Source organism: Hirundo rustica, chromosome 3 (assembly GCF_015227805.2).
Source record: "Hirundo rustica isolate bHirRus1 chromosome 3, bHirRus1.pri.v3, whole genome shotgun sequence".
NCBI classification, from domain to species: domain Eukaryota; kingdom Metazoa; phylum Chordata; class Aves; order Passeriformes; family Hirundinidae; genus Hirundo; species Hirundo rustica.
Genome location: NC_053452.1, coordinates 62,404,322 through 62,465,269, shown reverse-complemented (window position 1 = coordinate 62,465,269; position 60,948 = coordinate 62,404,322). Strand labels below are relative to the sequence as shown.

The 60,948-nt window shown below is 40.5% G+C and overlaps 1 protein-coding gene across 4 annotated transcripts; it reads right to left on the bottom strand.

The window, feature by feature from the left end:
• Positions 1 to 754: 754 nt before the first annotated feature.
• ECHDC1 (ethylmalonyl-CoA decarboxylase 1) lies at positions 755 to 43,237 on the bottom strand. 4 transcript variants are annotated; one of them, XM_040057883.2, is made up of 7 exons: positions 43,204 to 43,221; positions 35,945 to 36,042; positions 34,226 to 34,447; positions 29,264 to 29,406; positions 24,442 to 24,494; positions 22,435 to 22,515; positions 755 to 3,254 (listed from the first exon to the last, which is right to left on the bottom strand). In XM_040057883.2, the coding sequence occupies exons 3-7, from the start codon at positions 34,443 to 34,445 to the stop codon at positions 2,849 to 2,851; spliced, it is 903 nt and encodes a 300-aa protein (XP_039913817.1). In that variant the 5' UTR covers positions 34,446 to 34,447; positions 35,945 to 36,042; positions 43,204 to 43,221; the 3' UTR covers positions 755 to 2,848. The 4 variants fall into 4 exon arrangements, with proteins under 4 accessions (XP_039913817.1, XP_039913818.1, XP_039913820.1 ...); XM_040057884.2 differs by lacking the exon at positions 43,204 to 43,221 and adding an exon at positions 37,501 to 37,565; XM_040057886.2 differs by lacking the exon at positions 35,945 to 36,042 and having other exon boundaries at positions 43,204 to 43,237.
• Between the last annotated feature and the right edge of the window lie 17,711 nt (positions 43,238 to 60,948).

Here is a 60,948-nt window from a genome sequence, read left to right as displayed (position 1 = left end):
GCTTGTTTGTTTTTAAGCCATTTCAAAAGGGAAAAAAAAAAAAAACCCTGGGATGAAGCTTGACATCTATAATAAAGAAAATACAAACATTTATCAACTGCTGGTTAAAGGTACTTGCCACTTTAAGATTATAAGAAAGTATTCTGTGAAATACAAGATTTAGCTTTCAAATGGGTAAAATGGGATTCCATTTCATCTCAGTCTGGATGTCTCATCCTAGTACTCATGGTAATTTAGCTGGGCTGTTTTTTGTATGAAGGACTCTACTTACTTTAGAAGAAAATAAACCAGAGAATGTGGTATTAGACTATTCACAAAAACCTTGATCAAAACCTGTAATGATCTTCAGAATGTCCTGTACTTTTGCTTGGTATATTTATGATACCAACAAAATGGGTTTCCACAACCCTCTCTGAAACTGTTCTGAATGTGTCTTGGTGTGTACTAGTTAGTTATTTGTCTTGTTTTCTTAAAAGCAAACATTGGCCTTTGATAGAAATCAGAGAGGGTGGCTGGGGAAATATATTTGCTGAAATGAGAATTAAGCTCATTGTCTATAAATCAAAATGAAAAGAGGTCCCCCAGAGGTGTATTTACCGTTCGCTAACTGCCAGCACAGATCTGGTTCAAAATGTGGAAGAAACCAGATTATGCCTTTGTTCTACAATTTCTTCCCTCTCAAACTTCTATAACCCAGTACACAGAATACACTTAGGAGCCTAATACACCAAAGAAAAAAGATTAAAGGGTCTTGCTCAGGTTCTGTGTAATTTTCACAGCAATTTTAAAAACAATCACAGTATTAGTAATGGCACAGTCATTCTTGCTAAAAGCAAAGACATTACCAGTTGCCCTTTAAAACAATTTTTTTTTGACTCACAACAACATTATGTGCTATTGCTTCAAAAAAAGCTGGATGAGTATCGACTGGAGTGTGCCTTGAAGGTCCAGTGATGCTGCAGTCTGGAATCCCTTATGAGTCTTGAGAAACTTCATGAAAAGCAGAAGAGCTTCACTACTAGTCAAGTGCTGCCTGATTATACTAAAGCATTCACACTTGTGAAGTAACGGGTTTGAAGCTCTCTAGGGCATGGGAAAGAATCCAGCTACACAGGAGTAACAACTGGGCTACTGGATAAAAAGGAGCTGGGGGGAGAAAGGCACAAACCAAAACACTACTCTCTTCCTCATGTTCTCATTCCTGTCTCAAACCTGAAAGGAAAAATTAAACTGTGTTTTTGGGGAAGCAAGATTTGAAATCTTTCTTCCATTAGTGCTTCATATATTAAGGCAAAGGTGCAGGACCAACAGGGTGGACATAAGTTCCTTATCTTCTCTGAGATGCCAACTCAAAACACATCCCTTTCCTCAACATTTCCCTTGGTTGCTTCAGGCTATATTCATGGTTGTGAAAACCATACAGTAAAACATCCCCAGCAAATCACAGAATCAGCTCAAAGCCTGCAGAATCTTAACAGGCAATCCAAGCCTAATTCCCAACACTGATTTGTCCCCAAGTCCTCAAACATATGTAGTTACTTCAATGTCTGAAACTTGGGGCTCCTGCCACACTGTAGAAATCATAACACAGATTTCCATCCAAGATACTGCCTTCTTTTCTTAAGGGAGCCTGTTCCATGATCTCAAGCTCATTATGCCTGGTCAGAGCAAGAATGCACATCAGTGGCACAAAGCCCAGAGCTTCCTTCTTTACATTCCCCCACAGAGTACTCAGGTCCTTGGCTCAGATCTCAGACCCTGCTGGAATTAGAGACAAGTGCATCCTAACCAACAGTACAGGAAACTCTCAGTCATAGATACGTCTGTATGGTTTTGCTCTCACAGATGTTTATTTTTAAAGCAAGCACTCTGTGTCAGTTTCTAATTTCTAAAGGGAAAACTTTCCCCACTGAGTTATCCAATTACTTGCAGTAACTCACATGAAGTAAAGACTGAGTTCTAAACCTTCTAGTCAGCCCAAATAAACCCTACCAGTAAAAACGCATCGAAGAAAGACAGACATATCCACTCACCTCTTACCATAATGCTGAAGTACTCACATCACCCAGACACCCAAGGACAAGCCATTTCAGTGCATGATACATCATGGCCTTCCAAGATTTCAACTAGATTCTGTGTAAAGAACCAGGCCAGCAGCTTTGCACAGGTACAGGAGATGGGAATATGTAGATGCTTGTGTGGGTAGTTGATTCCTTGACAGTGAGAAGATAACAAAATATATTTAAAAACTTGAATCGGTGATAGTGAACGAGTGCTAGAAACGTCTCACTAACTCAAAGCTTCTCCTGTAAAAGCACCATTAAAATTGAAGGATACTTTCTCAGCAATTACACAAAGAACTAACTAGAATGAAAAAATAAAAGCTATCCTCCCACTAGTAATCATCTCTTCCAAGCTGTTTAAAGACACGGGTCTCATCTTGGGAAACTCATATTTTGCAGCTTTAGATGCACCTGTTCCACAAATGAATAAACCTCGTAACTTTCAAGTAATTAATTTCCATACTAATCAAAAAAAATACCCAAACAAAACACCAAATAACATAATCTTCATCCTCATTCCAAATGAATTATAGTTCTATTTTCAGCACAGTATTTACCTTTACATACTAATTTCACTAATCTCTATTCAGTGGGTGATTAGGACAGTAGAGAATCTGCCCAGGATTTCTCTGTGGTTGCACACCAAATATGCCTGCCTGACCTAAATGGCAGGAATGCTAACGCCACTTTAAATGGACGAATCATTAAACGATTCAATTTAATGGCTGCTTTACTGAAAGCTTTGTTTGCAAAGAAGGTCAATCCCATTTCTTATGCATAAACCATCATTTATGTTTTGGTCTTCTAAGCAATGCCTGCAAATTGGCAGGCCCTCCCCATACAGTTCCAAAAATGTCCTTCTCTGTCCGCAGGGCAGCTTCCAGCGGGAGCTCTCTTCCTGCTGTCACCACCTTTTTCAAAGCCCGAATGACAGCGGCCGGACCCTCTGTGTACCGGCTCAGCCAGGCCCGGGCCTCTCCTATCGCTGTGGTTCCGTCCGAGGACGGCAGCGTGTCCTCGGCGAGCCCCAGGCTCAGGGCTCTCTCAGGGTCCACCCGCGCAGCCCCGCACAGCAGCTGCAGCGCTGCCCCGCTGCCCACGATCCGCACCAGCCGCGCAGCTCCTCCCCAGCCTGGCACCAGGCCCATGTGCTTGTGGACGAACCGAATTTCACTTCCAGGCGTCATCAACCTGTCAATGAAAAACACACAGAGGTCAAGCCATTCGCTGACTTTTGTTTTCAGCTCGATGGCCCTTAATTTTCTTTCTCCTCCCCTCTGCTTCCAAACGTTGATACAACTTGATAACTGCTCATTACAGCCAGAGCTGGAGTATCTTAATTTTTACATCACGTGGTGCCATAACTGCAGCTTTTGGCCCTTCTCAAAATTACATAGATACGTTGCTACAAGTAAAGATTCTTAGTGCCCATACTGATACCTCTAGTCAGTTCTAAAAAGTGTTGAAAACAGAACTGCAGACAGAGGACATGTTACGTTTATTCACAGTTAGCAGGCACTGCCCTGCTAACTCACGCCCAAACCAAGAGGGTATTAGGTAAAACCCAAGCAAACTAATGCACAAAAAATTTCTCAAGAGGATGGATGTGGTCTTAGTACTGATCTGAACTGGGGAGGTTCTGTCAGGACTGTGGTGATTATAGCACAGGTGGGGCTTTTTTGTTCTGTATTTTAGAGATCCACGTGAGTTTGATTTCTAATTCCTCATTAGAGAGAGGGAAATCAGGATGGATGCTCAACTTATGGCTCACAATGCACAATAGAACTGCTTGCTATTTATGCTTGCAATGTGGAATAGAATTGCTCCCCTCTACAAGACAAGTAACATTCCTCTTTCCAAAGATGTTACATCTTTCTTTTCTATGCTTCTTTTCTACAGCTTCTCACCTCCTGTACCTAAGAACTCATCCTAGGGGCTCATTAAGCTATCTCCCTGGAGGAGCTCTCCTGCAGCAGATTGTCCTGTCTTCACACAGTGGTCACACTGACGCACGTTAGGTGAGTGGAAAAAACCTCTAGAAATAGAAACACATAGAAAAGATGTACAGAAACAGACCAGTACTTGCTCTTTCTCAAAGTGATGTTCAGCAGCATGGTTGCTTGCTGCAGATTGTAAGGCAAAAGATGGGAATTATACTTGTGAAGTAGATCAGCATCTACTTCAAGCACTAATTGGATTTTTGAAGACAAATCTTCTAGTACTGAGGTCTATACACAAGTCTGTTTCCTAGCCATGCAGTTTTCCATAGTGAAAATACCGAGATGAGCAGCTTTGAAAGCAGAAATAAAACAAAAATCTTTACAAACACAACTACTTCTAGGAACTGACTGTTCTCACATCTGATTAGTTACTGTTAATTGTAAGTTTGCTTGGTTGCCTTATTCTTAACCAGAGTATCATCAGCATTCATACCACACTGCACAGCATCAGAATTGAAGAGCTTACGCTTTATCCCAGATCCAGCACAATGCACAAAAGCAACAGCTGACGGGCCAGATTGCATGAAAGCCTTTTTGTAGAGATAGCAGGGGAAGGTTGTGTGACAAAAGGAAGAAAGCAGAGTATTGCAGGGGAGGAAAGGCTTTAAGCTAACATTATCAAGTGCTTCCCAGACCCAGCAAATCCCAGGGAACTCAGGTCTCTTCTCTCAAAAGAATGATTCTGCAAAATTCTAGAACTCCTTTACTGGCTCAGCTTACTCTGCAATTTGCTCACATCCAGTGTCTCACTGGAAAAGCAATAATGAAAACATTATTAAGGGTTTAATTCTACCTGTGTCGACTGCGGCACTAGAAAAGAAAGCGACTTAGGCAGCTGGGCATCTGATGCTAGACAACCTGTAGGCAGTCTCACATGACAGCCACCACAGGTCAGGGAGGCCATGTTGCACTCGAATATTGCATCTGAGATTGTTTCAGACAATGTTTAGTATGTGACAAGGGCTCTGTTTCCCTGCAGAGTGTCCACTCCTCTCAGAGGAACCAAACACAATGAAAGAAAAGTAAACCACTGACAGTTTAACTCACAGAGAGACTGTGAGGCTGCAGCTTCCAGAACTTCACTGGGACTCACCTCTTCCCACAATGCTCCTTTGAACAAGCTCCACAGAAGATACTGACATAAGTGGTCACCAGTGGAAGGTGTAACTGTAGTATTGGACTGCCTTCAGGCTTAAGAAAGGTATCTTTGGTTTTTCTGACTTTTCAACTCCTGAAGTCACACCATTTCTTACAGAAAACACCCACATACTCCCTGTCAGATTTATCACTCACTTGTAGTCTCCATGCCCCAGGAAGCAATGGAGACCTGAGCTCATGTCTGAAGAGGCAGAAGCAGCTGGCAAGCCAGCCTGGGATCAGCCTCTGAACACCACCAGCTGCAGCCTCGCATACTTATTTCCCTTTTATTGTAAGAGAGATTTGAGTCTACCTTCTGAGACATGACAGATCTGATCTCCCATTAAAAGAATTTATGTAAGAAAAGCACATCAAGCATTACTTAACATAAAGAGGCAGACAGGAAAAAGCTGGAAAGACCAAAGTACTATTGCTGAGCTGTTTATACCTTATTCATCTAGTATTGGCCCTGCCTGAAACAGAGTAGTAGAAGAATACAAAATTAACCCTGATTTCAAAAGTATGCCTGCTCCTGTCTTTCATGGTAAGGAATTAAAATCTGGCTCCCCTGTATCACAGTGGAAGGTCATATTGCTAAACTCCTACACATACGCTTTCCCTGCCCTAATAAAGAAAATCTGTTGCATGACAGCACAGAAAAAATATTTATTCAATGTAATTAATGTACAAAGTGATAGAAGACCTCATAGTAAGCAGAAATGTGAAGGGTAGCAAAATCCTCAAAATTTAAACTGGAAATAAGAAGGTAATATAAGCCCCAAAGTGCAGCTGAAACCTTCTTTGAGAACCTTTTATTTCCATGTTATGAACACCACAACCCCCCTAGGAAGAAAGCACAGTCACCATGGGCCACATCCAATTTTGTGTTAGTCATCTAAAGCAAACGAGCTACAGCAAATGTTCCTGCTGTACATTTTAAAATGTTCTCAGCTGCACTAAATGTTACAAATCCTCCCCCTCTGATCTGAGGATTCTTCCATTTTGTGACATCTCATTGCACCCACAAACAACTGACTGTCACATCGCATCACTGGAAATGCACGTGAGAAGAAACCTTGTTTGTTATTAACACTGCAGCCTAACAAAACCCACCCTTGCTCCCCTAAGGCAGCACTTGCTGTGAGATAACAGCTATGCTTTCCTTTGCTAAATTATTTCCCAGCTACCTGAAGCCAGAGCATATACAATAAAAGCCGAAAATGCAAACAAAAGTATACTTTCTCAATTTTTTTACACCTGCTTATTATAAATACTAATGTTACTGAGCTGTTCCAGTGGGTATAATCAGTTCCTTGGCAGAACTAAGATTATGTTAAGATTTGTGCTGGCCTTTACCTCATAATTTCCTGGACTTCAGAGTTTGAGTTATATTCAGCATTTTGACAAGGCAAAGGTACTGATCAAGTTAACTAGGGAGGGACAGATACAACCCTCTATTTTATGCTTTTTAAAAGCTCCTACAACTGTGATTTTGAAAGCCATTATAGGGAAAAAAAGACACTTAAAACACTGTATGTGTTGTCATCAACCTGAATTTTGTTCCTGTTCCCTGTTTGACTCCCAGTGTCACATAAGGACACAGCTCCTGATTTCCGATCCTCCCCTTTTAGCTGGCGTGAGACTGGCACACCATGGAGGGAGGCAGCCAGCATCACGCAGTGCTGCAGCACCTGGTTCCCAGCTATGGCTGTACCCACACGGCAGCCAGAACTGCAGGAGATTACTTTTACCTTCCCCACAAAAACTTTGGCATCCTGCTCTCAAACCACCAATATTAATATAAATAATAATCAGAGCTTACGTCTTTGGGTCACAGTAAGTTCCCTCCCCAAATCCACTACCCTCTACAAATTTCAGTAACACTATCTGCGAGGTGATTGAACCAACACAAAGTGGAAACTTCTCCAAAGACAAGAGTCAAATGCCTTGGGGTACAATTAAAAGACATCCATGATTTGAGCATGCTGTAGAGCAAGAGTTACAGAAATAATAACACATCTTCATGTAGAACTACATATTTTGCTCAGGGAGATGAGTCCTTCCTCTGCTCCCGTGTGGGGCCACTCACACAGAGACAGTTCTTTGCAAACTTCTCCAGTGTGATTCACTCTTCCACAGGGTGCCATCCTTCAAGAAAAGCCTGTTCCACAAGTCCTACCAGGAAACCTGCTCCAGCATAAGCTCCTCTCTCCACAGGTGTACAGATCCCTGCAGGATGCTGCTCCAGCATGGGCCTCCCACAGGGTCACAGCCCTCTCTTGGGCATCCACCTGCTCCAGTGTGGGTCATGTCCCGGGGCTGCAGCTAGATCTTTGCATCCCCATAGTCCTCCAGGGGCTCCAGGGGCACAGCTGCCTCACCATGGTCTGCAGGGAAATCTCAGTCCTAGCACCTGAAACTCCTCCTGCCCTCCTCTTTTTCCTCCTTCTCCACTGACCTTGGTGTCTGCAGGGCTGTTACTCTGAGATGTTCTTGCCCTGCTCTTCTCTGGGCAGAATTACAACTGCGCAGCAACTTTTCTCTCCTTTTCAGATATGCTATCACAGAGGCATTACTAACATTCCTGACTGGCTCAGCCTTGGCCAGCAGCATGTCCAACTTGGAGCCAGCTGGCATTGGCTCTACCCAACATGGGGGAAGCTCCCAGAAGCTTCTCACAAAAGTTGTACCTACTGTTACCCCTGTAGCCCCCCTGCTACCAAAACCTGGCCATACAAACCCAAAACACCACCAAACTACATGCACAACTATTGCAGGCACAGGAAAAGGGAGCTATTAAAGAAAAAAAAGAAGCTACCATGAAGATGGTAACAGAAGGAAGGTTATCAAGAGTCAAACACTTGTTTTAACCAGCGAAGAACAAAAGAACAAAGTTGCAATGCTGTCATACACTTTGCCCGACACATATGCCTTTCTAATACACTCATCAATATGGCATCAGCTTAATTAACTCTTTTTAAATTAAGTAACAGCAGTGTTATGCTGACACATGGCCAAAAGAGCTTTTAAAAATACACACTGCTGGGGAGTGCAAGTTCAAGAGTTTGTTGAGAGGTCAGGTATGACATTATCTGCAGATGGTGTTTATCAGGCAAATTGAACTTCCTTTGCCAGGTGGACATGAAAATTTAATAACCTTGCTGGCAAGTGGACAAAAGCTCATGTATAACTGGTTTAGGATTTTGTAACTTTTCTTGGTGAGTGCTACCAGGACAATTTGCAACAGCAGCAGCTCTCACATGCATGCTGAACCTTAAGTGAGCAAGAAAGCCAGCCCATTGTCCACTTCTTCCCTGTTTTCCAGTGGCAGCTTCTCAATGCTAAAAATACAATCCCTGTCCCACCACTTCACAAGCAAATTGCATCACATAATCTCACTCCCTTGTCCTCAGCATACCAAGAGACAGACACAGCAGATCCCAGTATTGATGGCAGGTTCCTGAAGTAAGTGAATGGGACTCAGGCAGCAGAGTTACACAGATACTATCTGTAATCTGATCTCACTTCTCTTGCTGAGGCACACAAAATCCAACAAAAATAAAGTGCTGCTCTTAAACACAAATTGCTGCTGAACATACGCAGTGATGGTATGTTTTCAGTCAAATAACTGATACAATACATTAAAACAAAGCAAGAGAGTTGTGATTGTTGAATTTGTAGCATCAGAGAAAGAAATAAACTACCTGTTCTTTTATCTGTACGGCAAAAGCCTTGATTTTGGATTATACAGAAGTCCTTTATTTCAGGTTGGTTCAGTGCACCACATAAATCAAGTAATCTTTTCTAGGCTGCATTCTAAGCTTCTTAAACAGGGGAAAAAAAGCAGCTTTAAAGTGAATGGCTGAAATGCAATAAGTGTTCAGATAAGGCAGAAGTGGATAGTTGGATGTGAAAGCAATTCCATAAGAGAGAAACATCACCTTTGCTGCAAATGCACCTGGATATTTCTGTACCTTCAGTTCCTTGGCTTAGGCAGGGATACTAAGGGATCTTGCCAGAGGCAAGTGACAGCTCAGAAAGCTGGACCATAAGGAGCAATTAATTGGGACTGCAAATGCTATTAGCCTGAAGTTTGGGCAAATATAATCTCTTAAGCAGTCAAGCACTGTGGAACTTCACATTACTTTGAACACTTCACGTAGCACATATCAAACGGTTTGGAATCCTTCAAGCTCACTGCCTTCTCACCATTTTCTTTAGCATGGCATGTGGATTTGCAAGGTTTAACTTGTACCTAGCGCTCAATCCACCTCCAGTATCTGTATTCCGAATCTCAGAGTCAGAAAGATATACCAGATATCATGCACTTTCCCACTTAATGTATCTTATACTTGTTCTCCCCACCATGGAAAGACAGATATTAAAGCATGTGTGAGAAACTACAGAACTTCCTTAGCAATAAGATATAAATTCTTCAGGTATTATATATGAATGCTCCTTGGCAATTGCTGCAAAACTAATCCCTACCGTCTCCAGAATGTTTAACAACAAAAGTAATTCCTGAGTACAACCTTGAAAACACAGCCTGAATATGAACTAATGCCTTGATATTTTCACAAAGCCACAGAAAGCCCGAAATGACTAAAGGTAAGGCTGCAGTCTGTGCCTGCAGAGACCTGACGTGGAAACCTCAACACCAATAAGTTAATTACGTGACAACACTGTGTTCTGGTAGTGACAACATGTCTTGTGTAGGCCTTGTTCAATATTCCAATACACAAGCCTTCCACAGTTATTGCAGAAACTCATCTTAAAACAACAAATGTATGAACCAGTCATTTTTGCAGTAAAAATGAATTTTGAAGCAGCAAGGTACTGTGGGAAGAACATTCTGCAGAAGAAATATGCAGTACTATACTAAAATAATTTAGCCAGTCAGCGAACTTGCTGATTAGCAGCTTCCAGTCCTTACTTCAATTTTCATGACAGATGTTTTTAGAATTAGACCCTTAAGAATAAGACAGTCTTCTCCAAAAAGCAAGCTGAGACTAATTAATCCCTCTCTGCCTATCCAGTGCAGTATCTCAGCAGCCTCTTTCTCACTACACCATCAAATAAGTACCTAGATACTCTGTAAGGGGATTATCTACACAAAATGGCTACAGATTTTTCTGAAAGTCATCTCACTACACCCTCTATCACCATAAAACCCCACCCTAGTTCTCTAAAAACATTGACAAGTGGATTCATCCTGAGAAGAGTTAGTCATAATTTCACCTGTCTTTCAATCTCACTTGATTAACTGGATAGGCTTTAAAGAACCAAAAAGACACAGATAAAACATTTAATCAGTAACTCCTTGCTAATTGTATTTAGCAGATTTTTGAACTGGAGCAATGCAGTGAATATTGGCCAGCCATAACTATTACATGCTTTCCCAACATTGCTTGCTAGTATTAATTCCCTCTGCATCTCTCCCGTATCTTCTTTCTCACTGAGAGTTCTCATGTTTCTGTCCTATGCAGAGAAATAAGAAGGCAATTAGATATTGCAGCAGTTGCTACTTCAGACCTGCAACAGCATGAAGTGAGACTTCCAAAGTGAAAATACTGTAAAACTAATTAAAAAAAGGATTTGTGCTACATGCTTGTGGTGATGGTCTATGCAGACCACTATGACATCATAAAAGTGAATCCTCCCAAATGTTTGCTCTTTTTGAAAATCCTTTTGTCACAGATACTCACTTGACAGATGACTAAATGGTAACTACGAAAGAACATAAAAATGAAGACAAAATAGTTTAAAGATAGTCTAGGGGAACTGCATGCCTTGTGCTTATCTTAGATACAGTTGCTAAAAAATGCTCTGCAATTCCAAGTTTCAATAGGCTAAAAGAAGACTGTGCACATTAATAATTTTTCTGTTTATCAGCTTTAATCCGTAACCTTTTCTACAAGAAAGCAATGGAAAGAAGTAGGTCCAGCTACTATTTTAACAAACCCATCACCTCTCTCAAATCCTTTCAGTGGTTTAAAAGCACTCCACCAATTAAAACAGTATACTTTTTTTATTTGAGGCTTAAATAAATAAAAATTACACCCAAGAAGCAAAAAAAAAAAAAAAAAACAAAAAACAAACAAAAAAAAAACACCAAAAAAAAAACCCCAAAAAAAGCCTCCCAAGCACAGAGTGTTCTAGGCACACTCTAAATCGCAGTGTCAAAGGAGTAGGCTTGATGCCATCCTAAGAAATTTCACTAACACAAAAGCTAGCTTTTCTCACGGCTTTTCTCAAATTGCTCTACAGAGATTATATGGACTTTTATTTTTAGTTACTGAATTATTTTGTAACACTCTTAGTGCACTCATTTTCCCCCCACTCGCCACAAAAGCTAAGAATCAAACTTTACATAAAGTAGCCCAGAAAAATCTCTCATGTGTCCTTAGCACATACTGCCTTTATCCTCTACCTTTGCTGTCCTCCAGTCAGATTTTCCAATGCATTTTATGGAACTCTAAGAATCAGAGTAAAAATCAGATCAAGTAAACAGACTCCTAATGAAGAAGTATTTTCTTAAATAAGAGTTAACATTCTTCTGAGTTGTCTGGGAAACCTGAGTGCACTTCCCAGCGGGGAGCAAAGGGACCTAAACAATGAGAATTGCATTCTCCAAAGGATGCTTTAAAACAGCAATTTATAACATGACTCCATCACGCTTTCTCACATCATCCAGAATCAAATGAAATGCACAAGAACAAATGACAAAGTCATACTTTCATCTAGAAGCCCAAGACATCTGGTTGATGTTAAAATTCTGAAAAGTGGAGTCCTGAATCTAAAAAATGGATTATGCAGCAAGTGACAAGGGTTAGAGGAAGAGCTGGAACACTGGGACACCAGTGCAGAAATTGCTAAATGGACATGACCCATTTTAGGAGGAATGTGGTCCCTAGGTATAAACAGGTATTTACAGTGTGGATAACCACCACTTATTGCCCAAATATTGGAATATTCAATGTAAAAGGAGCTCCCAAAATCAACAAAGTCAGCTCAAAGAGGCTGCAAGAGTACTAATTCTAAAGAAAGCCATTCCAGGGAAGAAGCAGAAAAATAACACTGTTACTAGAAAAAAGATCCCTTGGACAACCAGAATTAAATTATAATAGGCAGACACAGAGAACTGCATATCCCCCCAAAAAGAGCATCTCATCAGTAGCAAAGTCTGCACTGAGAAAAATCAAGAAAAGGCCCATCAGCAGCATGAAGGAGCTCAGTAAAACAGAAAAGAAGGCCCTCTGGCAAGACCCAGATTAAAACAGGTCTAGACATGATTGTGTAAGAACAACCAGAGAAGTGAAACAGGGTCTATTTCTTAAACACCTCCCTGATGTAAGGAGAGGGGCTAAAAAAGGGCCACAAAGATTGTTAGTTTGAGAAAGGGATAATAAAAGGAAAGAAACACAGGGAAAGACTGCTGCTAATACCCTGCAAGGAGAGTAGCACAGTCTCAATCAAGACAAGGCAGGTAAGGCCCCCCACCAAAGTCTCCTGCAGGTGATGTCTGCTGTCACACTGGCTGCCTTCCACACAGACTTTCAATCTCATTCTGGACCAGAATCTCCCAGAAGTCAGGTACAGATGGAGGCTCACACAGCAGACCTTGATTAGGGGGTTTAAATCTAATTTTTTACCTCAGGCTTGACACTTTCTCACCCATGGCTTCACAGAAGCCAGAGAAAAAAAGCATGCTATAAAAAGCTACACTTCTTCTAAAAGGGATAAATGAAGCCGGGTATTGGAAATTGCAGAAAGACATTTTCTGCAACAGGAATGAAAAATTGAATTAGACGGCAGATCACAAGGCAAGAAATAAGGGCCCAAAAAAAGCATGACTGATTAAAACTCCGCGAGCAGTATTAAAAGAAGATGAGCCTTTTTATTTTGTTTTCCCCTTCCCAGGCATTTTTCAATAAATTGACAGGAAAGAAATTATTTGATTTAACCACAAAGTGAATCTGCCACATTTTTCAGGATGATACTTCCTCAGGCTCCCACGCAATGCCCACAGGTTCCACCCCTAACACAGTGCTGGGGGTGGGCAGCACCATGCAGGAGGGCTTGGTGGAGGTGGGGATAGGGCTGGCCAGAGGGCTCATGCAGCCAAGCTGTGTTTGCTGCACACACACATCGGGTGCCCCTTCTCATTCTGTGTCGTGACATAAAAGCTGTGTGAGCCACACACCACTCCCTCATCTCATCTTGTGCCTAAGCATCCAAGTGAGCTGAGTAGTTCCAGAAAACAGCAGAAAAAGTAAATTAAAAGGTCTTTTCTAGGTAGGAGAGACAAACTTTTTACAATTACATAGTTAGCAATAAAGATTGCCCCATCCACAGGTGCTGCCTTGGACCTGTTTAACACCCCGTGTGCCAATGCTGGCGAGGAGCACCATGGTTTTACAAAGGCTTATAGAACACATGTAGGGCACAGATCACAATTCAAGAACACACAGAACCAAGAGAATAAAGCAGATAGTTACACTATATTACAGCTCTAATTCCCCTGAAGTGTGCAGCATAAACTCTAAAAACAGCATGAATCACTCAAAGCCATGAAGCTGGACTGATGTCCCATCATTCAAGATGCAGTGCTGGATCCTCCTTACTACCTGCAGATGTACAGCAGCAATCCATTGGCTACCGCCCTATTTCTCCTGCCCTGCTAACTACCAATACCTTACTAATATTGTCTTCTTCTAATTCCCACTTATGACCGTATTTGAATTACCCTGGTGTCAGTGGGTCCCAGGCACCTCAGTTACCATACAATCATTTTCAGAGCAGCTTTCATCTTGTCATAGCACTTCACTTGGGCCTTGCCCATGAAGCAGGTTTTAGCTATTCTTCACAGGCTGCCAAAGCCTCCACACAAGTGAGTGAATGCCAAAATAATGCTCACAGAAAAATTACTCATGCTAGAAATCTGAAATGTTACATGAGTCCTTCCTTCCCCCCCAAAAAAGAAATTAGAGCTATTTGAATTCTGTTCAAGCAAACATTTTCAACAACAGACATGCCTTTTAGACTAAAGCAAAAATTTGTCAGGAAAGATCCACTGACTACTTTACCAGATTCTTTGATGAAAAAGACCACCTGCAGGCAAAGGTGTTCCATTATAAAATTTTTAGTCAAATTTAAATTACACTATTCCTCTAGAAATAAAAAATAAAAAAAAAATAATAAAAGAAGTACAGTGGAGCTTGCTTTCAAAGAGGAAATACTGTATTTTTTAAATTATGTGCACACTTTCATGCAGCATATGCAAACCATGTTTATAACTTTGGCTTCCCATATCTTTATTTTTATCATGTATGTTTACAAAAACCAGAAAACAGAAAACATTCTCCCAGACCAAATTCAAGAGTCTCTTAAGGCAGGAATATTTCAATAAAATTTTCTGCTCATCTCTACTGCTGATACACAAAGGGGAGGAGGGGTTTCCCAACAGTGGCTGAGCTTGGCATCTAAAATGTCAAAAACACAAGAACCACTTCAGTTGCCTGAATTAAGCTGACTGGAAAGGAACAGCATTTCTTGACATCAGCCTGGAGAGATGCAAGATTCAAGGTGTACTTTTGATGGATTTGATGTATCAGGTTTCTGCAACTCACAGCACTAAAGAACTTAAAATACAAAGTAATATCACACTAACAACCCTTCACAAGACACAGGGTAACAAGACACGCTTTGAAATTCAGCTGTCTCTGCACGCGGCGCTACCAATGCTGCATTTGCACTTCCTACACAATTTCTGACTAAAGCAAAGAGAGATCACATACTTAGTTGAAATCACTGGTGATTTAACTCTAATGGAATGTTGCCACTTTGTCAGGATACCATGTAAATTTCAAACAAGGAAACATTGACTGTCTGATTTGTCTGGGGTTTTTTTCAATTATTATGGTGACTGTGACCTAGGTTTTCCAGATATGATACTTGTCTTCAGAGATTTTTTTGGGAGGGAGGGAAGAGCACAATGATATCTCAAAAAGGCCTAAATGAGATAATTTAGCATCCAAATTCTACCAAAAATAAAATTTCCCCTGCTATCTTTTTATTTACAAGCATTGTCTCTTTCACACATATGCAAATCCATGTTAATTTAAATTATTAGGGCTTCCTCATTCTATAGATTTCCTTTTTGTTTATGAATCATCAGCACACGAAGTAGGACTGGAAGATAACACCTAGTAACAGACCACGGATACAGCAGAAGTTCCTATACACACAACTGTTTAAGCACAATAGGAATCTATTTAACATAAGAATTTACTATTTGATTTAGTCTTACTGAGACTGCTGAGTCACAGCATAGTAATTCATTTTTTACTGACTACAAAATCCAGGAAGTAGGAAGCTGAAGCCACCAAGGTTAACAAATTCACACAGTTTACAGACTTATTTCACACAATTTTGCATAAATGCGGAAGGAAGAGGAACACAAAGGTCCAGCCTGTGGGGCTCCAAACTTTCACTATGACCTTGGGTTGCTTTGGCTCAGAGACAAAACTAAAACCTGGGGCCGAAGAGGAAGACTGAAGGTGCAATTTTGAAGGCAATGTTTGCAGTGAAAATAGGTTGAGATCCACACAATGCCTGCTTACACCCAGGGAAATTGAGTCATTTCAGCAACATCTGGTCATTTCAATGATGTGGACCTGATGTGGATGATTATCCTTCAGAGATTTACAATGTTAACTATATTGCTACTTGGAGTGATAAAGAGAGGAAGAGTTCCTTTCATAGTCCTTCAATAGCACACGAAAGGGCTCAAAAACTAAAGAGCTAAGAGGGACTCAGGAAGACGTTCTCTGGAGGCTGACACAGTGCAAAGTTAGGCAGCTGAAAGCTGTGGCTTGAAGGGAAACTGAGGGTATTTAACATTTCCCTAGAGACAAAAGGAGTAGATTTTATTCTCATCCCCTACAGTTCTTTGCCATGTCCTAGAGACTTAGCTCCTCCTTTACACTGGCTCTAGTCAATATTATATTCCCTCACAAGTCACTCTAGTTAACTGTGAAAACAGACCCAGACTTTCTGTTGCTTTTTAGTGAGATAATTGACTCATACAGGTATCTTCACTGGTGCTTGGCAAAACAGTGGTAACAAGTGAGCTGGGAATATGCAACAGGGACACCCTCCTTCCATATCCAAAGGAAGCTGTTCAGGAGCTCTATCCTCATAAAGCCACAGCTAAGTATAACCTCACCTCAAAATCGGCACACTGGAATATATAAATGCTTCTCATACTTCATATTATCCAATCTGAGGAGCAAATTATATATATATATATATAAAATAGTGGAGATCAGAAATGATGCATCAAACTCAAACACCTCAAATATCAGTTTAAACTGGGAATTAGTCACCTCACAGATGTAAGTAGAATGGACAATTCCAGTGCATTTGTACTCTTTTTCTCAAATTCTCTTTGAAACCTAAATACTTCTCTATGATGGATTAACAGCTCAGTATATCAGCAACTATCAGAATGGGTCTGTATTCTCTAAAATCTGCCTTAGCTAAGTTTTCCATTATCTGGACTATTTCTGTTTATTATTATCATGCAGTACATTTTATCAGCTGCGGACAGGATTGTTCAACAGAAAGGATGTAAGATTACATGGTACAGGTAGTCTAAAACATAGACACATGTTGACAGGAAAAAATTCACTTAACCAGGTTAAGATGGTTTGGGCCTCCCAAAGGCAAAAAAACCAAACCAAACAAACAAACAAAAAACCCCCAACCAAACAAAAAAAACCTAGAATGAAGTAAAGCCCTGCAAAAAGATAACTTCAGAAAGAAAGCATCATCTCAAATTCATGCTTTGTTGATATTATTTAAATTTCTACTAAATTTCTAAATTTAAATTTCTACTAAAATCAGTGGTAAATTTGAATTGTAGACTACAGCTAAAAATCCTCTGCCATAAAGACTGTAAAAACACAAAATTCAAACCCAAATGAAAACTAGTAAAAGACCCCCAATACCAGCTCATAAATACAAGGCAAATAACACAAGCTCTTGAGCCCATTTCTAGCAGTGCTTACTTAACCAGATGTCAAATATACCTTGTCAAAAATAAGAACAGCCCTCTTAAAGGCAGGCAATGTAGGACTTAAAATCAACCAGAAACTTGTAGTAACAACCCCCCCAGGGCTCTAAAAATGTGAAGTGATGTAGGACTGCACTAGAATTCTAAAACTGCCAACTGATTTACAGGAGATTTTAAGTACACGCACACACATACACACACATATATAGATATATGAGACCAAAATTCTATATCATTTTAAAAAGTGATCTAAGTCACACAGCAAGCACTTCAACATGCGAAATTGTGGTGTCCCAAGCTTAAGGAGAAGGGAGAAGCCAAGATTCATAGACGTCCATGGTTAAAAGGAATGGCAAAAGTCAGAGGGTCTGAAAAAGCTTATAGAGTTTTGTTATTCATTTACATACTTGGCATGAACATTGTTATTCTAGTTCCTGATCTCCCAGTATGAACACACAGCAGTGGGTTTTGGATAGGGGGTAGGATAAAAGGGGAGAGAGGGAGAGAGATAAATTAAATAGCGTGAGAGAGAAAGAAAGGAAGAAAGAGAATAAGAAGAGAGATCACGGATTCTGGCTCCAACATTGATCCAGCTGGAGCATCCAGGTCCTGGGGTGCACACACCCCCAGGCTTTGTGAGGGTACCTTTTTATAGATATGTTTACCCTGTCCTGGAGGTAAGCTTCTCACTTGCTATGCAAACTAGTTATTATGCACAGTCCTTTCTTTTAGATCTTTCTGGAAATGGGTTGGAGGCTTCAAGGGTCTTTAATGGTCTTAATTCCCCACTAGAGCGCATGACTGCTTCTCAACCTCATTGCTGCACTTGCCCTGTACTGTGTTGTGCTTATCTCCAGGTACCAGAACAAGGACATCTCCCCCAGAAAAGTGCTGCTCTACCTTCATCTGACCTGTTCTTTTTCACAGTGTGTTATTGCCAACAATCCTTGTTTGGCTCCATGGCTATCCAGCCACCAGTGTTTGAAACATACCCATTTTAGTCCCTTATCTCTTAGGCTTCTAAAGAGAATCCACTCTCAGATCTGGCTACTGATTCTTCTCTGATGATGTGGACATGAATATGTCACATGAATGAAAAGTGCTCTGTGAGCCTGAACTCTGCAAGAACTCATGAATATGTGAACACCATCCTGCTACACTCATATCAGGCTCTGCCCAATGAAAAATGCTACTGTGTACTGAGGCACCCATATTTCAAACATCTGCATCTTGTGCACCTAAACGCTCCTCCTCATAAAATTAAAAGCCCAAATCCTTGTACAGAGTGAAAGATTTCCAGAGAAGTTCATCTGCTGTGCTCTGATGTTCTGAAATCTATTTCTGTACAAGTTTAGTGTAGAATCCTAAAGTCTTTACAGCTTCCTCCATCTCTCCTTTTTGAAAGGTGAAACAACTGACAAATTGTTCATAGTGGAGCTACATCCATGCAGAGATTGGATTATTTTCTGCTCCTTTGATTTCCTATGGATTGCATTTAATGCACTAAATACAACTTGTAAAAGTAAATAAACATAAATTTTCACAGGAACACACATCCCAAAAGCTATTTAATAACATTTCATTTCATTGTACCTCTTACTAAGGGTTTCATGGAACATGTTTAACAGCTTAAAATATAACACGAAGCATGACTAAATATTTCACAGAAATATAGGTAACACACCACTAAAATGAAAGAAGGCCAATTTGATAAATGCAGTATTATTAGCATAAGCTAATAGTTAGCTCAGCACTTACAACAGTAATGAAACTGGCCCTTGGCAATTTAACTGTGCAACATCAACTACAGCTGAAGAAATTATAGTTCATTAATTTACTTTCTAAAGAAGAAAAGGAAATTATTTCTGCCTCTACCTACGAGCCCATTCTGAGATCAATGGTATGAGAAATGGCAGTTTTCCATCTCTGCACTCTCATCCTCTGCCTCAAGACACCATCATTTAAATTTGATTGACATGGCAGGGACACACCTCTACTTAGACTGCAGAAGCATTAGAGAGGAAAAAGGAGGTAAGGGGAAAGAGATTGTCTCAGAAGCACTCAGATACAACAGAAGTCTATTTGCCAGGCGATGTAGAACCAAATTTTCAAAGTCATAGATGTGTGTAAAAGACCTACACAGACATTGCCCCAACGAGATTTCTCAAAGGCACCAACATGAAGTAGAAGACAAGATAGCTCAGAATTAAAGACCAGCTATTCTGGCTATTGGTTGGTAGTGCACTGCAGCGACTGCACTCAGAGATTATTGTAATCTGCTAATTGCACAAATGGATTCATTACCAACTGTCTCTTCCCTATATCTGTTAGCTAATTGCCCAACAATCCACTACCATACCTGTTTTCCTGTCCAAAGTCCTCAAACAATCCTGCCAAATCTGCCTTCCTTACCTTCACACGCTGTGTAAACACAACACACACTTCAAACTTCTGCATAAAGGAACCTGAAGAAGGTACTTCAATTATTTGCAAAATTCCATCTCAACATCACATTCACTTCTGCACCTCACTGAAATGGCTGCAGTGTCATGCAGAGGTGTAAAATACATTCACATTTGGCAGCAGAAACCACAAGCCACCTTCACAGACTCAACTGTGGCACACTGAAAAAAATATTTATTGAAAATATTATTAAAATGCTCAGCTGTCTGAGCAAGTTTCATACTTGCACCCTTCTACATTACTCAGTTTTGCAGTAATAATTGAGATAAATAATTATAGTGTCAGAAGCTTTATCTTTCCAATTTTCCTATCAGAAAAAGTCTGAAAGGAAATTAATTATCTTGCCCTTGTCTGGACCAGTTGGATTTTTTTTCCCCGCTAGTAACATGTTTATGATCTTTATAAGAATGCTGCTCTTCTGGAGAGTCATACTGTAACAACACATAAAACAGCTAAGACTGAAGAAAATCTTTTGAGAAGACGTCTTCCTCCAGATTAAACGTGGACTGACCTAAGATGCTTTCACTTTTCATCGTTGGCCTTATGTCAGCAATAAATGTGCCAAAGTTCACACAAGCCCTCCCAATCCAATTTAAAATGAGCCAGCTTAAACCAGAGTGAGACAATTAGCCACAAGAACCGCTACAGGCAGAATGCATCAGTAATATCTTAAACCACCTCAGCTATTTTAAAATTGGATTTGTCCACACCTCAACTTTAGTAGAGATGTGAATCATGTTGCCAGACCACATTTCAGAGGAGGTACCTAGGTCATTTTGGTACAAGTGAGTTGCTCAAACTGTATTAGTATAGTTAATGTAGTACAAAGCAGCAGAGATAAAAACCTAAGAAAATATTTCAGGTGAAAACCAAGCAGTTTGGCAGTTTAAATAGAGACTGTGAAAAACAGAACTGTATTTGCAAATCTAGACATAAAAGCAGCCACAACAAACTCCTTTCGTTTTTAAAAAATAAAATGTTCAAACAGTTTATTCAAGGAAGAAAACAAATCTCTGATTTCTGTCTCAAGTTCATCTTTTGTCATCTAGTGACTGAGGACAGAATACCTATTCCACTAATATCTACTCACAGTCCTAAAAAAATCCCCAATTTTTGTCCTCCAGTATTAGAATTTTCAAATCCAAGAGCAATAACAGCAAAGAGTATGTTTCTCTGTCTTGTTGCTGTTATTAATTAAGTCCCATTTCTGCTCCTGAATTGCTGTTATTTAGTTGCACTGGATGGGCGTGTAGAAAGTAATGGAAGATGGATCAACAGCTGTAGTTATTATGAAAATTATGGCAGCGCATGAGAGGAATTGCAGCTGCTCAATTCATGCAAATAAGAGCTACTTGACAATGCCTACAATTACACAGCATGTCAAAACAGAATAGCTGGAGTGAAAGTAGAGACTACATATTTTAGAAAGCCAAAAAGATTTCCATTTCATTATATTCCCATTCCCTAAACGCCTATTTAGAGATAACAAGAAACACTCTCTGTCGACAGGCTCACAGATAGAGAAAGGTCTGCTGAGTCTCCCAGGTGCACTCTCCTGCCAGCAATGCAGCTGTCAAACCGGAGCCTCTCTGCTGTTTCCCAGGCATTTGTAACAGCCTGGACTCACATCACAGCTGGGCCATCAGCTCACTGTGTGCTGAGCAGATACAAAGAAAGATCCAGCCACATCTACTTTCAAAGCAAAGGAAGATTGCTTACAAGTGGCTCAGACAATGTAGATATCATCTCCTCTATCCAAAGCCTTTTCCTGATGCCTGGAACAGCACTGTAATATTCTAGTTTACTTTACTTCAGAGTGTACCTTCTTTCAGCTTGTTTCGGGCAATTCCTTTCCGCTTCAGGTACTAAGGCCCTCTTCGAGAGCACATTTCTTTTTCTTAGATGAAAACTTCACTAAAAGCTCCTCATTTTCAGAGATACTGCCCACTGTGCTTATCCTGTTACATCTGTAGGCTGTTTGCACATTAGCAATGATGTATATAAAGTGACATTTTATTACTTTAGTGTCTTCCCATTCCTGTTCTGCCTGTTTAATTAAAGCCCTCTTTTTTGCCAGTTGCTTCATGCTAGCAAATCCCTGCATCTGCATGGAAAAAAAAAAAAAAAAAAAAAAAAAAAAAATAAAAAAAAAAATAGAGGCAGGAATAAAACTTCATTTGTTTTCCTCTGCACCTCAAACTCTTGTTTCAACAGTCGTGCAGCACAAAACTACGTTACAAATAATAAATCCAGAACAAGAAATACAACAGTAATGAAGAGATTTATTTATTTTTACTTATGACATTCACATAAAGAGACACAGGGAGATACACAATTTTGCAGCCCTCCTACTTCTCACTCAGGGGTGAGTTGGACCCACTTGGTGTCTAACACAATCAGTTCCTAAAGTTCCTTACTGCTCTTGTTTTCCACAGTGACCCAAACCACATAAGCTGGCAGAAACCACAACTTTTCTTTTCCTGTGAAGTCTCCACAGTGACCCAAACCACATAAGCTGGCAGAAACCACAACTTTTCTTTTCCTGTGAAGTCTGATGACAAAATCTCGTTGCAAATGCCTTGGAACCCAGGAACTGACTCCTGGTAGAACTGGTACCTCAAGCTTCTCACATTTCAGCTGGACAATAATTAAATCACTGACCCAACATAACAGCTACACAACTTGTTAGCCTTACCTGAAATCACATGCTGTGGTAAGTTCAGCTCCTCCTCCAAAAGCTTTTCCTTGAACTAGTGCAACACTGATCAAAGGCAACCTACACAAGAGACTTTAGTAAGCAAAATTCATCCTTTTAGCCTTTCAGAAATTATAAAACAATTCAACTAAACCATTTCTACAGTAAAAGTTGAGAAAAATATACTGTTCCAATTTATTCAAATAACTAATCTTTGCGGGCAATCAGCACAATACCAATTTCACTTCTGTGAAAATTACTATTGCATAATTGATACAGAATCCCAAAAGGAAAACAGCAAGACAGATATTTTAAATGGAATCAAAATAAGTATCATGTACTGAAAAACATGTTACAAAAAATACCTGCTATAGAATATACCTAAAAAGACTACCTGTAAAGAATGACAGGATAGCAACACAAGATTCTACTCTAAGCCAGTACACCACAGAAAGCAGAGAAAGGGACACAAAGAACTGAAGGGCTGGGTTATCTAAAATTAATGAGATTTACCATGACAGCTTCAGCAGCTTCTTCAGAGTGTTACTATCTCAGTCATCAACAAAACTTTTTTTTTGCAGACAAAACCTTTTGAGGATAGCAGCAATCTTTACCTTTGTTGGTGTTGTATTTAATCATGTTCAAGGTAATTCAAAGGACAGAGGGAAGGGAAAGTATTTTTCCCCACTGTTGATGTGAAATGACTACTAATGAACAGTGACTTAGGATAAGGCAAGTTCCCAAAGAAATGAAGACAGCTGGTTAGTCACAGAATTTGCACCCTCATACAGCTGTTTCGTCTTTTACTATGAAGAGACATTTAGCTTTTTGAGCAGTTTACAAACCACATTCAGAAGTCAGCATCCTAATCATAACCACATGTCTGGTTTTAGTTCTCCTTTAACAGAAACACCAACACTTTCTTACAGTCCAAGTTCACTTATAAGCTGCAGCACAGCTCATACAGTACATGGCACAAGAGAACCCACTGGAAGAGGGCAATCTCATTTTTCCTGTGGTTTATGACAAACCAGAGGATGTGGGTCCAAGATCGCTACATCCACACTCTAATCCATTTGAGGCACCTCTTTCAGGATGACAGCCTGCCTCAGGTCTGAGGGAGACTAATCCCATCTACAACAGATGTCCCCAGACAGCAGCTCAGCGCTCCCTCTGAACCATGGCTTAAAGAGATACACTAAGTCGACACACCTGAGGTGGGGGCTTAATCTTCACACATCTTCCTCCTCTTAGCTTTGCCCCATCAATATTGATTATATGGAGACCAGCTTATGCAAATGGCTTCCAATCCCGAGGATTCCTTACAGTACTACTAATACAAGTCTCCAATCTCCTGGGTAATTTTACAGAAAAAATGTTAATTCGTAATATTTTCTCATATAGATTATTTGAAAACAAAGAATATTTGAAAACAAAGAGTATTCATCTTCAAAGAGCTCTGAGGAAAAAACCACAGACTCTACCACAAATGGATTTAATATAAACTTGACTTCTTAAGGGAAGAAGCTAAGTCTAAAAGAAAGGTATGAAGAAAGAAGTACCAGATGGCAGTACTGACTACACTCCTCTTGTGAAGTGGGAAGATTAAACAAATATATCAAATAAATGTTACCTATGTAGGCTGCATAACCTGTTGCTGCTTGTTATTTAAGAGCTACTGACTTAGACTGAGTTAGAGAGGTTGAGTTTCAGAAAATTTGAAGGCCTAGATTTCCTTAACTCTGGATATCTCCTAGCTCTACACATATAAGCCTAGGGTTTTTTTTCCTGTTCCAATCTCTGGAAAGCCTAATACTTGCAAAATGTTAAGGTTAAATTTAAATCCATAAATACCTACCTGATTAACATGCGTGAATACAAGGTCTGGTATTCAAAATTACATACATAAAACTATGTATTTAACTTTAAACATCTTGTTAAGGAATTAGCCAAAATACATTCTGATACATATAATTACTTGATAAATGGGTAGACAAAATATATTACCTCATAAGTCTGGTTAAGGTGTTCTGCATAAACATGCACATATTCATCCCATCCTACAATGAATAGGAAAATTAAAATGTTAAGTGATCTTAATGTGAAGCAATTAAACACATAGATGGAGTAGACAGGAGTAAGCATTCTTTATATTTACTTCATCTGGATTTTGTCTCCTTGGTTTACATTGCCCAAATTCTAGCCCAACCCCACTATGCACAAATAAAAAACCTAGCATAAATCAGGTTAAAAAATCAGAACTCAATTGACTTATATAAATTTCAGTTATAATTAAGTGACTGTTAAAGTTATTGCAATACTGAATTTCTATATTGTAAAATTTTAGTGTTTCCTCCTAATTTCCTCCTTTCACTTCAAGTTAAACACCCATAAATCTGAGTTTTTAAATTTTGTACAAAGCCATAGTGTGCTACATATTTTCTACTGTTCCAAATCCATAAAGTTTTAGACAAGATGCAATTCACCAATTTAATCTTTCATTGTTTGGGCCAAAAGCATTTCAGCTAAAAAAGACTCCAAAAACACCAGACCACAAAATACCGAAACAAATAAAAAAAACAAGCCAGAAAGAAGATTCTTCTCATCTCTCATCCTTCATGTTTTACATCTACTTGCAATCAATAGTGAAAAAGCTACAATTGTCTCCTTCCAATGCAATCCAAGAACCAAAGGGTTCCAAATAAAATACGTTTTAAAAAAAAACCCTCCTACAATGTGTCTTTAAAATGTGGAACACTTGGCAGCAGGGCATTACACCCTCTACACGAATTCAAGAACAGCTACATAAACTCACAACAGGAACAGCAACAAAAGGTTATTACATAGAAGGCAACACCTCTAGCTCTAGAAGTCTTAGTCACAAGTTGCTGGAGGCTAAGAAAATATTTTGAGACAAAACCTTATCTATCTATCCTCTTATTATCCTCTTTCTCAGACATCAAGAGCTAATCAGGAAACTGACAAATAACTGGGCTAAATGATCCAGAACCACCATGTTCATATACGTACTGAATTGAATCACACATATTATTTATCCCAGATTAAAGAAAAGAATTATGCTTGGACACTGCAGAAATAAAAAAACAGTAGGTAAAAATTTCAGCACATCTTTCAAATAATAAAGAAAAAATCCAAACAAATCAAACCCAACATGTCTTTACCAGAATTTACTAATTTCTAAAACACAGTTTTACAGAAGTTGGCGAGCTAGAGAATCTGCCTGAATTAAAAGCCTCTGACTCATACCTCAGGGAAAGAAAAGATATGCATTAAGTCTCTAGCACATCTTTGAAATAGGACCTTGAAATATCAGTAAGCCAATTTAAGGTGATTTATTGTCCATTTAGTCATGTACTCCCAAGAGCTACTCTGCCCAAAGACAACCAGCTTTGTGATGTTTAGGCACAAATCTCTGGCAGATGTGAGTGCTATGACAATTGCTACACAAGGAGCAGCATATTTAGTTTTACTACACTAAAGAGCTGCTTGAAAATTTTCAAACATTGATTTACAAAGAGGCTTTTAGTTATTACTGTAGCCATCTCCTACACCCACTAAGAACAGCAGCAATATTTCCACTCCAAATTAAAGAACATTCAAACCCTTCATGATAGCTGCCTTAGTAGCTAAGTTCAAAGCCCACACAGACACATTGGTACCAGTTCTCAGACACAGACTTGCACAATCCCCATATTACAACTGCCAGGATGGAGCTGCACAAAAGCTCTTCGGAGAACACGATTTTTCACTTCATCACAGTAGAATCCTTGCATTCAAACTGGCCTTCTCAGCTCATGACAAAATCCAAAATGGTAATTAAAGATTCATTCCAGAACAGACAAACTTGAAAAACACATTTATGTCTGAGCAGAAAAAAAAGAAAAGTTTTCGTTCTCTCAGACTGTAGAGAGATTACTGGGTAGCCCACGGAAAAAAAGCCAACACAGAAAACACTTAAAAAAAAAGAAAAAGCAATTGCTTGAGTCTTGGCAAATAAACCCCTCAAACCCTCCTGACAAGAAAAATAAGGCCACTATTCAGATAAAATACTCTGACTAAGAATTGTTCGCTACCGTCTAGTAGAATAATTATATTTGCAGTTCTAATACTCGTCCTTGAAGTAAGAAGATGTCTAACTAGCAGAAAGGGAGGTAAAATGCAGTAAAATGCATAATGAAGAAAAGGATTAATAGCTTGGAGTGAGTCTAGGAGAGCCAGGAAGAAGAAAGTCACCTTCATAAAGCAGCAAACTCTAACGCTGGCTTTTACTGCTGCAAGAGCTTCAAATCCATTTTCACTACAGACAGACCAGTATCTCCACATTATCTCCAACTGCTCCAAAGTCCTTCCTCCACAGCTTATGCTTGGGAACATCTGTCCTAGGGTTTCTACACAGGAACCAAGGAAATCAAAATTCTCTGTTGTGCTTCTTCTGAGCTGTTATTTCAAGAGCTATTCTTGCTTTTCAGGTAGGCAACTTTTCAAATCTCACTCCAGAATGAGGTTCTCACTCTGGGAACACCTCAAAAAGCCTTACAAAGACAGAAGGATTTTTTTTTTTTTTTTTAAATTTAAATTCCACTACTCATTTACTTTCTGTGATTTGGTTATGTAATGTTAGTACTCAGAAAAGAAAAATAAGCAGGGGGCCTAGGTTTGCTTCAGAGTTAGGAACAACTGAACATGGGAGAAAGTGGACAAAGAGGAAGAGAATGAAGTGGAAGAGGAGGACAAAGAGCCACTAGGGGGCACAAAAATTCTTCAGCATTCTGGCCATTATTCTGCCTATCCTGTACCACAGGGAAAAGCAAACCGTACCGAAAATTACGAAAAATACGGTCCTTCCTCAACCAACTGGTTGGATAAAATAAAAGTGTTTTCTGCAATTACTAAAAGCTATGGGCTAAAGCAGCCTTAAAACAATTTATATATAATGGAAAGCTCAGTTGTTGGAGCATGGTGCTAATAAACAACAAGGTTGTGGGTTCAATGCGTTCACTTAAAAGTTGATCTTGATCATGCTTGTAAGTCTCTTCCAACTCAGAATATTCTGTGATACTGTGAGAGACATACCAGTTCAGGCATGAAGCTATTCATTTTTGGGTTTTTTTTTTTTGCCTTGGAGATGCCTGTGGACAGAAAACTTAACCTGAAACTAGACAAAACACTCTCATCTGTATAGAGAGGAGAGTTCTGTAAGAGCGAAGAACAGCAAATGCTATCCCATATTCTAGTAAAGTTTTATTTAGTAAAGACTATTAAATCCCACCAAAGAGATGGTTTAGGAGCTATTATAAAGAAACTCTCAATAAAAGATAAATAGCTCAAACTCTCCAAAGGAAATAGAAAAGCAACTATGTTTAACTATTCTTGGAGCATTTCTGGTGACTCTTAGGCTTTAATTTCAATACAAGCATGAGATCTAGATTCTGTCCAGAGAATTCTCAAAAGTTATAACTAACACATATACATTTCATTCTGCCCGGTATATATGCTATCAAACCTAATCCTTGCAAGAGCCCTCTCTGCCACTGAAGTGGCTCCAAGTAATCTGTATAAGCATACAGACAGAATATGAATGCAGAACTCTGAAGGAAAGCCTAGACTGCAAATAAGAAAATAACTGACCTTGCTTGGCTTCAGCTTCTTTTCTATTGGTATAATGCTCAAAGAAGTTGAGAATTGCAGATTAAAATTTTTAAAAAATCAATTTAGAAAAAAATCACATACACATCTATATTTTTAAAATTACCAGCTCTTATAAAATATCCAGACGAAAACTTCCCCCAAATCCATTTATATCTATAAAGCATGACATTTCCATATTAAGAAAAGCATCATGGCATTCCAAGAAGGAAACAAAGTGTCCTATACCCTTTGAAAACTAGACTGTCTTATTTATTTTATCAGGCCCAAAAAAAAAAAAAATCTTAGACATTGTGGGGTTTATGATAATTAGTTTCATCAACAGAAATAAAAAATCATCACTAAAGATAAATAACAGATTAACCAGGTTTTGTGTTTATTGTTCATACTGGAAGGGCCAATTAAATGTTTCATTTATGTGGTTAAATCCTGAAATTTGCAGTGGCCACAGAAAAGCACCAGGACTGGCACTTACCACAACTGCAAACCACGTGTAAGAGCAGCACAGGAAGACCCTCTTCCCTGGCAGCCATCAAAGCCCTATTTCACACATTGCCAAGTCCACATATTAATCCACAGAAAGAACTGGAGCACATGTGAAAGTTGTCCAAATGGGTGGCATCAGCAAAACGTTGCCATCAAACCCTAGCCTCTTCAACTTCATAGTTACGCACAAGACTCACAGCACAAGAATTGCATCTGTTCTTCCATTTCATGCAAGTCCAAACACAGTTTTGGTAAAATAGAAACCTTTCTGTAATAGCAGCCATGCTACTTACATTTCTTTTTTTCACTTCAGAATGTGAGAAATTATTACTTTTATCTGTTTCTAAAGGTCAAACTACGGAAGCACATTTTATTTGACATGTAAATTCACTATATACTGCTGTGAGAAACTGAAATGACATTTTTAAAAGAAAAGGTTAAAAAGAACATATAGTGCAGGAATTTAGAATTATGAATTACTTACAATAACACTTAAATCATGGCTTGAAGGGGCTGAGAGCTTTTTTTTTTTTTTGACCATTAAAGCTCCATTCTGTGACTTGCATATAAAATTGCAGCAGAAGTGTAGGGCAACACCTCTGTCTCAAAAAGAATCTCAAAAAATTAATTTTGTGTGTGCATTATTAAATTAACTTTAGTGTGCATTAATACTTGCCTGGGAGTTGGATATTTCTTTGACAGCATTCAAATCAGATCCTGAGCAAAAAGTGTTTCCTGCACCATGGATTATAAGACCTTTGCCATCCTTCCAGTTTTCCAGTTCAGTTACCCTCTCCTGGAGTTCTACCATCATAGTACCTGCCACAATAGGGGAGAAACAAAAATTTTAATAGGAAATTATTATCACCATCATGTTTTTTGTTACATTTTCCACCAGCAAAACCAAGTTAGAGTAAATAAGTGATGGGCTTAAAATCCCAAGGGAAAGTATCATCTTAAATCCTGCACACAATCACTGACATACATTTGTTCTCCAAGGATGCACTCCCTAAAATTCTGAAGGATATTCTGAATGAAGGATAAATGTGTTACACTCAAAAAAGAAACCCCAAAACCAACCAACCAACCAAAACCCCTCTACCTGATTTATTTCTGCTTACAATTGCATACATTCAGGACAGATGCATTTATATGTATCCATCCAGATCTGTCCAACTGTCATTTTGAAGTCACTGACAATCCTCCCTGCCCAAACAATCGGAAGAGAATAGAAAAGAATCATGTCCAAGGTGGGCTCAAGGCACAACTAGTCAGTGTTAGAAAGGGTCCTTTCTAAAAAGGCTTTCCTTATAAAGTATATCATCTAGCTTTTTATTTCTTGTTTAAAGACCCAATTCATCATAAAACATCATAAACATCATATTTGCTTAAGTACCCTTCCTGACATGGAACTCTCCAAACTCCTGCTTCTAAAGCTCAGCCTCGACAGCAGCATCTTCCACAGCAATGGAGCATACCTGGAGTGCATAAATTTAAAGCTCTTCCTCTCTGAATGCCTATGACTCTGTCCAGTTATATACTTAAAAGAAAACATTTACAGAAACTAATTTCAGAAAGCAAGGTACATACAGGCTGATGACACTCCCAGCTTTACCCTTCTTTGACAAGAATTTAGATGAACAGGCCTACATTCTTCAGGAAGAAATGTGCTTTCGATTAATACTTTCAAGGACCCTCTCCTCTGAGAGAGTCCTCTCCTCTCTCCCCTGTCAACAGTGTTGCTTTCTTAACTCTACACCTGTATGCACAGGACTCATCCTCTTCTGAAATTTTCTATTAGCACCAATCCATTAGATATTTATGTTTTCTCCCTGTTTTTTTTCCCTTACAGTTCATTATGAAGTAAGCTTCCCAGTATCACATCAAGAGTGAAGACTCAGTCAAGCACTTACCCCTTAGGCTTGGTCTCAGCCACTGAAATATTACACAGGTTGACAATGTTTCTGAGGTGGTCAATAATTAAGTGGACATTACATATTATATACCAGAACAGCATTGGATTGGGTTTTTTTTACCCACTGTCAAATCCTCTAAAAAATCTCAGCAGTTCAGCCAGTTGCTTTCCCTTCTGTATTTAAAATTTGGTCATGCTTTTGTATGTGGCACATTACATCTGCTCTCACTAAATCTCACCCAGTTGATCTTGAGCTCTTTGTATCAGCTAATCAAGATTACTTTGAGTGCTTCTCCTCTACTCCAAAAAATATTCTTGCAAGCTCTCCTAATGTAGAGTCACCTGACAATTTCAGCAGTTCATCTTCTGCTTCATCATCCAAGCCAGGAATGAAAATACTGAGCAGAACTAGGCCTGGATGGGATTTTTGTGGGTCTTCACTTGAAATACTATTCCAGCCTTATGGCACACTCAACAACTTTTCTGCAAATTCTGTTGTTCAAACAGGTGTGCATTAACCCTGTGGATTATGCTTATTGCATATCTACCTTCTTTGGTCTTCTTTACAGAAAGGTATTTGGGCTGGCATCCAAGCTTTGCTAGAGTCAAACACAGCAGAACCACTGCTTGTGATTCTTTTAACAGGCAAAAGCAGTAAGGTATTGAATAGTCTTTCCACAGAGTATTCCAAGCCAAGAATCCAGTTAACTGAAAAAATGCAGGATCCCTATGAGCCTCTTACATGCAAGGGGACAAGAGACACTGGCCAGAGCACCCTGTTCTGTCCTCCTGCAAATGGCTCTTTTCCATTCCTAACACTGAACTATTATTTTACCAAAATATAGTTCCTGATGTTTGATATAATGAAGAGTGCACAAAAGTAAAGCAAATCCTCATTCTGCCAATCTTAGTCTTTCAGTATGTGATATCACTAAATTCATGCTCTTTACAGAATCAGTAATAAATAATAATTTCTTTGCATCTTAACTATAATCTGTGAATAAATGTTTTCAAGTAAATTCTAGAAAATAAAAATTACCATCATTATTTTCTAGTTTCTACAGGCTGGCTCTCTTCTTTTAAACTACATTCAAGTTTGGTTCAGTGATAGGTTGGGTTGCTGAAATTGGTTCTACCAGGCTTAAGCTGAGATTATTAGCATTTGTTTCCAAAGAAACCATTTCAAACAGGTGGCTATCAGATCCCAATTAAGAAGAGAAAGAAAAGGCATAACAATCTCCATACTGCCCATTAGCAATTTGCCAACAATTTTGTTCTGTTTTTGATTTTGTGAGTTGCTCAAGCTTAGAATAAACATAATTCCTTCATGATAAAAAACTGTTGTGTAAAGTAAATGCCTGGAAAACAGAATTTCTCTCAAAATTTTAATAATGTTTTGCAGCTTTCTAGAGGGAGCATGCACAGATGCATAAATTCACATCTGCCACTATTCAGAAGCTCTGAGACACAGAATCAACAGAATTTGATGGGGAGGTGGCTGTATCTACAGGCTCTGGCTGATGAAGTCAACCAGGTTCTGCTGAGGCAATTCAGGGGTAGCACACCCCATCCTGCCCCTTGAAGAGCATTATTTGATACACAGCTAAAGGCAAAGGATTAAGTTCCTGGTAGTTTCTCAGCAACGGCATTTTACAGACAATAATATTAAAAATGAAATTAAGATCAGTATAAATTACGATGTCATACCATTCACTGCAGCAGTGAAGGGCCCAGTCTGATTTTGTTTCTACTCTCCCTCCCATAAAAACAAAAATCTCCAGCAGAGGTGTACAGGACAAAGAAGCAGCATCTCTTGAATTGACAGTAGGATTTTCCAGAGCAATTTTTTGTGGCTATTGCCTAGCAAAACGGAATACAGCTCTCTACAGGGCTCTACACACTGCTGTAAAACAGAACTGCCTGATCCCATGGCTCATTTGTTATATGCTAATGACGACCCACAACAAAAAAGCTATTCATTTCCTCAGTGGTTTTTGTAGCTCCGCTTTGCTACCAGAGCATCTAATTGACATACACTAATAAGTTATTTTCACAGCCGTCCTGTAAGGAGAGAAGAGATTATTTTACAGACAACAAACTGAGCCAGAGAGAAAATGCTAATTTTGGGTGCTTGACTCCAGAGGTGCAATATGATTTCAGCATTACACAGAACACTGTATAGGCAAGTAACAGCTATGAGTTGCCTATATGGCAGCTGCACCTGCTCAGCAATGCCACCAATCACTTCTCAGCCCCTCCTGCCAAGCACATAGAAAACAGAGAACATATTTGCAAATTTCTATGACAGTCTGGTTTTAGCAATTTGACTTTTATTACTCCTGATCTTCAAAGAGCAGAAAAACCCAGTCTGCTCTCTCCTTTTGTTGTTACAGCTCATTTCTCATGCTCCTTTCAACTTTCACAACATATAAGCTAAAAGCACACAGTTTACACGGTGTACATTGCACAGTTCTGAGTCAAAAACAGAAACCAATCTGTAGAAAAAGAAGAAACAACAATGTAATTATGATTTTATAACAACACATATGCTGACAGGGAGGCATGCAGAAGGACAATCCCTATACTAATATATTTTAGCTACAACTTCTTAAGTTAGGTAACGATTTTATACATGAGTTTTTTAAGTGAAACAGAAGAATGCAGAAACATCTAGGTGCATTACCACCAATTCTGCTGCTCGCTGAGGTTCCTTTCAGCTAACAATCCCTAGTGGAAAGAGTAGATTGACATTCTGCATGTAAAGGGTATACTTTGCTAGTGTGTTGCAAAATGTGTGCTCACAGCAAAGGAACAGTGAGAACTGGGCAGGAAGACAGAACAGCAACAAAAAAATTAGCACGATAAAACTAATGTATCCACTTCAAAATATTAACAGATAAAAGCATTCTTACAGTAAAGGCTTAGGCAGAGTTCCAGCTCAGGCAGATTCACACCCTGAACCTGTACCACTCATAGCTGAAGAGAGTGGCATAAACTGGAATAATCTAGATAATTAAGAAGAGACAGCAAATATACTCAACTTGGTGAACAAAACCTCTCATAATACAAGATTAATAAAATAGGGCACTTGGTTTAGACAGCTAAGTATTCTCCTGTGTAAAAGCATATTAAAGAGATCACTGACCTGCAATAGCTGAGAATACCCAGCTCATCTGATCTTTAATTAACCAGTTATGGATATTTAAGACATAAGGCAAATGAAGAAGAAATGGAAGCCAGTTTGGGTAACTGGAATAGACCAAACTACAGAAGATTCAGATACAGGGAAGGCTTTAGGTAAAGAACCAAGAAGTAAACTCAGTCTTTCTTTCTACATCACCTACAAAAGAGAGGTGGCATCTTCTCAGGCCCACAAATATGCTTTCCAAATTTCCAGAGCAGTGATGACAAAATGAGAGGACATGAAATAATGAGCTCAGTGGCAGAATTGTGCTAACACATAAAAACGGGGAGAAGCACATTCTGCAAGACAGTCCCTGTGCCACTGAGAAGTTCTTATATTTTTATGACATTTATAGCAAAGTTACTACACAGAACACTGAACACATTTGCTGCACATCTGAATAAAACTTACCATGCCTAAGTTAAAAGAATAAATGTGTAAGGCAGAGTGTTTCACTTTCTTTAGGCAAAATATCAAAACGGGAAATCGAACAAGAGAAAAATCAAAACCAACCAGCAATCCCATCAACTAATTAATACCTGTAAAGGCATTCATTAGCTTTGGGTTATTCAAAGTAAGTATTCCAATGCCATTGTCTTCTTTGGAAAGGTTGATGGATCCACCAGAAAACCGCTGAAGTTTCTTCTTTATCAATTCTTCCTCATAGCCATGAGTACCATTATACAGTGACAACCTTCTCTGTTGTAGTATCCTTTTCTTTGTAGTCTGAAGTAAGTTCTTCCACAGAGCAAGGGCCATTTCTGGAAATACACAGAGGGGAAAAAAAAAAAATCAGGAAATTTCCTTTGAAATCCACAGCAGTCCTATGAGAAAGAGGGAAGTAAGACAGCAGAAACTAATATAAAGGTGATACAATCCTAACAGTTGACAGAAATTACTGCAAACTATATTTGCAAAATTCTCAGTTTGAATCTACCCCCACAAATTAAACAGAAGGAGTTTTGTGAAGTGATTTTAGTAGTTAACATAGATCTTAGCACCTTTTAAAAGATTTCTTTGTAAAATTTACCAAAAGAGTATTTGTGTGCAGAACATAAGAGGCTCAATACATAAGGTTCTTATGTATTCCATCAGACCAATTTACTCTGTATTAATCTTCCAAACCCTCCCTCAACCTTCCCTCTAAAAAAATACCAAGACCCCCAAACACTACACCTATAACGGAGGAAAAATCCTATCAAATCCCACAGCTTTCAAGATCTGGATGTCCTGCATTTCTGTAAGCAACTATTAGAGCAAGACCTCCCCAAGAGAAATACTTGAGGAACCTAAAAATTAAGAATTGAAGATCATTCTTATATCAAAGTCTGATCCCCATCACCTAATTCCATTAACACAGTTGTCACACCCCATCTTAAAACTAATTAGTCTGCCTAGCTCCTGACTGCTATGTGCTTTTCTCTTTGAGTTGAGGTCAACTTTGAGTTGACCTCATTTAGGCACAGAATCTGTGCAGCGCTCCAAAGGATGAGAAGTGTGCAACATTATTATGCATTGAGCGCCGTACTTGCCTTTTATATGGGTAATAGTACTTGTAATTTATTTCTGCGTACAAGTATACCCATGGCTTATTCCTCTGCTATTTCTACTCTACAGTGTATGACTGTAGATCAGGAAATAACAAGGAAGTAATTATCATATATTACACTTGATCTGCATCTCTGCCTTATTTATTTCCTTTAGAAATGGCTCTACTGGAGAAAGTGGTTTACAAGTGACCTGAAAGAAACCGAGTGAAGCCTGAACTTGAAACAGCTGATCTAGGAATAAAATCATCTGAGAAACCAATCAGAATGGGAATCAAAAAACCCTCACAGGACACAGAAAAAAACCCCCTTGCTACTTTGCAATTTGATAGAGCAGTCCTATCTTTGTCCCAACCTACTTTTTAATGGGCCTGGCCATTCAGAAGACATGGTAGATGCTCATTTTTTTGATAATTGGGAAAAGACCTTCTTTGTTTCTGAATCATATTTGGCAGAAACAAGATACTTTCAAAATTAGCAAGCAGCTGTTGGAAAGTTTTTCTAAGGTGAACTCAGAACACAAGCACATTCACTGAGACAGAATTTGGTGACAGCTATATTGTATGCTCTGCTCAGGGTATCTTACAGTTTACAGACTCAATATTTTTGAAAAACTTTATCATTTACACAATTATGTAAATACACATTAAAAACCACACACAATTAGCTCCTAATGAAACAAGTGAACAGCCCTGTCAGGTGAATACTTACCTTGTCAGTGGCTGTACCATCCTACACTAAACTTCAAAATGCTTCTGTTGGTGCAGGTATAGTCCTCATTCAAAGGAAGAGTCTGCAGAGCAGCCACACTGCGGGATGTGAAGGAACATGCAGCAATACCAGGCAACTGCAAAGAGCCGTCTATGCCAGTAGATTCATACCTATCCTGCCAAATTGCACCCACCAATACAACGGAATCTCACAAGCTCAACACAAAGAAATTAATAAGGCCTACACAAATCTATGCATTATAAAATCATCTACACAAGAAATTATGAAGGGATTATTTTTAATATCTGTTGACAAGGCTTTAATCTTTCATGATGAACTTTTCCAAAGTGTACACTAATAAAACTAATTACAAAATTTAATCATTTAAAATCAATTGAATAAAAGATTCATTACTTCATAAAAAACATTCCCTGACTGCTGCTACACCCAAACACTCTCCATCTATGCACATTCTAATAGTCTGCTATTACCACCACCTTGCAGAGCTTCCACCTTGCAGAGCTTTTAAAATTTTATTTAAAGAGTGAAAATGGGTTTCTAAAGCTCATTTCTCCTAATTGATTCTTTTTATATGCGGGCTCTCAAGAGAGAGACAGCCTTCCTTTTCCTCTAAAACCTCAGTAGTCATTCCTCAGCATATATTAATGCAGCGAAACTTTCCATCCAGCTACTAGTTTTTGCTCAGCAGAGAACAAACACGAAATACATGGACAGTGCAGCCCTTCCTTGTAAAGTGAACAACTGGGAACAATCAGCTCCAATTTTTAATGATTACAAAGTGTCCCCAATTCTCATACAAAAACAGACTAGCTGGAATTCTCTAGGAAGTGCCAATGACTGGCTTGAAAGCAAAGAGTAGCTATTCTGCTAACCTAACCGCTTGATGACTTAAACTTCTTTCATGACTTTTATACACTACTGAATTTCTCATGACAAGAAATATACTGAGCAAAACATACTTAAGATATGGAAATTTTATTCCAATGAAAAAAGAGCCTGTCATTTTCAACTGCGTGGTTATATGCATTAACAGCTCTTTAATATTATCACTATGGTAATAAAGAACGGCAGCAAGTGCGGGATTAGAAAACAAATTGGACACCACTGCCTGCTGATCATGACTCATGATTAATGACTCATGCAAGGTATAATCTTTGAATTATTTTCTTTACAACCATCTCCTACAGTACCGGTCAGTGCGCAATACTATTTTTTAATAAAAATAAGATTGTTTTAATAGTTCAGTCTGACTGAGCTAACCAGGAAAAACGTAACAGGAAGAGCTAGAGGTCTCTCAGTCTAAAAGGATTTTTGCTGGTATCTGACAAACAGCATCCAAAATTTCAACCAGTACAGAGCACTCACAATCTACTGCATGACTGAGTTGATTATTTCTGTATTTTACATGAAAGCAGTGAAAGAAAGATGTTGCAGTAACACTTAGGATGTTGTAGGACCAGCCAAGAGATATTTATTAACACCAAAATTTTCATATTTTCAGTTTAACATATTCACATCTATTTATACATACTTACAGAAATTAGTCTTAGTCTAATTTTAAGAAGGGAATGTGTTATACTCATTAGCATCTGTAGCAAAGGTAGTTTATGCACAGTACCTACAATGAAAACAAAAAAACCAAACCTGACAGTATAGGAATAAGTGATCAATTAGCATCTTTCATACGTTTTAAGTGCTACAGCTTTATATATCACTGGCGACAACTAAGAGAGAGGCCAACAGTATGGATATCAATAGCTGTTCATGTTACAGTTACTGTACCTCCTACATAAAACAGCAGTTGAAATCCCATTTGGCACTCAAGTGATTTTGTAACACCCTTGCCTGTGGGGTAGCAGGCTGTGGGTTCATACAAACACACGGAATGCCAGCACTTCAGTACAAAGGACTGACACACATTACGCAAGAGCAGAACACGTATCTACAAGAGCAGTACCTGTATCTCCATGCAGGCACTCACAATCTATGTATTTTCCTGCACACAGATGTATCAGAGGCCTTCTGACAGCCTCCGGTAACTACCTAGGTAAAATTCAGACCTAACAATGTTAATAAAACATAGTAATAATAGGGACACCAACATCAATACTCCCTACCTGAGAAGATTCTTTGGGAAATTAGTAAGTCTTGAACAAGGGTATTTGCCCTTGTCATTTAACACTACTCTGCTGCAACCCAAATTTGTCTTGTAATACATGATGTATCAAGCAGCAACATCCAGCAATGCTGCCAGTTGCAATTGTCACTGAACATAAAGATATCTGGCCAAAATAAGAAGTGATGGCTGTAGGTAGCAAGTTTCTAGAAGAAAGGATAGAACACAAACCAGAGAGCTAAATCTTAGCAGCTGTATGCTCAAACAAGAAACCCTGCACTACACAGCAAGTTAAATCAGCAAGTTAAAATAGACGAGCAAGGAAAATTCCAGTTCAAAAACGGGGCTTGAATTATTGACACAACTCAGGGAAAAAGCAAATGGGGAAAAAAGATGCAGGGATGTGTTTTCAATACATCAGAGAAATAAGCAGGCTCTTTCATCTGGGGGAGGATGTGACAGGTGTGATGTGCAGATACAGATATTGGAAAAAAACCCCATCATCTGAATTTCTGGGTTTGGATGAAGGTACACTGAGATTAACCATAACAGAAATAAAGGGAGTCAACAGACAAAATCCACAAAATAAATCTCAGGGAGGAGAAAATATTCAAATGCCATTAAAAAAAAAAAAAAAAAAAAAAATTAGGCACTTTTGTGACATTGCCAAAGGCATCAAGGGCACTTGGTCAAGAAACACAAAAGAACCCGACTTGATGAAGACCCCTGGCATATGCAATTTCAGTGACAAGCACAGAAGTGCAAAATCAGGGAAGAAGGGTCAGAAGATACAAACTGAGGATGATGATGAACTCACAACTCAACCCTGTGTGGGTGGCTTACCATTCTCTTTAGGAGGCATTCACCTGTACTAGGGAGCAGTGACCATGAGTGGCAGGTGCCTCACCAGGTTCCTGCACTGCCCAGCCAATAGAAAGCAAGTGCTCGCCCAGTACTGAGGGTTGGCACAACTGACCCTACAGCATGAAAGCAGATGAAAAGGCAGTGATGGAGAAACAAAGCATGAAAATACCCCATTTGTAGGGAAAAAAGAAAAAAAAGAAAAAAACGAAAAAAAAGAAAAAAAAAAGAAAAAAAAAGAAAAAAAAAAAGAAAAAAAAAGTAGGTTGAAAATGAGTGAAAGCAACAACTCACTGTAACCCCGTACAGTGGGCTGGTGGGTGATTATGGGGAATAAAAAAAAAGAAAACAAATGTTGGTGTTGAACAAAGAGGAGAGATTCAAAAACAAAAGGAGGCCAGCTTGGTCTCACAGCGGAGTCACTAGATCCTGCCCTCAGATACAAGAAAGGCATAGTAGGGAGGCTGTAAGGAGGATTCTTCTGTTGCCAGTTGCTTGTCACCACCTCTCACCTGAAGGTTACAGAGCCTTCCACCTACCTCAGCCCCTTATCCATCTCTCTACTTTCCCTCCATGATGCGTGGGTTAGGTTAACTTAAAACACCCTGTCCAACAGGTTCTCCCACTCTAATAATTACCAGATGAAGCAAGCTGAGGGCAGTCACTTCTCCAGCTGGCTTTCTCACTGCTGAAAACAAGCAGTGAGCAGATCATAAGCATGCTAAGGGATCATCAGCAAAAAACCTACTGACAAAACATAATATGCAAATATAGAAACGAAACAAAGCTGAGGAGCTGAGGAGATTCTGCCTCCCCAACTAGGGGACTGATCCCTCATGCCTTTCTCAAAATGTCATGGCTTTCAAACTTGCTGAGCCGTGTTCAAATTTTTAGTACATTGTCTCTGGTACCTGCACTGTAAACAAATTAGATGGGATCAAAAGTCCCTCCAGCTCAGCAAGTTACTCTAAAAGCCTTATGACTTCCTGTCATGGGTTAGTACAGTTTGGTTTTTTAGTTATAGAAAAATGTAAAATAATTCTCCAGGTCAGGACCTGGGAATTGCTTTAGAAGAGACAGGGACCTATCAGGGAGTTAGTTAGAATATTGACATCTATTCTGACCACTGAAATTGTTAGCTGCGACTTTGGGAAGTACCATATAAAACCCCATGAATTTCCTGTAGGTGGGTCCTTTTTCTTCTTTCCTTTGGCCAGAGAGAGACAGGTAACATCAAGCTGGGCCTGCTGCTCCCCGCTTTTGGGGCGGAGCTGGCCTGAGGCCTGGCCGGATTCCATCAGCTCCCGGGTGAAGCGGGGGGAAGGAGAGGTTGCTGTTTTGTAACAGCTACTTTCTTCAGACTTCCCTGGAGCGGGGAGAGATCTCTGCTGGGCCCTGATAAGTGCTATGGGCACTATTTGGGCTGAAGCCACCCCGATTTACACTAAGGGGTGGGCTGAGAAGGCATTTATGATCCTGCCTGGTTTTTTTGTGATTCTGGACTGCCCGAGTGCTCTGATCTCTGATGTTTCTGTGAGTTCTTCCTCCCTCATCAGTGCGGCCTTGAACATCTAACACCATGAGCTACAGAAAGAGAGACAAAGACTCCAAGCAGATTTAACTCTTTCCTAGCAACATGAAGCTTCCAGAGCTTGGCCCTTCTCTGAGAGAGTAAGGAAAGACAGAGTGAACATAAAGACCAACAGCATGAAGTCAGTAGCAAGAGTAAAAAGACTATTAAAATAGAGGGTTGAAGAGTTGGTTGTTCTATTCTTACTTGAGCCATGGAAATGAACTCTATATTTAGGTCATTCCTTTAAATCATGGGAAAGATATGCATTTGGGGAGATGATTGTTTTAATTTGTGTGTAGATTTAAGCAAAGGTGTTTGTGATGAACTAAGTAATATCCTATAAGATGCTTGAACAGAGATCAAGATAAGAAGCCCCCTGTGTCAGTGAAGAAGTGAGAAGATATCTCTGTACCTTGAAGTGAAGAATCCTTTGCTTTGGAGTTATTCATCTCTAAAAGGTGACACCCCAGTATGCAAAAGTCTAAGACCCATGACCCATAAACAGCTTGGGAAACTGCTCCTGGGAGGGTCACAAAGGCAGGTTTCTCCAGGCGGTTGTTTTTGTGCCAGTTTAAAACCCACAAGAGAACTGTTCTAGGTTGTCAGTGGGATCCATGACTCTAAGAGAGACTCTTCCCTTAATGAATTATGAAAGACTACTATCAAATAGTGAAACTGACTGAAAATTACAAGTTTTGTCTCTTTATGTTGTCTTGTAAGAAAGTGGACAGTTTGTAAGGGGAGGGAAAAGTGTTTTTTTGAAGTTTCATTCCATTTTAGGGTTTTTTTCCAACTTTCTTTTTTTCTATTCTTTCAGTGTATGTTAATAAACTATTTGTAAATGTTAAGGTTGAGCCTGCTTTGTTTTTCTCCTATTCTCTCTCTCACAAAAAGAGTAAGTACCAAGACCAAAATTTAGTGAATGTGAAACCACTACACTCCCCTAAAAACAGGCTTTAAAAGTAGCTGGTATTTTAAAGGACAATTTTTAAGCCACTGTATTACTGTTGAGAGAACAAAAGATTTGGGCCTCCTACTTTCTAGATGTCAGCACTAGAAACAAAGTTTATCCATCCAGAAGCTCAGAGAACAAGAAGTGAGAACATGTCCAAATTAACTAACTGAAATGGCATCAAATAATGTACATGGGAAATAAACATTAACTGGGGGAAAGAAACATCTTTTAACACTGTAAGTAAAATAAACCCTTGTCTGTAGTTTCAATTTTATGCTGGCTGACCATTTACACCTCATTTCTGCTTTTGTATCTCTTTTTTTTCCTTGTTGTTTTCGTTGTTTCTGAGCAGCCCAATTCTGGGCATAGCAAGCTATGGCTTTCCAAACTACTTTTTCTTTGTTTAGTTTTGCAGTTTTTAATGATCCCTGTAGGCTAGAGTTTAGATGTGAATTGTCTTTCTATCCCTAAACAATTACATTCTCTTTCAGCCACATTTTAATTATTTTGAAGAACAGTAAACAAATCACAAAGAAACATACTAAAGCCCACAGAAGAATAATGGCATTTAAGGATGCAAAACAGCTGACAAAGGAAGCCTTTCCATAAATACAGATGACACTACCTAAAAACATTTGATTTTGGTCCCATGGTGAGTAAAAGATTTTGAGTTTCACGGCAGAGGGCAAGAATCTGTTACCTTCAATTTTAATGCTTTGATCTGGAGCAGTTCTCTTCACACCTGTCATCAAAGGAGCTTTTCTAACAGTGACAGAAAACTCTTTTAAGTTCACTGCCCAGTAGGTGTGTTTCAGAGACCGTTAAGAAGAGCAGATGCACAACTTCACAGGAATGGAAACAACCACAAACAACCCACCAATAATTTGGCGCCTTTCAGTCACCAAATCCTGAACCATAAAAGCATGAATTTAATTCTAGCTGTAACTGCAAACACTGACTCTTTTCCAATGGTTGCCTTGAAAAATGTAACTTTTGTAGCCAAGAAGTATTCTGAATTCCACTTAATTCACCGATCTTTACTATTGTCTCCTTACCACCACCACCCATAAATGGCTCCTGCCGACAGCAACACCAAAATCCACACACCAAGGTCTGAACTGGCCACGCAGCCACGATCCCCCTGTCCCCCTGTAACAGCACTGGGAACTAGCAACACCACACCAGGACTGCCTGTGGCCTGCTTCCTTGGCTCCCCACACTGAATTTCGGGAAGCAGTGGCAGCCTCCCTGCCCGGTATCACTCGGGAAGAATGTGAAAACTCAAGGGACCGAGGGGTGGAAGTTACTTCCCCAGGAGACATTTCTTGCTGCAAAACTGCGATGCCAAAATCCCGACCAGCGCGTGGTCTACCCTCCTAGGGAAGATTTCTGACACTTTTCCTTTTTCAAAATGATTTATGTTAGTTAGATCGACCGTCAAGGCAGGGCTCAGTGCCGAGCAGGGCCGATGTGGGCGGTGACCGGCTGTTCCTAAAGCGAGACTCGAGGTGTCAGGGCTGAGCAGAAGCACCACCGATGAAGCCAGCACGGGCGCCCCGAGGCCTCGCGGGGAGCGGGACGCCCCGCGCCTGCCCGTCCCCCGACGCTGCCGGGGCCCCGCGCCGCCTCGGCAGCCCCGATCCCCCCTAGAGGCCCCTTTTCCCCTCAAGGGCCGCGGGCGTCCGCGACAGCGGAGCCCCGCGGCCGGGCACTGACACGGCCCCGGCACTGACCTGGGCCCGGCGCCGGCGGAGCAGCGGAGGCGGGCGGTGCTGCGGGGAAAGGGCCCCGCCGGGAACCGCGGCCGCGGCCGCCGGGCCGGGCCTGCAGCCGCCTGCCCGCGCCTCGGGCGCGGCGGTGTCGGGGCGGCCCCGCGCCCAGCCCCGGGCATGAATGCCTATTGAGCCCCTGGGAGCTTAGGGCTGACTCGGTCTGAATTTAAGCAATTTTGAAGCGGGCGATTCTTGTCAGCTCCAAGGTTGCTAAATACAACATTATTGTTGTTTTCTGCACCGATCGCCTCCATCGCTAAAAACCTAGCCCCGTGTTTCTATCCAAGTCGAGGTAGTTAAAGATGCTCGTTTCTCCGCTGGCCCAGGACAAGGTCTCGCCTCAGGTGGCTCAGGCCGGGATACGAATCGCTGCCGGGAGCATCCAGCCTGGAGTTGGGGCCCCCCACCTGCTGTGGCTGGTGTTGTCCGGCGGGCAGGAGAGATGTCAGCTCCCTGTCCACGTCGCCACAAGGAGATACTTGGGCTCCCCATTGTCACATCTGTCTATTTTACCTGTCAGCCTAAGTGGGAGCTCTTTCCAGCTGTCCTGTTCCTGGCCGCTGTGCCTCCCCGGCTCCAGGTGCTGCTCACCTGTACCCAGCTCTTGCACTGGGCCAAAGTGCTGAGCAAGCTGCAAACTACCCTGGCATCAATCTGTAATTGTGTAAACTTGAGGCTGGCATGAATTGCACTGTCACACACAGCCCTGCCCTCGGTTTTGCCAGCAGCCAGACCAAGGGAAAGAAATGGTTTCAACGAAGATCACTTAGTGCTTTGCATATTGAAAGCAATCTGCAAATGTAAGCCAGTCTTTCTTTCTGTGTCCCTGTTGAGACACATACATAAGATGACTCAGTTTTAAGTATTTGTAACACAAATGAAAAATATATCTGGAAATACATCTTCTCTACCTTCATTAAAGCTGCTTTTCAACCCAAGTGTCTGTCGGGGACTTACCCCAACATTGAGGTGGTTTCAGGGTCCTTGGCTCCCCTGCACAGCTCTGAGCCGAGCCGAAGGAAGAGACGGAGTTCTCAGGTTTAGATTTTTCAAGGTTGCATACTTCCTTTATTGTTTCTTATCTTACAATTTTCTCAGAGTCCGACAAGATGTTCGCAGCTGCATGGATTCCTCATGTCTCCCCTTTATTGTTTCTTATCTTTTATACTAATTACTACGTATTTCTTATTTACTATTTCTTACCAATGTCTATCACTATTACTAAAAAGGTCATCTTTACTTTGACCCAATCCTCACTAACTACTTTGTGCCACGTCAATACAGCAATGGAGTGAGGGAAGAAGAAGGAGAAGAAGAAGGAGACAACGCCCCAGATTCTCCATCTTGTCCCCATTCACTTCAATGCTAGAAACCTAAAACTACTATTTTCTCATTCTGTGATAAGCTAAACTACTATTTCTCACATTCTTGTGGCCTGCAAACCCTCTCTCAGTGTAGGAAGTTTTTCCCATGGACTGAAATCAAAGGCAGTGTCTCTCTGAGCTCTGGGCTGGGGTCCCAGACCCCCCTGCCCAGGTCTCTGACCCTCCAGGGCAACCAAAGGAATGCCCTGGACTCCAACAAGTGTCAATACAAATGTTCCAAAGTTGGTCTAGTTCATTAAAATTTGGATTGAGTATGTAGGGGATTTCACTTAATCATTTATGTGGAAAACCAAAAACTTTTCACGCCGAACTTTCAACATTGTATTGTTCAGAGAATCGAGAATACGAAATAGCCTAGTCCCAGGCAGCGCTATCTTTATAGAATAGAAGGATACATTTCTTTTTTACAACACTCTCTGCAACAAGCAGGCTTCCCTCTTATTTTTCCTCTTGGGTTCACAAAGAATTTTTCCAGTAGGATACAGCCCTGCAGTTATGTCTGGAAAACCTCAGTAAAGATCTCTGTGGGTGAAGCAGCTCTCACCAGGTCCTGCTCCAAGGGCTTGTCCTCTTTCGGAGCGAAGCGCTGCCCAGGCACGTCCCAGCTCGGTGGGAAGCAGAGGAGAGCGGCGGCGGCTGGAAGCTCGTGGTTTTCCAGGTAACATATTGCCATCTAGCAGCGCTTGGTGGAAGCAGCACAAAGCCGACGGGCAGATCCATAAGCCAGTGTTCCTCATTCTTGGTTTTACTGCCTTGCGTCCTATAGGACATGATAAAAAAATTAGGGTGCTCTCAGGACTGTAGGAAAATGAACAGGTGAACGGAATCACCTTCGAAAACAGACATTAAAGACCAGACAGGCTGTAACTTTCAGCGGGATTGTGACTAGTCCATTGGATGTTTGCCTGTACAATAGGAGAGAAAGAGAGAGAGAAAAAAAAAAAAAAAAAAAAAAAAGAAAGTACAGTCCTGCAAAGTCACTTATTCTTATTCTTGCAAATAATTCCACTGATTTCAATAACACTTCCTCCTTGCATTGCTAAAGCAGTGCTGACCTCGGAGAGTCAGGTCACCGCCTGAATTATATAGAATGTGCCTGTTCCCTGTGGCTGACCCAGAAGCTGGTGATGATGTACTGGCTAAAAGAGCAATGCTTCACACTTGGTTTCAAGGCTGCCAGACTGAAATATTGAATTCCAATAGATACAGAGCTCCCGGGTGCTATTTTTACAAATTCCTTTCAGAACAATGGAACAAATAGATGATAGATCTGGGCTTAAATCTCACGAATTATTGGATACTAACCAACACATAACCCCACAGTCAGTTCATAAAGGGTCCCTTGCCTGTAATTTTTAGGAGGCAAATATCATCAGCTCTGTGTGGAAGCTGTGCCAGGCTAAAGGATGGTGTAACACATACTCCAAAGACTAGACCCACAGAAAAATGAGGACATGTGTTCTATTCCTATATTTCTGAAATATTTCTAAAATTTAGATTTCTGCATCCAAAATCATGATATTCAGTTTCTCCTTACAGCTTCACCCTAAAGGCTCCCAAATCCCATTGGTGCCTGACAGCTGTGATTTATGGGAAGAGACAATTTATATCAGGTTAGCTAACAAGACTACCACCCCAGCTGTCTCTCCTGTCTTCACTGCAGATATCTGAAATACCCCAGAGCTGCTGCAGCTTTCTAAATGCAGCCCCACATGTAACCAAGTTGCATTTGGGTTGATTTTGTTAGGCAGGGGCTGGCTGGGGACAGGGCAATCACCGTGAGTACCTCAGAGCTGCAACCATATTGATACTTGTGTGTCAGCCCATCCTCCAGTTCATGCACCAAAGTTACCAGTGTGTTATTCCTCACACAATATTCGGTCACTGGATGCTTCTGCAAAGGTCTCAGCTCTTCCCAGGTACCCATCCTATCACAATGTGTTGGTTTTATGCTCTCTGTCCATGTTGTTTAAGGATCTCCTCCTGCAGAGCTGACTGAGCTCCAGCAAGGCATGGCTGGAAGATGAGGCAAAGAAACACCTGCCTCAGTAGCACAGCATGGGAAGTGTCACCCATGCCCTCTTCTGTCAAAGCAAACCAGCTCATTTCTCTGGGGAAGGTGCTCTGATCAGGAGGCAGTGGTGTATTCTCAGAAGCTGAGGGAAAGGAGCCCTGGCCCCCTTGCCAAAAGCTGTTTCTCTTGACGTGGCATAATGAAATATTCATCAGGCCAGAGAGCAGGAGAGAGGTTCAGCATGGCCACAGCTTTGTGCTTGCTCACATTCTCAGTGACCCAGCAAATACTCGGTATTTAAACATTAATATCTACTTAAGTTAGTGTATGACTCTATGGACTTGAAGGTCTTTTCCAACCTAAACCATTCCATGTTTCTGTGCCATGTAAAGCAACTTGAACTGGACTTGGCCTCAGTCCAGCCAAAAGGGCATCAGGTCCCTGCCACATGGTCTCACCTTTCACTTCACCTGTGCTGTCATTTGATTAGACACTGCTTTTCTGATAGAAAATATATACAGTACGAAATCATGCTTGTGTGTGGTGTACCATCCTACACAAGATAAGATCTGATTTCACAAGACAAAATATCAGCCCACTTCCACTGGGAGGTGGTGGTCCCACACTTCTTCCTTCTTCTTCCCTGGGAGTGAGGACCAAGGATGAGCCAGCTGAGCTCACCGAACTGTCAGGAAACTGTTTTAGCACAGCAACTAGTTTCTCTTTTGATTCCAGGATTAAGGAACTGAACCGGCTTTGCTTGCTGCTGCTGGAGCCTGAGGGACACAAAGCAGGGGAAAGAAGATGGAGGAAACCAGAGGAGGAAGACCATCCTGTTTCAGCAGCATTGTGTTATCACACAGCTGGGTTCAGCTGTATTATTAGTTCTGACTCTCCCTGTGGCACTCGGGGCTTTGCCAATTTGGAGAGAGAAAGTGGGTTAGAAATACATGGCCCAGAGCAAGGTCCCATGAGTTGGTCATGATCAGGTCAACGCAAAGCATGAGTTGTTCCCCCTCTTTTAAGGGGGCAGCCAGCCACTGGGAGGGGCTAATTGGAAAACTGGAAAACTCCACCTTAAATCTCTTTGAAGATCTGGCTTAATTTCCATCATTTCCTTCCCTCTCTGTTGTTACTCCATTCTGTAAAACTTTCGGGGGAAAAAAAAAGCATCTTTTTGTCCAAGAGCATTTGAATCACACTGAAGTAGGCCAGGTGATAATTGCACACCATATTGTGGTGCTGCTTAAATGTCAGATGTTAATTAAAACTTTTCTTGAAAATGGGGCATTAATTAGGGCAAATTCAGCCGTTCTTTATAGATGCTGACTAACCAGTGAGTAAAAGCATTATTTCAACACTGGTATTGAAACTGTTAATTTTTATTTGTCTGAGGTGTGTTTGTTATTGAAAGAAAAACAACTGAAAAAAATTATAACTCCTTGAACTTATTGTTCTTTCTTTTAAAAACAGTTTAAAATAAATATTTTGGCACAAGAATATTCACGCACACACAGATTGCAATAGGAACATTTCAGTATTAGGTCCAGATGTCTCTAGCAGTTGTATAACCTTGGTAGGAAAGTTTAAATGCTGTAGATATTAAATACAGCACTGACCTGCAAAAACAGCCTGTTGTGGCACTTCACTTGTGTCTTTCTGTTCTTAAGAAAATGGCACCATCTGCATGAATAATGGTACACCAAAATGTTTGCTAAGTCAGGGTCAAAAAGTAAAGCATGTGTTTCCTTTGAAACTTTTCTGAACAACTGCAAATTATTGGGCAGAATCATAATATTGATAAAGGATGTAAGTGTTCAAGATTTAAGAAATATATCCAAGCTTTGCAGTTTAACCATCTTGCTTTTTTTCTCTTTGGCCTCAATTCAGCAAAGCAATTAAGCCCCTAAATAGCACCATTGATTTCAGTGACACATAAGCAGTTGGTTGAATCAGGTCTACTCTGCCTGCCAAACCATTCCTCCTTGCCTCCAAGTGCATTAGAGCTTTTGGAAGAGCAGTTCCAGTTATTATCAGTAGCTGTAACATGAAATCATGTTCTACACTGGCACTTCTGTGCCTAGATACCTCTGCAGGAGGTCTACATATGAGAAACTGTGAGGAGATCTGGCTGAAGATTTCAGCCTTTAGCACTGCTGCCTTTCCACCAAGCACATGGCTGAGCACACTGCTGCAGACACCATCCATTGCAACATCTTCATCCTCACAGCAGCTGCATCTCTGCAGCCATAGCAGAGACCAATCCTTGATTCAGGACTGACCTCTTCAAGCCTGGTCATTGGAAAGCATCCCCTGCATCTGCCATGCCAGAGAAGCAACGGTTGTGCATGGAGACCGTGAGATGGTGGGGCACAAATCCTGCAGCCGTTTTGGGCGCTGGGGCATGGTTGGGTGACACACTGCTGGATTTTCAGCTCCAGTTCCTATAGTTGCTGATCACAGAAACACTAAATTGATGGTTTTTTTGTTTAATACATTGTTCTAATGCCTCTTTTCACATGAAGAGAGTTAGTGGTTCTGGGTAAAATGGAAAATGCTGTGGTGTGGTGTGAGGATTATTGCTAAATGAGAAGAACTGGAGTATTTTTAGGCACCTCTTTAAGGTAGCATTATTTCCTGTTCTCATCTGCCATTTTGTTTCTGTTATCTTCCCTGGTCATCACTATTTTTCATTCATGATATTTTTCTAGTTCACGCTTTATAGAGAAAGAAAAAAATGTGAGAATTAAGTGGTGGCAGGAGGTGCAGAGCATGCCTCTTTAAAAGCAGAGATGGTTTTATTTTTCTCAAGTACATGTTACATAAGTGTATCACTTCCACAGCTGAAATATTTCAAAAGATGGATAATGAGGTTGTCAGTTGGGTTGGGGGAGAGCTGCATGCTGAATCCTATGACTCTGGGTTCACCAGGGCTACTGGGCTTAATATGGGGCAGTTGAACAGCTTAGAGCTCATCTTGTAGTAGCCAACATTAAATAGAAACACAAAACATGTGAAAATACTGCAATGGTAAAAGAGCTTATTAAAAAAAGAATTTGTGTCACATGAGATTTCATGGTATTAAATCTGGATATTTTAATAATATTAAAGAACAGGTGATAGCTGTGATCATATCTCTGAAGTAGTTAATTAAGCTAAATTAATTTATATTACATGTCAGTTATTAACTATTATAAAAAGCTGAATTTGTATAAATTTCTTTGTTTTCACAGAGAAAAAACATGTCTGCTATTCTTAAGGCCTTTAAACATTAATCAGGCCCTGCACTTTTACTCATTGAAAGCATAATCCTGTACGGATCTAAAGTTCTAACCCATTGCTCTTTTATACAGTTTCAAAATTTACTGCCTTTGTGGTTTAGTTCAAAACTAAAAGCAAATGCAGTGAGATTTGAATGCGAAATAAACTTCTAGAGATTTTTGTTGTGTACTGATGTTTGCTGTCATGGCCCATTTAGTCCTGTCAACACAAGGTAACAGGACAAACATGCAAACCATCAGTTATACAAACCATCAGTTAAGGGGGTTTTTTGGTGGTGTTTTTTGTTTTTGTTTTTTTTTTTTTTTTTTTTTTTTTTTTTTGGTGTGTTTTTTTTTTTTTTGTTTGTTTTTTTTAATAAATATAGGCTGAAGTTACACCTAACATAAATAACATTAGAATATTGATATCTTTGAGTCACCCTATTGTTCACGCTATGTTTTCTTTAGCAGTGCAGTCAAATCTTATTTTATTCAGTTTGATCTAGATAGGTGTATGTTGCCGGCTGGCCTGAAGAAACAGGGGTGCAAAATCCCTGGACTATCCAAGGCAACCAGGGGACGGCAGTCTGGAGTCAGCAGAAGTGTAGATTTGTGCTGTGTCTCTGAGGCAGGGCTGCTCATGCTTGCAATGGCTGCGCATAATCTTGTTGTACAGTCAGACAGCTTTATTTCAGGACTGCTGCAGAGTACATCTGAAAATATGGCCAGCCTATCCTGACAAGAAATAGCATAAAGAAATTAATGCTTTGTTGGTTTTATCATCTCTGTTACCACCGTTTAGATGCATGTGAATAAAATAGGATTTGAAATATTAACAAAAAAGCCTGCATCATTGCAGAATTCCATTCTGCTTTCTGGTGCTTCAACATGTACTTCCCAGCAATACACAAGAAAACAAAGAGTACAAGCTTTTAACTGCTGAATCAAATGAATTAATCACAGTTAATAATTTATTTAATGCAGACAAATTTTGTTTTCTATTCCTGTAAAGCTGGTGATGATCTACCATGTCATCATTTCCAGAGGTGCTTAGGATTTCTGTTGTTCTGCTCTTTCTACTTGTTAGCATCAATCAGCTCAAAGGGCAGCTGGCAAGTGTGTGTGTGTGTGTGTGTGCGTGTATATGAGTATTAAAAGGGAGCCTTCTGCCTTTCCTTTTACCTCCTCTTCCTCTCTGCAGAATGAGGGATGGATGACAGGGCAGACATTCTCTACAGTGTGTTTTCTAACACTAGGCATTGGTATTATTCTTTGTTGAATGTGATCAGGCATTTGTGGCCATGTGGTGTGCTGTGCAGTATTCCATTTGCTGTTTCTCAGCCAAGCAGGAAGAGATGGGTAGGAAGCATAATCTCATATTAACAAACAAACAAACAAACAAACAAAACCCCCTAAAACCCGCCTCCCTCCCAAAACCAAACCAAAACAAAAAAACAAAAAAAAACCCCCAAGAAACAAACAAAAAACCCACCAAAAAAACCCATCCCAACCCACTGCAAACAAAAATAACAGAAACTGATCTTCCTATAGACTCGACACAAAGGTGGTGTAGTGGCCTCACTTGAAGCCCTTACTGTTTGAAATCCTGCCTGGGGTCCCTGGCATCCAACCTGTCTGCAACTCAGAACAGCTCCTGTGCTCCAAGTGTCATTGAGGAAGGATTAGGCAACCAGAGAGAAAGTCAGCCAGGAAATTTGTCTGGATACAGTGCATGAGACAGGCTCTGTCTGTCACCTGCCAGGATGCAGCAAGGTCATAGTCCCCGTGAAGTAGCATTAGCACTCACGTGCATTTATGCCACTCCACAGCACTTTGGTCTCTTCCTGTATTGCTCTCTGGTGTATCTCAGCTGTTCGTCAAACAGCTACAACAACAAATCCTTTACCAAGCAGAAGAGAGGCTGAAATACCATCTTTGAGAGGAAAGTGGAAAAAAAAATTCTATCAGAAAATGCAGAGGTGGCTGGCTGATCCCATCTCTTGGTGGGCTCCAGTGCAGCTGACTGCAGGTGCTACTGCAGTGGGTCCCTGCAGTAGTACCTGGCTCCAGCTCCTGCCCTGATTCAGAACCAGGACTGACAGCAGGCTGAGCCACTGCTTCTCACAGAGGTTTCTCAGAAGAGATAAAGGCTTTTTCCATGCTGTAACTAAAAATTGGCCCTGTTGTAACTTGGAAAGCCTTTGTCAGTACAAGATAATGTGAATAAGCTCTTCCACACTAGAAAATAGAATAGCCTGGGAACATTTATTTCAAGAGACCTTTTTTTCAGGGCTCTTCTTTTATGGAACATGAAAAATAAAAAGGAGAAAACACTAGAAGTGATCCTCTCTCTCTCTCTCTCTCTCTCTCTCTCTCTCTCTCTCTCTTTTTTTTTTTTTTTTCTTTTTTTTCTTTTTTTTTTCTTTTTCTTTTTCTTTCTTTATTAGCTGCCATGTGAGCTCATTCTTCTTCCTATTGTGTGCTTTCAACACATAACAACATGGGACTTTTCAGGTCCGTGATATACTACTGTGCCTCATATTGCTTTTGGAGTGGAATCAATACTAGTTCTAACAGCACAAAAATTCCATTAATTTACTAATCATAATGTATATTTGGAGCTGTATGGAGGGAAAGGATGATGCAGCAAGACCAACATTCATCACTTCCTCCGAGCCCAGGAGACTCAATGCTGGAACTGACTGGACATTTCTTTCCTGTGAGCAAGGAAAGCAAGGAGATGTGATTTCCTATAGATTTATGTCTGCCTGGTGGCTCATCTAACCCCTTTGCAACAGCACAACATTCCACATTGGCCACGCCAAGGCAGAGGCAGCAAACTCCAACATACGTGCTGGCTGGTGCAGTGGGTGACCAATGCTGGGTAGAGGGAGTAATAGTTACTTTGCTTAAATTTCACTGGAAAGGGAATTCATCTGCATCCACTCCGCTGATTTATCTGGAACTTTCAGGAATCTGAATACCTTTGAGACCTGGAAACCCCATCAGACTTGGCTGACATAAAACCAAGGGTTCAGAAAATGTAAGGGAAGTGACTGATATGCAGACAGCATAATTTTCAGGATAAAAATCATAGTTAAAAATGGGATGTTCACACATATATTGTACTTCTTTACCTTGATTCTTCAGATCTGAAGAATTCGAATCACATTTTTAAGAGTGCTAAAGGAGTAAATCGAACTTTAAAAATGAAAAATGGATAATTTCACAAAATTATTTGACTTATGTTTAAAATTTAAACTGACAAAATTTCTTGTATATAAAAAATTTCCTGTTTGCACTGTTCTCCAGTATATCAAAGTCTTTTTTGATATTTTATTTGCACTGTCCTGTACTGAGATCTCTTCCCAGATGCACTCAGTCTGATACATGGAGACTTGTAGCTCACAGCAGTTCACATCAGGGAAACCCCCCACCTTTTCCTACATAGGCAGCATTTGTGGTAAATATAGCTGTCCTCTGACACCGTGCTTACACACTTAAGGTCTGCACTGGATCAAAGGACTGCATGCATCCTTGTCACCTTGCAAGCAGGATGAGCTCAGAGAAGGAATTTATTGCTGGAACAGGTTCATCTGCCCAAGATATTCAGGGCTCCTTGGCACACTTTCCAGGATATTATAGCTTATATGATATGGGTAGTTTGAGGACTTTAGCTGCTTTTTCTAGCTCTCCCAGAAAAACAATGAAAATGTGGGAGCCTACAAGCCAGGAACAGGGTAGTTTTCATCCCCATGTAGTAATAATATTTATTTCTTTCGTGGGGGCTGCTCCTCTATTCTTGCCTTATTAAGTCAAAGCAGGAAGGAACAAGGAGCAAGGCATTAATAACAATGGCAAGTTTATACAGTGAAAGCAGGAGGGAAGTGTCAGGAGAGAAGCAAAAAAGATGAGGGGAAGAGGACAGATGAGATGTTGTGCACAGATTGCTTCCTTGGTCTCCTAAGACTGGAGACAATCAAATCTATTTGCAAAGATGGTATTGTCTGGTCGACACTTTTGACACAAAACAAAAGGATCCTTTGCTGTGTCCATGCTTTTTGTGGTTGCACCTGCAGGACTTGTGCTGATAGGTAGACACTGTCTATGTCATATGTCATATCAATGTCCAAGTGTCGTCCTGTCTGTGACAGCTGTATGACAGAGGTCATGGTCCTTTTTACTGGGGTTTGGGTGAGAAAACCAAGATTAATTTCTCTAGCATGTAACATTTCATAGTGACCCAGCTGGAAAAAGAAGGAGGGAGGGAGGGAGGAAGGAAAGAGATGTGTGTGCCAACATACTATATTGGCCCAGTTTGACCTCACCATGCTCTTCGAAATATTGGCCTATTTTGATAATCTTGAGGTACCTACTCTACACAGCCTTGCCTCAGCATAAAACAAGAATGGCAGCTTTAGCAGCAGGACCTTAGCCTGATAATCTCCTAAGGATGCTGAGAGTAGACACAGAATTACTGTTCAGGCACATCCTTTAGTCTCACATTCAGATGATTTTCTAGAGGAAAATGCAGTGAGGGGCTGTTCTTAGTTCCAGGAACTTGAAAGTCATAGAAACAGTGTGATTCACAGGAACATGTATTGTGTGATTCAGCCTACATTTGCCCCAGAGCAGAGGTAAAATTGCCCTTTCTTTCCCAGCAAGAGCCACTGCAGCCATGGCAGATTGGGTGTGAGCTTCCAGCATGACCACCCACAGCTCATGAGGTCCAGAAACAGAGGCTGCAAGTTCTGGTACTCCCACAGTTACCTGGCACTACCCTAACCTGGGTCTGGGACTACCCATCATGGGGTTTGCTTTCAAAGAAATAACGGAGGAGCTTCTAGTCATCTCAGCATTTCTTTCAGCTTAAACAATATTATTAATCAGTATTGGTAGTTATATGCACTCCCAAAGTAACAAAGCGATACTTCAGCGAAACAAAGCAGAAACACAGTATTTCTACAATAATTAGCCGGTTCAAATTCCCTGTAGGGTCAGACAAGTGAGGAAACCCAATTTTCTACAGCAGGACAAAGGAACATAGGATGTCATAGGTGGCACTGTGTTGATGTCTGCGATACAGCTTCAGGGAAGACTACACATCAATCAATCCACATTTTAGTTTGGCCTGGTATTCCCAGGACAGACTTTACTTCAAGAAGTCAATAGCATGAGGCCTTATACCTGAGGCTTGCCTCAGAGTGGAGACTTTGGGAGTTGCATCTTCTTCCTTTGCCTCTCTGCGAGGGGTGGCCACCCTTCCTGCAGCAGAGATGCCAGAGCAGTTGCACTGGCAGGCAGGTCCCTAGGGCCAGGTGGTGCTGAGCAGGAGGGGCAGGCAGCCCATGCCAGCAGCAGTTGCCTGCACCAGGGGAGTCACACAGAAGCCAGGCTGAGGCTCGTGCATCACCTATGCCTTGGCTCATAGGCACCCATCCTTGGCTGTCATCCTCACGCCTGCACCAGGAGGAGGTACCAGCTCCCTTCATGCCAGCAGAGAAAAATCATGATGTGAACTAATATGAATCAGTTAATATCATGTGAAAAGTCCTTCATGTTTATAGGTGAGAAAATAGACACCAGTTTTTTAAGCACAGTGGTGGAGTGGGGAATTAACTGCGGGAATAAATGCTGAGAGAACCAGTGGGGTTTTTTATCTCTTTCACATGCATTTGATTCAAACATCTTCCAATCAAGTTCTCAAATAGCCACACTCATTGTGGGGATAAGTGGGTGAAATGCAAGCTTTGTTTTGTCAGGTGGTCAGATGAGGCAGATCCTTTGATCCTGGGCTCAGAGTTTATAAATCAGTGTCCAGTACCAAGTGCTTTCTTGACTAAGCTGTGTTATAGAAGGATAAAACCAAGCATTTTAAAGCATATCACTGTGAGCAAGGAACATGTGATGCTATATCCTAAACTTCAGTCAATGGTGTCCCAAACTGCAGACTGTGACTGCCCTGCAAAGCCTATGCACAGCTGTAGCTGCCAGAACAGGAGCTGCCAGCTGCATCTCTGTAATCCAATAATCCAGTATCACCCCCGCAGCTGGCCTGCCTCCACTCACACCCTCACAGACAGGCAACAGGAGCTACAGCATCATTATGAAAAGGCATGGACACAGTCATCACATAGAAGCAGGTATGTCTCCATCTTACTGGAGATATGATATTCCAACATGTGTTCCATGAAATGTAGCTCCAGATGTCTCACAGGAGACTATTTCCCAGTCAAGCTGTGGGAAGGAATCAGCTGCATGCTGGCCATGAACTGCTTTTCCAAGGTATTATATGGACAAGGTGACCAACTTTGATTAATAGCACAGAGAAACTGGTGCTGTATAACCCTGACAAAGTTGACTTTTATGAGGGATTTGCAAAATGACCATGGTTTGAGCAGCTGCTTCCACCACCCTGAACTGCACTACCTCAGCCCAGCCTTGGCTTTTCCCTTCATGATCCACCACCTCATTATGCCTAAGTGATTTCACCACAGAAGGTGACCAAAAATGCCAATTTTCTAATTTTTTTTTTTTTTTTTTTTTTTTAAGCTGAGGTTTTCCAAGATGCAGTGTTGGGGCCAGTTCCTCTTGTTCTCAGCTGTATTCACTTAATGACCTGAGACTTCCACCAGCACACAGCAGCTACAAAATGCATTTCAGGCTTATGGACACTGTGTATCTGAGGTGCTACAAAACAGCCGACTGCTGGATCTAACCAACATGGTAGTCAAATACATGGGAACCTGTGCGGGAACAAATAGGATAGTGTAAGAAGGCTCCATTATGAATAGGTTTTTTGGGGAGAATTAAGGAAAAAAATATCCTGTAGTGGTCAAAACAGATGATATTTTGAAATTGTTCATCATGAAATTCAGTTATTTTTCTACAGATCTATGCCAGGGAATGCGCTACTCTCTTCCATACAGTTACCAGGGAAATTAAATAGGAGACTGTTGCTATTTTAAGACTCAGAATGAAAAATAAAAGTGCTGGTTTACTGCAGCACAAATTTGTAGGGAGTCTCCAGGCCAAGCTTTTGAAACTGACTGAAAAAGTGGTAGTGGGTTTTTTTTTTTTTTTTTGTTTTTTTTTTTTTTTTTTTTTTTTTTTTGTGTGTGTGTGTGTGTGTGTGTGTGTGTGTGTGTGTGTGTATGTCAAAAGTAGAGTTAGGCTCTGGTTTTCTGATGAGGAAAAATTGTAGGGGAAACGTGTGCCCCTTCCCTTGACTGCAGTGTAAAGTGAAAGAAAAATGAGCAGATGCTATTCAGCTCTTCCTAAGTTAAAGGTGCTGCAAAGACTTTAATGGCAGGAGTACTTTTCTGCTGCTAAATTACTCGATGCCCCATTTGTAACACCTGGTAGTTACTCTGACAGCTGCATACTTGATACAGTGAAGTCTCCAAGAGAGGTTTACAGCAGCTTACAAGGTTCAAAGACAGGCTGAGGCCAAAGAATCAGACAGGAATTTCTGTGACATGAACCAAGAGCATTCCCATCCCTTCTTTCCAGGAAGTCTGTTTTCTTTTTCATTACATACCTGAAAAATGCTCAAACCTTGCTCAAAAGCAAGATAGTGGGGCAGGGATCTGGCATTAAGCAATGAGGACAAAAATGGAGAAGCAGAGCTATTTACTATACAGATTTATTGCTCCATGTCCCTACAGGAAAAGCAGCAGTGAGCAAAACCTTTCCCTAAGTTATATTTTGATAACTTCACAAAATGAATGACATAGTATTATATCCTGAAATCCACTTGCAGTATCTCAAACCCTCTGCTCTGCAATGGCACATGGAGAGCATACTCTGCCATTGCTGCTCCAAGGCACAGGAACAAACGATCTCCTGTGGGGAGCCAAAGCTTCTTTGCTTTGACAGCATATCAAATGCCAGGAGTCCTTGGCAGGTTCTGTTTAGATGAATGTCGAGGGACAAGGGTAAGAAGAGCAGGTTGTTTATCAGGCACTGCTGAGGAGTGACTTCTCTGCAGGGACATGCTGCCTTGGCTGACTCCAGCAATGACTGGGGCAGCATGGAGTTAAACGGTGTCACTGGCAGAGCACCAGCCCCTTGGAAATAGAATAGCCTCTCAACAGAGTCAGACACTGCCCACCAGGCCATGCACTGCAGGGCAGCTGGTGTAGCTGGGCACCACCATACCTGGAGGTGCAGCACTGCTGTGCCCTGAACTCATGTCAAAAGGGACACAAGTCATCTTCAAATTCTGCCCCAGACCTCTGCTGTCCTCCTCTCTCTCCCTGCCTGTAGCTACAAATGTAGCACAGGGGCTTGTACCTGTCAGCTTTGCAAAACATTTTCCATAAACATCTCAAATTGTGATTCTTGCTAGAAATGCCACAAGGGGGAAGAATTGGGTTATTTACAGGGCAGGATTTACTCAATACATTTGATTTGTTCAGTAGAATTAAGACTGGGTTTTCTCTTCAAACCCTTTGTTAGAAGAAGCAGGGAAGAAAAGAGGAGAAGGAATAGCATGAAATTAATCCCTAAAACCCAAGGAAAACTCAGTCAAAAAACTCTAGTTTTGTGACTAGATAGGGCATACTAAAATTTTGCATTGTATTGGTTAACAAAAGAATCCAACCCATGCCAAATCAATCCCTTTCAAAAGGGCTCTTAAGCAAACTATTTTTCATTAAGCTTTCTGTTCAGCAAGAAATTTAACAGATTGCCCAGCTCTACACCTGTGTCCTGGTTTAGGGCAAATTTGTAAAAGAGCCCCTGAATAGAGTCACTCTGGGATGCAAACCCAAACAGCCCCTCCCCACAACCAGCCCAGGAAAAAACTTCCTTGGAGAAAAGGGGAAAAAACTATTTATTTAACAAACAAAGTTCCAGCAAGCATGAAGAATGAATAATATGAAACAATAAAACCTCTCGCCATTCTGAAGTGGAATGGTAAATTCAGAAAATCCTTGCTGTGGGTAGCTCAGCTTTCTCAGTCTCTCATCAGTTCCTCCTGTGCTGGAAAAATGCTGTCCTGGGCCCCAGAGGGAGCAGGCTTGAGATCCAGGCGTCTCTCCGGGCTTTTCAGTCCAGGACAGGTTTAAACAGTCCCAAGAAAAAGAAAACAAAAACAGTCCAGAGAGTTTCTCTGCCTCAGCTAGCTAAAACTAACTAAGAGCAAAGCAGGTCACTGTGCCACCACTTGTCCATACTTCAGACTAGCACAGTCCAAGAAGAGGAAAGCAGAGAAGGGAATGCCATTTTTAAAGCAAACTCCACACATCTTCTTTCTCCCCCTTTACTCTGGTAACTAGTCTCACAGTGTGAATCTCCAGGACCCTGCTCTATGAGTCTGCTTTATACCCCTCAAAGCTGCCCCTCCATAAAGATCCTGCCCTTGCCAGCTAACCCCCTCTTTTACCTCTCTCATCCTTACTGGATATAGCTGCTACTCATCAGAGGCAAGGCTGTATTGGTTAATTAACACAGCTGTTATTTATCAGGGGTTACTTAATCTTAAAGGTACAGAACTTAACATACAGCATGAACAGAACAGACAATTGAGGATACGAGCATCAAAAAGTCACCCCAGGACAACCTGACAGTATGTCCCCTGGCTTTAATAATAAACCACTGAGACCAGTCACAGTAAGATTGTGCCATGGCAGCACAGCTAATCAAAGTGCCTGCCAGTTCACTGTGTTTAATTCTTGTTTAAAAGTTTTTTCCTTATCACTCTAAGGGTATCTAAGCATCTTGGTGGAAAATGGAAATCCCAGTCATCCATGTCAAGTTCATTTCAAGGCAGTAGCACTTGCTTTGCCAGCAGAGCAGTGCCTTGTGCTAACACTGTGCTCCAGAGTACATCCATGTCAGGATGTGGTGCTGGGTTTTTACAGAAAGGAAGCAAAGACCAAAGCAACCTGCTTCAGATTAGCACATCGACTTTGCGACCACAAAGCCGTAAGTGCCAATAATGCATGTGTGGGTATGTGAGCACTGTTGCGCTTATGGGTTGACAGAACAAAGACATGCTTCCATGACAGTGTCACTTGGATGCTCTTGGATATCTGAACAGTACAGGGAGACGCTATAATGAAATACAGAGTGCAAAATGCTTTAAAATAACCTTGGATGTTCCCAAATTTTTGCCTGAGTGGTTTGAAAAAAGAAGTACTGAACCAGCATTCCTAGGAAATGAATAAACTGTTGCAGCCCAATCAGGAAGGCAAACATAACATTTTCTCTCCTCAGGAAGTAACGAAAACTGACTTCATACTGCAAAACATAACGAGGGCTGTTTGTCATAAGTTAAAAATCTATTAACTCCAGCTGTTCTCCTAGTCCAGGAAGCTTCATTTCTTCAAAGAAGAAATATTTTTCTTACAGGAATATTCTGAAAACTGACTTCACTTTCAGTGACAGTTGTAAAAAGTCAAATTGGATGGAGCATAACTTTCCAAGTTAGTAGACAGGGTTTCTAATGAGCCTTTAAAATAAATAGCTTAATGAGGATTTAGCCTAATTTTCACAATTAGAATATTAGCAAATGAGACTTTCCTCTTCTTTTGAGCAGAAGTTCAGCCTCTATTTCAGAAACTGTCTTCTGGTTTGCCAAAGAGCATTTTCTCTCAGCAATGCACCATGCTGAAATATGCAGGAGACAAACTAACCTCTGGCATGAACCATACTAGCCTTAGGGTGTCTATGGAGTAAAATATTTTCTTATCTAACCAAGAAAGTATCTCACTAACCAGAGCAGATGGAACATTACAGGATTTGGCTTCTCCATCTTCCAGTCTGGATCTGCTTCCTCTTCTATGTCTCAAGAAAATCTTCTGGCTAAGTGTTTTTCCTCCATGCAGGCATTAAAGTTTTGAGTCCCCTTTGAAGAGGAAGAGTTGGCTTATTATTAGTAGAAGGTATGTTAGGGCTCTGGATCTCCAGTTCTGCTGTTTATTCCATATGGACATTTCAGTAAACCTGTGTGATGGTGAAAACTGGAAATTAAAAACAAACTGTATACCCAAGCAATCAATCTGACAGAATTCTATTTAATGTTGGAAAAATGTCCCACATA

What these genes read in the sequence shown, in the direction of transcription:
- ECHDC1 (XM_040057886.2), bottom strand. Translation starts at nt 34,445, where the DNA reads ATGGCCCTTGCTCTGTGGAAGAACTTACTTCAGACTACAAAGAAAAGG. An exon ending in AAGAAATATCCAACTCCCAG is followed by an intron (nt 24,495 to 29,263) that starts GCAAGTATTAAT and finishes TATTCATTGTAG; the next exon opens with GATGGGATGAATATGTGCAT. An exon ending in ACCACAGCATGTGATTTCAG is followed by an intron (nt 3,255 to 22,434) that starts GTAAGGCTAACA and finishes TTTCATTGACAG; the next exon opens with GTTGATGACGCCTGGAAGTG.